The sequence below is a fragment of the Sorex araneus genome, chromosome 8, assembly GCF_027595985.1.
Source record: "Sorex araneus isolate mSorAra2 chromosome 8, mSorAra2.pri, whole genome shotgun sequence".
NCBI lineage: Eukaryota > Metazoa > Chordata > Mammalia > Eulipotyphla > Soricidae > Sorex > Sorex araneus.
Genome location: NC_073309.1, coordinates 61,443,035 through 61,515,123, shown reverse-complemented (window position 1 = coordinate 61,515,123; position 72,089 = coordinate 61,443,035).

Genomic DNA, 72,089 nt, shown 5'->3' with positions numbered 1-72,089 from the left:
GTCTGTCTCTTTCTTTCTGACTCATTTCACTCAGCATGATACTTTCCATGTTGATCCACTTATATGCAAATTTCATGACTTCATGTTTTCTGACAGCTACGTAGTATTCCATTGTGTAAATATACCAGAGTTTCTTTAGCAAATCATCTGTTTTCGGGCACTCTGTTTTTTTCCATATTGTGGCTATTGTAAACAGAGCTGCAATGAACATGGAAATGCAGATGTCATCTCTACTATACCTTTTTGCCTCTCCGGGATATATTCCCAGGAGTGGTATTGCTGGGTCAAATGGGAGCTCAATTTCTAACTTTTTGAGAATCGTCCACATTGTTTTCCAAAAGGGCTGAACCAGTAGGCATTCCCACCAGCAGTGAAGGAGAGTCCCTTTCTCCCCACATCCACGCCAACACTGGTTGCTTTTATTTTTTGGGATGTGGGCCAGTCTCTGTGGTGTGAGATGATATCTGATGGTTATTTTGATCTGCATCTCCCTGATAATTAGTGATGTTGAACATTTTCTCATGTGCCTCTCAGCCATTCGGATTTCTTCTTTGGAAAAGTTTCTGTTCATTTCATCACCCCATTTTTTGATTGGGTTGGCTGTTTTCTTCTTGTGGAGTTCAACCAGTGCATTGTATACCCTTGTTATCAACCCTTTATCGGATGGGTACTGCATAAATATCCTTTCCCATTCTGTAGATTGTCTTTGTATTTTGGTCACTGTTTCTTTTGAGTTGCAGAAGCTTCTTAGTTTGAGATAGTCCCATTTATTTATCTTTGTTTTCACTTGCTTGGCCAGTGGCGTGTCAGCTTTGAAGATACATTTGGCTTCAATGTCGTGGAGGGTTTTGCCGACTTTGTCTTCAATGTACCTTAGGGATTCTGGTCTGATGTTGAGGTCTTTAATCCATTTTGATCTGACTTTTGTACAGGGTGATAGGTGGAGGTCTAAGCCCATTTTTTTGCATGTAGCTGTCTAGTTTTGCCAGCACAATTTGTTAAACATGCTTTCCTTGCTCCACTTCACATTTCTTACTCCCTTATCAAAGATTAGATGATCATATATTTGGTTGTGTGTGTCAGAGTATTCAACCCTGTTCCATTGGTCTGCAGCTCTGCTTTTGTTCCAGTACCAAGCTGTTTTAATGACTACCGCTTTGTAGTAAAGTTGGAAGTTGGGGAGATTGATTCTTCCCATTTTCCCAAGAATTGCTTTAGCTATTCGTGGGGGCTTATTGTTCCATATAAATTTCAGGAGCGCTTGCTCCATTTCTTTGAAGAATGTCAATGGTAACCCTATTGGGATCGCATTGAATTTGTACAATGCTTTGGGGAGTATTGCCATTTTGACAATATTAATTCTTCCAATCCATGAGCAGGGGATGTCTTTCCATTTCCTCGTGTCCTCTTTTATTTCCTGAAGTAGCGCTTTGTAGTTTTCATTATACAAGTCCTTTACCTCCTTTGTTAAGCTGATTCTGAGGTATTTGATTTTTTGAGGCGCAATTGTGAACGGGACTGCTTTTATCATGTCACTTTCTTTTCTCTCATTATTTGCATATAGGAAAGCCATGGACTTTTGATTCTATAGCCTGCAACTTTACTATACGACTCTATTGTTTCTAGGAGTTTCTTGGTAGAGGTTTTAGGGTTCTCTAGGTATAGTATCATATCATCTGCGAATAGTGAGAGCTTGATTTCTTCCTTTCCTACCTGAATGCCCTTAATATCTTTTTCTTGCCTAATCGCTATTGCAAGTATTTCCAGTACTATATTGAACAGAAGTGGAGAGAGTGGGCATCCTTGTCTCATCCCTGTTCTCAGAGGGAAGGGTCTTAGTTTTTCCCCATTGAGGACAATGCTTGCCATAGGCTTGTGATAAATGGCTTTGACTATATTGAGGAAGGTCCCTTCTATACCCATTTTGGCGAGTGTTTTCATCATAAACGGATGCTGGATCTTGTCAAATGCTTTCTCTGCATCTATTGATATGATTATATGATTTTTATCTTTTCTTTTGTTGATATGATGAATTATGTTGATTGATTTCCGGATGTTAAACCATCCTTGCATCCCGGGATGATTCCCACTTGGTCGTGGTGTATGATCTTTTTGATGAGTTGTTGAATTCTATTTGCTAATATTTTGTTGAGGACCTTGCATCTGTGTTCATCAGGGATATTGGCCTGTAGTTTTCTTTTTTGTGTGTGGTGTCTTTGTTTGCTTTTGGTATTAGGGAGATATGAACCTCATAGAAACTGTTTGGGAGGGTTTCTGTTTCTTCAGTTTCCTGGAAAAGCTTGAGAAGGACTGGCAAAAGGTCCTCTTTAAATGTTTGGAAGAACTCGCTAGTGAATCCGTCTGGACCAGTGCTTTTGTTTTTGGGAAGACTTTTGATTACCATTTCAATTTCTAAAAGGCAATTTTTGATAACTTTCGTGTTTTTCACCATTAGTGAATAAAGTTCAAGAGTTCAAATAGCCAAATTAAGTCATTAACCAGATATGACATAGTGTTAGTTTTGAGAATTTATTGCTGTTTCAATTGAAAAGGGATTTTTAAATTAGTCGTCTGTGGTGAACTAAACCACAACTCTAAAATATGAATTATAGTAATGGTAAATGAAAACTCAGGTTACATTTAATGTAACACTATTATCCCATTTATCATATTTATTATGAATTATATATAATAGCTTAGATATATTATGTTTTTTGGTTTTTGGATCACATTCGATTGTGCTTACACATTTCTTTAATTTTTTTGCTTTTTGGGTCACACCCAGTGATGCTCAGGGGTTACTCCTGGCTCATGCCCTCAGGAATTACTCCTGGTGGTGCTTGGGGGACCATATGGGATGCCGGGGATCGAACCCGGATAGGCTGCATGCAAGGCAAACGCCCTACCCGCTGTGCTATCGCTCCGGCCCCAGGGCTTACACATTTCTTGTCTTGCCTGATTATGTCCATCTTTTCTGAGTTCATGGCTCAAATATTTGAATTCTTACTTTCTCAATTATTTCTGAAGTCACTTTTTTTTCTGAAAGTTCTATCATTTGTTTTCTGTCTTCTAATGCTTAAGAAAAAAAACTACCTGAACAAGAAAATAATTCTGTAAAGTAAAAAAGATTCTCACAATTGTTAGTTTTTAAAATATGTTATTAGAAATCTTATATAATTTATAATTGTCATTAGTCACTAAGATGAAAATTTTTGTCATACTCTGGACCACTTTCTCAACCCAGTTACTGTTTTACCCTGAAAGACAGTACTTTTTTGTACTACCTAGAGACTGACATTTCTATGCTCTTAATCTATATGTCCAAGGACATTTCAAAGGTTAAGTAAATTCTATTTCTAATACCATGATCACTAACTTGTAAATGCTAGTGGCTTTATTTTTGACAATGGTGGACCCTGAATTTTAAATATTCCTCCACTACTGTGAAATATCAGAGCTTATACTTTCACAGTGGACTATAAAACATATATGCATGAGGTTTTCTCAAAACTGGTTTTATCATGATTTGTATAACTGACATAAATATACTCTTTCTGTGAAAAATTACACATATATAATTTTGTTTTAAATTATACAATAAAATTTAATCCAATGTACATTTTTTCAATGAAAAATCTTGAGCAATATATTTGGAAAGGAAATTGTATAATATACCTAAAATTATCTAAGCATAACATTCAGCCCTTTTGGTCTTCAGGACCTCAAGGGATTTTTATCATTATTCCTTGTTTTGCTTAGATAACTTGCAGTTGCTTTATAGTTTCTCTTTTATTGACTGATTTGTAAATGACAAGACTAAACTAAAATCTTGAAAAGTACTCAAAGCACTTATTATAACTGAGCATCAGAGTCACAAGTCTGGAGGACAGCTGCATAACAGTGAATGTATTTTTGCAGTTAACACCTGAGTTTTTCTATTTATAGAATGATATCAAAAGTTTAAACACAGAGGAAATGGCTCACAGATCCAATAAAATTTGGAATGCACATCCCCTGGTAATATCAGGAGATTTTCACCCAATATATTTGCCAACAAATCAATAACATGGGTAAATCCTTCTGCATTGTTAGCAATCAAATGTTCACTAACAGGTACAACTGTCTAAATTAATATAATCCCAGAAGTGCTCTATTTGCATCAAAGCTACCCCCTTTGAGACCTTAAATGCACACATAAATAAGCTGGAGGAATTTCTTAGTAATGGTTTAAATAAAAGAAAGTTATGCGAAGATTCTGAATTAGTGTTCCTACAAAGAATAAGATTTTTTAATTACTTTGATTTGTAGATAACATGTTTTCTGTTGTCCAGATTTCTTTACATTTCACATACAAAGAAAATCAGAAGTATTGTTGCACTGAAACCTACAACTGAGTCTTAATTATATCTGTAAAGAATATTTTGGTTTTCATAGTCCATTAAGATGATTCTTATCACTCAATTTCTTTTTTTAATATTACTAAATTCATTTTTTATTTTATACTTAAATTATACAAGTCTTGTATATTAGATGTATATATTAAAATACATAGTTTTATCTTATTTCCCTAGGTGCCTAATAAGTAAGATGTTAGGTTTTGACTATATTTTAGCCATTTTTTGGTGTATGGTTATGTACCTATTCCTCTCACACATAATATAATTTAGGAGAAAATGTCGAACAACTATTAATAATAGGGGAAATCAAATTGTGATTTTATCATTTAAATACAAGTTTAAATGATATCATTTAAAAATAAGTTATTCCCTCCTTATGAATTTGGAATTTAAATCCTTCTCACTTGTTTTATGTTAATCTTTGATTTATTTTCTAGCATTTGTGAATCAATTTCGAAATCAAATAAAAAACCAGCACTCCTATGAAGCCTACACAAGGAAAATTAGCATTATTTTCTTTTTCCCCAATAATCTTATAGTATTTCCTATCATCATTTTACAATTACTTCTTCTGTTCTCTGAGTCTAGCATAAGGATCTGGCACATATTTACTAAGTAAACATAAAAGCTAATGAAGTAGACAATGGAACATATAAATAACATCTGATATTTAGTTAATAGTATTAATAGCAAGGCATTTTGAGAAATAGAATTTTATTTTGGTTTTATTTAGCTTAGCTGTTTTGGTTTTATTTTATTTTGGTTTTATTTAGTTTGGCTGTTTTGGGGCCACACCCAGCAGTGCTCAGGAATTACTCCTTGCTCTGTGCTCAGTAATCACTCCTTTTGATGCTCAGAAGAATATATCTGTTGCTGTAAATCAAATCCATGTTAGCCACATGCAAGGCAAGTGCCATAGATGTTGTATTATCTCTCCAACCCCTATGATTTCTTAGTAGTGGTTTAAATAAAATAAATCATGTGAAGATTTCCACAAAGAATAGGCTTTTTTAATTGCTTTCATTTCTAGACTACATGTTTCCTGTTGTCCATATTTCTTTATAAATGCACATACAAAAGATTAAACCTTGATATTAGAAGATCAAGGTTTGACATAGGTGATAACCAATGAAATTTAGCTACTAGGAAATATATTAGATACTAGAATCATAAATGAACAAGCAGAGTAATTGGGCTAAAGGAAAAATCAACTGAATAGAAGAGACCTTTGACTCAGAAAATTTTAAGCTTATTATAATTCTATTCAAGTTGCATCACTACTCACTATTTCTGTTGAATACATTTATGATAAACAAAAGCCAAACAAGGCTAATGCAACATTCAAAATAAAGCATTTCCTCCCTAGAAAGAGAGCTACAATTATCTGATTAACCTAATTCCTATATAAGAACAAAGAAAAAAACTCATTCAAAAGGTAGTTATGTGTAATATCATCATCATCATTATCATCCCGTTGATCATCAAATTTCTCAAGCAGTCTCAGTAACATCTCCATTCGTCCTAGCCCTGAGATTTTAGAAGCCTCTCTTTACTCGTCCTTCCCAACGATGCCGCATTGAAGGCTCTTTCATGGGGATGAGACCCAGCATTGTTACTGGTTTGGCATATGTCTACACTATGGGGAGTTTGCAAGGCTCTCCCATGTGGGTAGGAAACTCTCGGTAGCTTGCCAGGTTCTCCCAGAGGAAAAACTAGGCTATAAGATGTCACTCGGCCGCTTCACACAAAGTGCTTCCAGGAGCTCGGTTTTAAGTCTCTGGGTGTGGGTTGGTGGGATTACACGGCAGGAGGGCAGTCCCTGGGTGTGACCGCCTAGCTACTGGAAAATGGGAAATCTGGGTGGAAGAGGCCCAGTCCTGATCTGAGCAGGTTTGGAGGTCTCAGCCCCGGGTCCCATATGTGTAATATATCTAAATTAAACAAATTTAGATGATACATATGTACAGAACATAGCTGTAGGTAGAGCATTAAACTATGAGAAAGAGGAAAAGAGAAGAAGTAACGTGGTGGAAGATAAATAAGAGAAGAAAGAAAAACAAAAGAAAGTAAAGTAGAACTAAGAAAATGTAGACTTATTTGACAATGATTAAAGAAGATGGGAACTCAGACACAATAAAAGAGACAGGGAATATGGAATGACAACAAAGATAATATGATTTGAATGTAAATTTGAAGTAGAATAGGCAAAAGTAGATTAAAGACAAAGGTAAACCACAGAATAAATTAAAATAGCTGATTCTAGAAGTTTCTGAGGGTTGAGGAATAGGTGTAGCAAGGATACATGCCAGGGTAGCTTTTAGTGGAATTTATTTCTGGGGGCTGGAGCAATAGCACAGCTACAGTCTACTTGCCTTTCATGACGCTAACTCAGCTGGGGTCCCTTGCAGGACATACTTTCTTCCAGGCTAGATGCTGCCACTGAGCACAGAGCCAGGAGTAAGCCCCAAGTAACCAAGTAACGCTGGGTGTGGTTCCAAAACAAAACAATAAATTAAAAAGTTCAGAATTATTTTATGTGAATGAATAACTTGCATTAAGATAAAATTAAAATTCTCTATTTATTCCTTAATTCTCCAACAATTTCTGCTACTTCTCATGAAATATAACTTAAAGTAGTTTAAAATAAATGTTTTACACCTTTTTCCTCTCTCTTGAGTATTATTTAAACCAATTCTATACATATGTAACCAATATTCAGTCTATACTAAATTCTTTTGGCTCTTGCCAAAGTCAACTGTAGGGAACCATTTTACCTTACTGATCTTATCCTGTCACTATTTGTTTAATCACTAGCTAACCCCATGCCACACCTAGCAAAGGTTGCCACTCCTAATCTTACTGATTTTATCCTATCAGCATTTGTTTATTACTAGCTAAATCCCGTGCCACACCCTGCATTTCTATTGGGGGTCCCGGCACCACCTCCTCCCAGCAGGGAGGTACAAATACTGTAACTGCCATAGAATAAATGCCTTTTCTCCCTCCTCTGGGCTCTGCGTCTGTTCTTTCGGCTGCACCCTACGAAGGGTTCTCCCTGCTGAACAGAATGAGACCTCCACATCGACTTCTACACCTGGCGCCCAACGTGGCCGTCGAATTCACGGAAAAAGTGAGTATTTCTGAGGGTCGCCTTTCTCTTGGCACACACCGTGGTGCGGGAATGGCCTACTTACCCTCTGATTCCTCCATCTCTACCTACTCCTGGGAAATCCCAGTTATTTGCATCCTTTGTCTCGCTAATTTTGCTTTTTGTATTTGGATCTTAAATGAGATTCTTAAGGCGCGAAAAAGTCAGCACCGTGTTTCCGAACTTGAGATTTTTTTGAGGAAAAAGTGTAAGAGTTCCAAGGCTTCCTCAGTCTTTGGGGATGAGGCACCCCCCCCATGCAGGGGACTGACTCCTCAAATTCTACTACCATAGACTCTGACCATCCTGCTCCCTTATCTAAGCCCTCCCGCACAGAGGCACCTCCGAGACTTTATCCTGTGACTTCTGATATCCCCGATCCCTCTCCTCCGGAACCTAAATCCTTGTCCCTAGAGGACAAGGCTACCCAGGTAGATGAGGAGGAGAGGTGTCAGCTGTCAGCTCCACCACTCCATTATCTGTCCCATGACACTGCCTTTTTTAATCCCCCATACGCCAGTGAGGCAGCCCTCCAGCTTGCCCAGGACAACGCCGCCTTATGCGCAGTTCTCCAACAGAAACAGGAAAATGTCCAACTTTTGACTGAAATAAGGCAACTGGTTCAGGAACTAGTGAGTGCCCTGCAGCCTTCTACCCTCTCCCAAGAATCTAGTGCAAACTCAGTCTCTCCTCCACCCTGCCACACTCTAGCTTATATGCTCCCTCAGGGCGTGCAAGTACTCCCCGGGATTGTAGATGCTGATTTTCAAGGGCAGATTGGAGTAGTAGTTGAATCACTCTCCCCATTTTCAGTCTTGGACGCTGGCGCGCGCTAGCACAACTAATACTCATTCCTATAACAACAGTACAAAAACCACCCCCAATATCAGACACTTTTGCATTTTTTGCCCAACGCATTCTTAATCACAAGGGCCTGATGACTTTAGAGATCAACGGGAAGGAGTTTTTAGGTCTAATTGACACTGGTGCGGATGTAACAGTCATTGCTGAAAAAGACTGGCCAAAAAGGTGGCCCCTCACCCCCTCACTGACTCACCTTCAGGGTATAGGTCAATCCCAAAACCCTATGTTAAGCTCATTTACGCTTGATTGGCACACCAAGGAGGGAAGATCCGGGATGGTACGCCCCTATGTTCTACCCGGACTCCCACTCAATCTCTGGGGCAGGGATATTCTTTCACAAATGGACCTTATACTAATTGATGCCAAGGGCCTAGACATGCTCCTTGCAGCAGGTTATTCTCCCGGAAAGGTTCTAGGAAAATACCTCCAGGGTACGCCTGCGCCGCTAGCCCTCGACCCAGTGAAAAATGACCGCACAGGCTTAGGTTTATTTTCAGTAACTGCCACGGCTCCTCCTGCACCCCATACGGATAAGATCATTTGGAAGTCCAATGAGCCTGTATGGGTGGACCAGTGGCCGCTTCCCACTGAAAAATTACAGGCCGCCAGGTTGTTAGTGCAGGAACAACTCGGGGTGGGACACATAGAACCCACCTCCTCCCCCTGGAACACACCCATTTTTGTTATAAAAAAGAAAAACGGCAGTTGGCAACTGCTACAGGATCTACGAGCAGTAAATAAAACCATGGTCATTTTCGGGGCGCTTCAACCTGGACTGCCGTCCCCAGCAGCCATTCCTTCAGAAATGAATAAGATAGTACTCGATTTAAAAGACTGCTTCTTCTCAATTCCCTTGCATCCTGATGATCGCCCTCATTTTGCCTTTAGTTTGCCAGCTATTAATCATAAAGAGCCCATGCAACGTTTTCAATGGAAGGTTTTACCCCAGGGAATGGCAAATAGCCCCACACTGTGTCAAAAATTTGTGGCTCAAATTCTTGCTCCCATTAGGGCACAATGGCCTGACATCTATATGATCCATTATATGGATGATATACTGCTTGCTGGATCTGACCCACAGGCCACTATGCTCTGTTGCAATCAGGTGACCCATGCGTTTACTCAGTCTGGCTTTCAAATTGCCCCCGAAAAAATTCAGATCGCTGACCCTTATACCTTTCTTGGATTTCGTCTTCAGGGGTCCCGTGTACTTTTGCAAAAAACGCAGCTGAAGCTTACTTCATTAAAGACACTACATGATTTTCAACAACTGCTTGGGCATATTACATGGCTCAGTCCCTATCTGAAACTTACCAAAGGAGACCTTATGCCCCTGTATGACCTTTTGCGCGGTGATGCTGACCCTTCTTCCCCTCGGAGTCTGACACCAGCAGCCCAAGAATCCCTAGTTCTCATAGAAAAAGGGATTGAAGGTCACTTTGTTTGCTCTCTAGATTATCAGCGCCCTTTTCACCTCCTTATCTTCGATACTCCTCATTCCCCCACGGGCTTAATTTGGCAGGAAAACCCTGTTTCTTGGATTCACCTTCCTGCCAAACCAAAGAAAGTTCTTGTACCCTACTATCTCTTAGTGGCATCCTTAATTATTGAAGGAAGGAGTTTCTCTCGCAGACACTTTGGTCTTGAACCGGCTTCTGTTATTCAACCCTACAATAAGGAACAGATAGATTGGCTTCTTCAAAATACTGATGATTGGCCCATCGCCTGCGCTTCCTTTTCAGGAATTTTAGATAATCATTATCCCCCCAATAAGTTGATACAATTTATGGCTTTACATCAATGTTTTTTTCCCGTTGTCACTAATACCAGCCCTATCCCTGGGGCTAAAGTGATTTTCATTGATGGATCCTCTAATGGCCAGGCCGCCTATGCCTGTGAGGGTGAGACTGTTTCTTTTTCCACAAAGGAGTCCTCTGCTCAGCTGGTTGAACTCACAGCTGTTCTAATGGTTTTTAAAAATTTTTCCCTTCTTCCTTTCAATTTATACACGGATAGTGCCTATGTGGCCTTCTCTATACCATTACTGGAGACTATTAGTTACATTAAACCCTCCTCGCCCGAAACGTCATTGTTTTTGCAAATTCAACAGTATATTCGCTCCCGGCGAGCTCCATTTTTCATAGGTCATCTTCGTGCCCACACTAACCTCCCTGGGCCACTGGCGGCAGGTAATCACTTGGCAGATTTGGCCACCCGATCTTTCACAGAGCTAACTCTACAAGCAGATCCGCTGCAGGAGGCCACAACTGCACATGCCCTTCACCATCTGAATGCTCAAACTCTCCGCCTTATGTTTAAAATCACGCGTGAGCAGACACGGCAGATTGTGCGCCAGTGCCCTTCCTGTGTATTCCTTCTACCCGTGCCTCACTTAGGGGTCAATCCTCAAGGACTAGTCCCTAATGCCATCTGGCAAATGGATGTTACTCATATTCCTTCCTTTGGGCAGCTTAAATATGTGCATGTGACTATGGATACCTTTAGTGGGTTTATTTGCGCCTCAGCCCAGAATGGAGAGGCCTCAAAAAATGTCATTGCTCGTGTCTTGCACTGCCTTTCTGTACTGGGCAAACCGCAGCTAATAAAAACAGACAATGGTCCAGGATACACTGGAAAAAAGTTTGAGCATTTTTGTAAGAAGCTGCAGATTTCCCATCGTACAGGGATCCCCTATAACCCTCAAGGGCAGGGGATAGTGGAGCGAGCCCATCTCACATATATTCAAAAGCTTAAATCATATATTCAAAAGCTCCGGACAGAAAAGGAACTGTACCCAGCCTCGCTTTCCCCTAAGACGTTACTATCTCACGCTTTGTTTGTCATGAACTTTCTTATACTGGACAAAGAAGGCCGCAGCGCAGCGGACCATTTTTGGCATATTTCCACCAGCCACGCTTATGCAAAAGTAAGGAGGAAAGACCCTCTGAGTGTTCTATGGAAGGGCCCTGATCCAGTCCTTATATGGGGCCGAGGATAAACCTGCATATTTGATGCTGTTGATGGTGTAGCCCGCTGGCTCCCCGAACGACTGATAAGGCAGGTCGACACACCTGCTCTGGCTGAACCGACTTCCACTCAGAGAATAAATGAATCCTCTGAGGACAGTGTCCCCTCTGCCACTGCCCAGGAACTTGCTTCTGCTCAATCAGCCGAGTCGGGAGTGACCAACAGTGGTCTCGCTCACAGAACAGTTGTTCAGACTTGGCCTGGCGGGAGCAGGAACCGGCGTTACTTCAAGAACAAAGATAATGTGGATGCCCATAGGGCAGGATCGGGAGTCTCAGTGTGAATGTGGTGAGTGGGGTGCGCACCCGCGTGAAAGAAGGACTGGTCCGAGCGTGTGCAGGAGTAAGATTTGTGCGTGTGCCCCTAGTGTGTGTGTAATTGTCTCATTATCTTTCCTAGTTCTGCTTAGATTTCAACAACTTTGAGAAGGTTTTGCCAGCTTATATCAACAAAAGCGCTTTCTTGACCCGTTTTTTCAACAAGCAGGAAACTGACTGCTCAGGCAGAGAAACGGGGAGCAATGTTCCCAATCGGCCGACAGGGCTCACTTTGCCCTGGGGACTGCTCTTTCCTTTCTCAGTCTATTAGTTTTTTCCTGCCATTCTTGAAGGGTCAGATTGATCGATCAAGTATATATTTGTGCACATGTGTGATGTTTATTGTCTGACTGTCTGTCTCTCTGTCTGTGGAACACTCGAGTATTAGAGCTAGTTTAAAGTCAGTAATTCTTAGATCTGGGCAAACAAAATCAAGGGAGGTCAGAGTGATATGGAGCCCAGCAATTTAAGAGATCTAAGTATCTTTGAAGCTTGCTAGATCAGGTCTAAACAAAGATTTCTAATCAGAATGTGGCGCCTACAAAGAAATTGAAATTTTCAATCCAGATTTCATATTGGGAGAACATTAATAGTTATTAACAGTTGAAATCCTCTTGAATTCTAGTAAGCTAAACATATCTATTGGACTTACATTCCTCACCCCCCACTTTTACAGGTTGTAGATTGGACCATGCCAGGACCCAGTATCTGGGCTAACAATTCCTTTCTTTTACCCCCTCCATGGGATTCACAGATACCTCAGCTGCCGAATAAAGAAGAAACACCTTTTAATTTTTTCTCTAAGATACTCACTTGATCCTGTCTGCATTGGAGTGCCTCCCTGTCTCCCTCTTCACTTTCAGACTTGGATTCATACCAAGTCTCAAATTCATATTACCTCTGATCACTCACAAAAAGATTTTTCTTTTCTGGTGATTGTGCATTATTTACCTGTCTCAATTCTTCCCTCTCAATCCAAGATTCTCCCCACAGTATAATTTTATTAAGGGCCAGATCGCATATGGTTACCAGCGAACCTGACCAGAGAATGGCAACACTCCCCCGATAAAGGGCTCCTTACTGAAGACCTGACACAACTGCTCCGGCATTCCTGACAATTCCTTGGGCCCCTGATCGCAGCTATCCTGGACTCATTGCTGTAACCACCACTGATGCTGTTGCAGGAATAGTTCTTCAAGCCTCGGTCCAGACACACAACTTCGTCTAAACATGACAAAATGACTCTTACCACCTTTGGACAATGCAGGCTACTGTCAACCATGATGCTGAGCAACAATTGGACACTCTACAGCAAGTGCTACTTTGGGTCCAGGGCTGGGTTAATATCTTAGAGTAACAAATGAGATTGTTCGGGTGTTTAAGGACCATTGGCTTGATTTGTAGGACCTCTTCTTCCCCCAGTTCTTTACCTTGAGGATGTCGGGCTCTCAAGGATTTATTCTTGTGGATCAGGTTGCCAGGCAAAGCACTGCAAGGGAGGGCTGATACCCCGGCCCGGCTCCCTGCGAGGTATTCCGGTATAGCTTAGAGGTTACTCCAAAACCAAGAATTGATGGGGCCTATGAGGAGCCCCCTGCATAGACCCAATCATCCTTTCCTTCCTCTCCCTGCAAAAATGGAGTCTGTATGTCACAAGGGATACTGGACAATGTCTCCCCTGACCACATTTAATTTAAAACAAAACAGGGGGAGATGTAGGGAGCCATTTTACCTTACTGATCTTATCCTGTCACTATTTGTTTAATCACTAGCTAACCCCATGCCACACCTAGCAAAGGTTGCCACTCCTAATCTTACTGATTTTATCCTATCAGCATTTGTTTATTACTAGCTAAATCCCGTGCCACATCCTGCATTTCTATTGGGGGTCCCGGCACCACCTCCTCCCAGCAGGGAGGTACAAATACTGTAACTGCCATAGAATAAATGCCTTTTCTCCCTCCTCCGGGCTCTGAGTCTGTTCTTTCGGCTGCGCCCTACGAAGGGTTCTCCCTGCTGAACAGAACAAGACCTCCATATCGACTTCTACAGTCAATGTGTTTTGTTGTTGGTATTTTACTTAAGTTTTCATTGAACAAATCATTGGACATATTGACTTTTCTTTCATAAACTTTAAGTCTAGTGTTTTAATATTTGTTTTGGTTTGAGGGCCACACCAGAGGTACTCAGAGGTTATTCCTTGAACTTCTTTTAGGAATGATTCCTGGCAGTACTCTGAGGACCATATGGGATGCTGGGGATTGAACCTGATAGGGCCACCTGTAAAAAAAATAACCTACCTACTGTACTCTCTCTCCAACCTCTCGTGTCATATCATAACATTTGACCGCCTTTCTTTCTCTTTGCTACCTTGGTACAAACCCCTAGAGTCATAACGTTTGCCTTCTTTTTTTTTCTCTTTGCCTCTTGGTACTTCTTTGAATAATTTTTATCAATGTTTCCTCCTTTGGTACACCTGTAGGTGTGAAAGGGCCCACTTCTAGGTCACTGGTACCTGTATATACCCTTCATTTCTCCTATAAGGCAATGTCAGAAATATGTTGAGTACACTAAAGTTTTATTTCTAGATCAGACCTATGTGGTGTTACATGCTCCCATTTGCCACAATTTATTTGATTTTCTAATTTCTTCTCTCTAGTAGATAAGCAAATGTTGGCACAGTCAAAACAAAACTAATAATTCATCTTTCTTCAGTTAGCTTTGTTAAAATATTGCACGTTAATGTTTAAGTTTATACTATAAGTAAAACATTATAAAATATCCTTAGTTATAAAATATTATCTGGATAATAGAACATTCAGGACTTTGCTGTTGAGTATGGCATTCACTCATGGTGCTTAAGTTATCTCTCTAATAAGAATGATCACTTTATTCCTAGCTTGCAAAGCGTATTTATATTCATTTTCCATAATACTCTTACCTAAATTCTGAAATCTCCTCTTGACAAGAATCTCATATTTCATTTTTTTCATTAAATACAATCTATCCTTCGCATAGGAACCAGAAGTATCATTCTGTAGTGCAATCATGTCTTACATGTTTAGAGTCTCACAATAGATTTCTATAAAAATAAAAGCTACAACCATATTTACTTATCTTTTAATGTTTCTAAATAATGTAAAAACTATATAGAAATGTAATTGTCTATCCAAATTTATTCATTTCACAAACCATAGAGTCTGTTTCCATAACAATAGTTTGTTCTAGTTGTAATTACAGAAATCCATAGACTAGTTGTCTTTTAAACAAAAGGAAGTTAGTTTTCAGAATTCTAGAAACTTGTAAGTCCAAGAGCAAGGCAATGGCAAATTAAGTGTCTGATGAAAAAACTTAGACTTGTTCATAGATGTCAGACTTACTACTATGTTTTAATATGTCACAAGGTTTGAGAGATCTTTGCACCTTTCTTTCAGAGTAGATTAAAATGTTTCATTATATATTTAAAAGCATCAAATGAAGACATATGACTAAACAAACACACCATGATACGTTGAATTAATGTCAATTCAGATAACAGTTAAGATTTTGAATTGGTTGTTGATTACAAAATCTTGATTTATTTATCGTCTAGTTCAGTATAATATTTTCTGCTAAAAGATGCACTTATAGTCTTAGTGTTGTACTTTTCCTTTAGTTTTGAGTGAGACAATTAAATATAAAAATTTGACATTTATCAAAGTTAGTGTTTTCATTTTTAAATTCTTGACTATTCTTGAAGAATATAATTTTGAGAGATAATATTTTCAATAGGATATAGCAGAAATAATAAATCCTTATTAAAAATTAAAGTGGCCAACTAATAATTTTATAAATCATAGTTTCCTAGGATAAAACTTTATGTGAAAGCCCTGTTTCATCCTAATATCATCTCTGTATAGCCCTGCCCACAGTTTGGGGCTCGCCCTGATGCCCCCACCCCCGCCTGGCACCTTTCGGCCATGCACTGTCAGGTCCTGACCACTCGCCACTCTGCTGGTTAGGGGCGTGTCCTCACCGTAGGGGGCGTGGCCTCAAAAGTGGGCGTGGCCTCTTTCCGGAGTACTTGGCTGCAGTTGTTTCTTTTTTTACCATTCCATGCACTGTCCTTTGGCCACAATTGATAGAACCCACTCCTCTGAAGAATTCCCTGGTCATCTTAGTCACTATATATTAATAGTCAAGTAACCTAGCCTATCTTAATTTCATGAAAACTGTCAGTGAACACATCAAGTTGCACGTAAAAGTCCTTTGTAAAAAGAGCATAGCCCCACATCTTCAGTTGAGGCCCCTCCCAAGCTAAGGAGAGCACCGGTTAGTAAAGCCCATAACAACATGAAGAAACAGCGAAAATCTCCACCACCAGGAGAGATCCAAGAAAATATCTCACTAACCTCAGCAGCAACTTCCCAGAAATACAACCTCCTCTCGGATAAAGAATTCAGAGAGGAAATTGTGAGGATGTTTCACGAACTCAAAGCAACTATGGAACGAACTTCCAATAAATTAAGGGAGGATATGGATGCAGCATTGGAACGGTCCACCAAGATAATCCAAGGAAGAAATGAGAGCAGAAATTTCAAAGCTATGAACAGAAGTCACACAACTAAAAGAATCAGTAGATGAAATGAAAAACTCGGTAGGAGCCCTCAATATTAGAATGACTATAGCCGAAGACAGAATCAGTGAGCTTGAAGATGAGCTGCACAAAGCATATAGGGAACAACAAATAATGGAAAAAGACCTCAAAGTGGCTCTAGAGCAAATTAGAGTCCTAGGGGATGACCTCAGGAGAAACAACATAAGAATCATGGGAGTGCCAGAACCACAAGGAACCAATCCCAATGAAAAAAAACACCATTAAAGACATCATTGCTAAAAAATTCCCAGAGCTAGAGAATGCGGACGTCCAGATCCAAGGAATCTGAAGGGTGCCAGCTAAAAGGGACCCAAATAGAAAATCCCCAAGGCATATCATAGTCAGAATGATGGATGCCGTGGATAGAGACACAATACTGCAAGCAGCAAGATCAAAGAAGGAGATCATATACAAAGAAGCACCCCTTAGATTCACAGCAGACCTATCAGAAGAAACCCTCCAAGCCTGAAGACAATGGTGGGATATAGTGAAAAAACTTCATGAAATGAATGCCTCACCAAGAATACTCTACCCGGCTAAACTCTCAGTTAAACTTGAAGGAACCATACACTATTTCACGGACAAGCAACAGCTCAGGAACTTCATAGACTCAAGACCAAATTTAAAAGAAGGACTCAAAGGGGTATTATAAGACAAGGAAAAAACCTAAAAGAACAACAAACCCTAAGGAAAAATGACACAAAATCCCATGACAATAATTTATCTTAATGATAACAGTCTAAATGCACCAATCAAGAGGCACAGAGTGGCAAAATGGATTCGGAAACTAAACCCAACATTATGCTGCCTACAAGAAACACATCTGAATAGTCAGAACAAACACAGACTCAAAATCAAAGGATGGAAAACAATCCTGCAAGCAAACAGACCCCTCAAAAAAAAAAAGCGGGGATGGCCATACTAGTATCTGATAGCATAGATTTCAGGCTGAAAAAGATCAGAAGGGACAGCGAAAATCATTTTCTATTCATCAAGGAATATGTACAACAGCAAGAAATCACACTCTTAAAAGTATACGCACCTGATGAACGACCAGCTAAATACTTAAAAGAACTCCTAACAGAATTTAAGGAGGACATAAGTAGCACCACGATAGTAGTTGGAGACTTCAACACTGCCTTATCACCGCTGGATAGATCGACAAGAACAACACTCAGCAAGGAAACGATGGCCCTGAAGGAAGAAATGGAGGAGACAGGACTAATAGACCTATACAGGGCTATACACCCCAAAAAGAAAGAATACACATTCTTTTCCAGCGCACATGGAACGTTTTCCAAAATAGACCACACTCTGGGCCACAAATTATACCTTAATAGAACTGGGAAGATAGAAATTGTATCAACTATCTTTTCGAACCATGATGCACTGAAGATGGAAGTTAATCACGCACAGACGCGGAGAACCAAATCAAACACATGGAAATTAAACAACTCACTATTGAACAGTGAGTGGGTCACGAAGGATATCAAGGAAGAAATCAAGAGATATCTTGAAACACATGAGAATAAAGACACAAGCTACCAGAACCTATGGGACGCAGCTAAAGCTGTGTTAAGGGGAAAATTTATAGCTCTGCAAGCCTTCCTCAAAAAGGAAGAAAGGGCCTACATTGATAGCTTGACTTCACAGCTCAAGATCTTAGAAGAGGACCAGCAAAAGGAACCCAAACCAGATCAAAGGAAAGAAATAACAAAACTTAGAGCAGAAATTAACGATATGGAAACCCGAAAAACAATCCGTAAGATCAATGAATCAAAAAGCTGGTTCTTCGAGAAAATAAATAAGATTGATAAACCGCTAGCAAGAGTCACAAAGAAAGAGAGAAAACCCTAATAAACCGAATCAGAAATGAAAAGGGGGACATCACAACAGAAACCAAGCAGATTCAAAAGATCATCAGAGACTACTTTGAAAGTCTGTATGCCACGAAACAAGAGAACCTAAAAGAAATGGACGAATTCCTTGATTCCTACAATCTCCCAAAACTGAACCAAGAAGACGTGAAATACCTGAATAGGCCCATAAATATTAAGGAAATCGAAACTGTAATCAAAAGTCTCCCCAAAAACAAAAGCCCAGGTCCAGTCGGATTCACTGGCGAATTCTTCCAAACATTTAAAGAAACCTTGTTGCCAGTTCTCCTCAAGCTTTTCCAGGAAATTGAAAAGACAGGAACCCTTCCACACAGTTTCTACGAGGCACATATCTCCCTAATACCAAAAGCAAACAAATACACCACTAACAAAGAAAACTATAGACCAATATCCTTGATGAACACAAATGCGAAGATCCTCAACAAAATACTAGCAAATAGAATCTAACAACTCATCAAAAAGATCATACAACATGACCAAGTGGGATTCATCCCGGGGATGCAAGGATGGTTTAACATTTGGAAATCAATCAACATAATCCATCATATCAACAAAAGTAAAATTAAAAACCATATGATCATATCAATAGATGCAGAGAAAGCATTTGACAAGATCCAACACCCATTCATGATAAAAACTCTCACCAAAATGGGTTTTGGAGGAACTTTTCTCAAGATAGTCAAAGCCATCTACCACGAATTTATGGCAAGCATTATCATCAATGGAGGAGAAAAACTAAGGACCTTTCCTCTAAGATCGGGGACAAGACAAGGATGCCCACTCTCACCACTTCTCTTTAATATAGTACTGGAAGAATTAGCAATAGCTATCAGGCAAGAAAAAGATATTAAGGGGATTCAGATCGAAAAGGAAGAAATCAAGCTCTCACTATTCGCAGACGATATGATACTATACCTGGAGAAGCCTAAAAGCTCTAGTAATAAACTCTTAGAAACAATTAACCTGTACAGTAAAGTCGCAGGCTATAAAATCAATATCCAAAAATCCATGGCCTTCCTATATGCAAACAATGAGACAGAGGAAAGGGACATGAAAAAAGCAATCCCGTTCACAATCCTGCCCCAGAAAATCAAATAACTTGGAATCAGCTTAACTAAAGAAGTAAAGGACCTCTACAAAGAAAACTATAAAACGCTACTCCATGAAATAAAAGAGGACATGAGGAAATGGAAACATCCCCTGCTCATGGATAGGGAGAATAAACATTGTCAAAATGGCAATACTCCCCAAAGCATTATACAGATTTAACGCAATCCCTATAAGGATACCCATGTCATTCTTCAAAGAAACGGATCAAGCAATCCTGAAATTTATATGGAACAATAAACGCCCATGGATAGCTAAAACAATTCTTGGGAAAAAGACGATGGGAGGCATCACCCTCCCCAAGCTTAAACTCTACTACAAAGCGGTAACAATTAAAACAGCATGGTACTGGAACAAAGGCATAGCTGAAGACCAATGGAACAGGGTCGAATATCCCTACACACAACCTCAAATGTATGATCATCTAATCTTTGATAAGGGAGCAAGAGATGTAAAGTGGAGCAAGGAAAGCCTCTTTAACAAATGGTACTGGCACAACTGGACAACCACATGCAAAAGAATGGGCTTAGACCTCGACCTGACACCATGCACAAAAGTCAGATCAAAATGGATTTAAGACCTCAACATCAGACCATAAACCATAAGGTACATTGAAGACAAGGTGGGCAAAACCCTCCACGATATTGAAGATAAAGGTATCTTCAAAGATGACACGGAACTAAGCAATCTACTAGAAACAGAGATCAACAAATGGGACTACATTAAACTAAAAAGCTTCTGCACCGCAAAAGATACAGTGACCAAAATGCAAAGACTATCCACAGAATGGGAAAGGATATTTACACAATACCCATCAGATAAGGGGTTGATATCAATGGTTTATAAAGCACTGGTTGAACTCTGCAAGAAGAAAACATCCAACCTCATCAAAAAATGGGGCGAAGAAATGAACAGAAACTTTACCAAGGAAGAGATACGAATGGCCAAAAGGCACAGGAAAAAGTGCTCTACATCACTAATCATCAGAGAGATGCAGATCAAAACAAACATGAGATACCACCTCACACCACAGAGACTAGCACACATCCAAAAGAACAAAAGCAACCACTGTTGGAGAGGATGTGGGGAGAAAGGGATCCTTCTACACTGCTGGTGGGAATGCCGGCTAGTTCAGCCCTTTTGGAAAACAATATGGACGATGCTCAAAAAACTAGAAGTTGAGCTCCCATTTGACCCAGCAATACCACTGCTGGGAATATATCCCAGAGTAGCAAAAAATTATAGTCGAAATGATATCTGCACTTATATGTTCATCGCAGCACTATTTACAATAGCCAGAATCTGGAAAAAATCCAAGTGCCCTTGAACAGATGACTGGTTGAAGAAACTTTGGTACATCTATACAATGGAATACTATGCAGCTGTTAGAAAAAATGAGGTCATGACGTTTGCATATAAGTGGATCACCATGGAAAGTATCATGCTAAGTGAAATGAGTCAGAAAGAGAGAGACAGACATAGAAAGATTGCACTCATGTGTGGAATATAGAATAATAGACTAGGAGTCTAATTTCCCAAGAATAGTAGAAATAAGTACTAGGAGGTTGACTCCATGGCTTGGAGGCTGGTCTCTCATTCTGGGCAACTCAGAGAAGGGAACACCAAGTAAAATGTGGTCGGAGGTCATGCGGGGGAAGGGTGACGCATGCTGAATGTAGACTAGAGACTAAACACAATGGTCGCTCAACACCTTTATTGCAAACCGCAACACCTAATCAGAGAGAGAGAGAACGAAAGGGAATACCCTGCCATAGTGGCAGTTTGGGGTGGGGAGAGATGGGACTGGGGAGGGTGGGAGGGACGCTGGGTTCACTGGTGGTGGAGAATGGGCACTGGTGAAGGGATGGGTTCTCGAACTTCGTATGGGGAAAACATGAGCACAAAAAAGTATCCATCTGTAACTGTACCCTCACGGTGATTCACTAATTAAAAATAAAAAAAATAAATTAAAAAATATATCATCTCTGTATAAAACCAGAATTCTTCTTCATTAAAAACTCAGCTCTTTATAGTACTAAATGTAAAGGAAAAGGAAGTTTGAAACAAACTTTAAAGTTTGATACTGAATTTTTCAAACTGAATAATTGAGCAAATTAGAAAACCAAGAAATAGGTATAGGTGTGAAGGGGCTTATATTGCATATGGTGGACCCCATATCTGTTTCTGGTACTGATTGGTTTGGAAGTGAACCCCCAAGCATAGAATCAAGATTAAGCCCTGTGCAGCAGAGAGGTGTGGTCACTAATCAAACAATATATGATATATGATATATATACATATATGTGATATATATGTATATTTAGGGGACCAGATACATAGTGCAGGGGTTAAGGTGCTTGCCTGGCATATAGCTGATCCAGGTTTTACCCCTGGCGCTGCAAATGGTCCTCAAAGAATTGCCAGAAATGATCACTCTCTTGAGTGCAGAGACCATTATAACCCTGAGAATGTATAGATGAGGTGCAAAAACCAAAACCAGAACCAAAAACAAAACACATTTAAAAAGACTTTTATAAAATATTGAAAGTTGAAATAGGTTAGCTGACAGGAACATTACTATACATTCTTTGTTTTGAAATGTTGCTGAGAAAGTTTTCCAAAAATGTATGAAACTATTTATTTGTTTTGATTAACTGGTAAATGAATAAACAATGCAATGAATGAACAGTAATGAACTAAAAAGCTCAGGGAAGTGTATTCAGTGATTTTAGCAATCCATTTGACTTTCTTTAAGAACTTTATGGTAAAAATGGCAAAATCTGAGTCAAATACCAACATGGTCATATATATATATATATATATATAAAATCATAATGCAGGGCAGTTATTTCTAATGATTACTAAATAGGATCAATGAAAATTTTAATTATGTAAACACACTTTGGATTTTACTGTATTAACTAATATAACTTCTAATATGTGTTTATTGTATAGAATTTTACACTTTTTCCAAGAGCTTATAGGTAAAATCTTTCATCCGATTCTATAACAACCTTTAGTGAAATCAGGAGCAATGTGATTATCTTTACTTAACCTGACATAGTTTCTATGTACATAAATTATGTACATGATTGCCCAAGAACATTTGGGAATGTTAAAATCATAATACTTAAAATAACAATTATTTCAGAAGGAAAACTAACATGTTGAATGGAAGAATATAGTTTCTAAACATTCCCCAAATTGAAAACATAAGATAAATCTAAGCAAGACAAGATCAATGTAATCACTGTCTGTCTGTCATCCCGTTACTCATCAATTTGTTGGAGCGGGAACCAGTAATGTCTCTCATTATGAGACTTACTGTTACTGTGTTTGGCATATCCAAAACGCCACAGGTACCTTTCTAGGTTCTGCCGTGCGGGCGCAGTACTCTCAGAAGCTTGCCGGGCTCTCCAAGAGGGGTGGAGGAATTGAACATGGGTCGGCTGCGTGAAAAGTGAATGCCCTACCGCTGTGCTTTTTATTTTCTTGAGAATTTATCATAGTTTTTCATTAAGAGTTTATTCCTGTGACTATTTGATTAATACCTGATCCTTTCTAGAGAGTATTTGGTCATTGTGATCAGAGTATCAATGTTCAGGATAAATTTCCAGTATTAGGAGTAATGCTTGACACTAGTAGTTAGATACTGAATAATTAAATTTGAAATGGTAATTGAATTTAGCACAAATAGTACACAATTTTTCAGTAAAACTTTTAAATTAAAAAAGATTTTCTTTCCCCTGCTGCATGAGCATGATCCCAGAGGCCAGCTAAACTACGTTGGGCACCAGCAGCTTGCAGAAATGTCTCTAGACTATGAACTAAGCCACTGCTCCATACTGCACAAGGAGGGAAGGGTTTTCCTCTCTCGACTCTTTCTTTCCGGGCACAGCATGGTGACCACCATTTTATGAGCACAAAAAGTAGGTACGAACCTGCAGTAACGGGACGCTTGGGAGATCCCAGGATGGGGGTGCTACCGGCCCCGCCCTCCGCCGAGATTTAAGCTCAACGTCCACATGTGTGCGGCCTCTCCACTGCTGCACGAGCTTGATCCCAGAGGCCAACTAAAGTACTTTGGGCACCAGCAGCTTACAGAAATGTCTCTAGACTGTGAACTGAGCCACTGCCCCATAATGCACCAGGAGGGGAAGGGTTTTTCTCTCTCGGCTTTTCCATTTTATGAGCACCACAAAAGGGAAGTAAAAGTTTTCAGTGATGCAATTTCTGGCAGAAATTTCCCTGGATTTAGTTACTAAAATACAGAAATCCAAAACCTTGCGGCCACTGTTGCAGCTTCGTGACCTCATATCTCTTAATTGTCAGCAATTGAAAACATTATCAAATGGTTCCTTTTCAAAAGGTCTGACTTGGGGGGCGGGACTTCAAACAATAATAGTGAGTTTTTTGTTAAAATATTGAAGGTAATCAAAGTAAAGTGAAATCTATCAGCTACACAGGTGAGGGTGGGGTGGGGGTTGGGGGGAGGTATATTGGGGCTCCTGGTGGAGGAATATGTGCACTAGTGATGGGATGGGTGTTGAGCATTGTATAACTGAGACTTAAGACTGAAAGCTCTGTAACTTTCCACATGGTGATTCAATAAAAAAATAACATAAAATAAAAAAGTTTTTATTAGAAGTCTTGAAAAACATATTTTGGGAGTTTTATACTTAAAAATAAATAGTTTGCTAGTTGAACAAACAAAAGTAATATTTAAAATGTTATAATCTGTAACTCTTGAGCATCTCTGGGTGTGACCCAAAAAGCAAAATAGAAGTTACAATCTATTTATGATATTGTACATTATTTTAAGCTTTATGCATAGGATCATGACAATAACAAGCCAAATTTTATATGCAACATATTGGAAATTACTGAAAAAAATTCTAGATGTTCATCTTCAGCATGTCTTTTGTTGAAATAATTTATTTTCAGGAAAATATGTAAGAAATATTTACGGGGGCTGGAGTGATAGCACAGCGGGTAGGGCGTTTGCCTTGCACGCAGCCAACCCGGGTTCAAATCCCAGCATCCCATATGGTCCCCTGAGCACCGCCAGGGGTGATTCCGGAGTGCATGAGCCAGGAGTGACCCCTGTGCATTGCTGTGTGTGACCCAAAAAGAAAAAAAAAAGAAATATTTACAGTGGATAGTTTCAAGGTAAAAGACATTAGGTTTATTCTTATAAGATAAAAAAATTGTAACTATAAATAGAATAGCAATATAGTAGGAAACATATTTCTCAGTTCTGTGAAATAATGGGAGTCTGAGTCACAGGAAGCATTTCAGTGGTATTGATAAACTTCCCAACGCCATGTGAGAGATCTTTCCTTTCTAGAACATATATTAGATTATATTTTTTTGGAAAATGTCCCTATTTCAATATATTATAATATTCTTGACTGTAAAATTCTATAATCACTAGACAACATGCAAATACTATATGCATATACATGCATATGTATACATATACGTATATTAACACTTTGGCCTCATCACCTGATTTCTGACGCCAGGAATTTCATAAAAAACCTTATTTTTATTCAAAAACATGCAGTTTGGTTTTATTTTTATTTATTTAAAATTATTTAAACATTCAGGTTTAAATAAAATATAAATCAGTTGGATATTGACTACATTCACTGTATCACTGTCATCCGGTTGTTCATTGGTTTACTGGAGCAGGCACTAGTAATGCCTCTATTCCTCCCAGCCCTGAGATTTTAGCAGCCTTTCCCGGAAAGAACTTCTAATCATTGGGAAAGACGAGTAAGGAGAAGCTGCTAAAATTATTAAATTATTTTAAAAAATGTTCACTGGGCTCGAGCATTAGTATGGCACGAAGGGTACTTGCCTTGCACATAGCTAACCTGGGTTTGATCCAAGCATCCCATATGGTCCCCTGAGCACTGCTAGGAGTGATTCCTTAATGCAGAGCCAGGAGTAACCCCTGAGCACCGGCACCTTTGGCCCCCAAACAAAAGATAATAAATTTAAAAGATTTTTGTTTAAAGACGCTTTTTGAGATTAACAGTGGCTACAATAAGTTTTAGGTGACAAAAAGTTGTTATCCATCTAAAATATTCTTTGTTTAGATATTCATAAAAGAAATTATGTGGGTTTTAGAGTTGGAGTTATGTAGGACACTGATTCCATACTAGCAATGCTAGTTTTTGCACTGCTCTTCAGAATCACTTTGCAAGCCTCCATTGAAAGATTTCTCCTAAAGGATATATGAAAGGCTTAATGTTTCCTGTTGCGCGGAGTGCTCTAATTTTTATTACTTTCTAGTGCCTTCCTGTTGATAATCACCTGCAGACAACCACCTGTAGAAGAGCAGCATTGTATTTATGTATAAATAAAATGAGCTATATATGTACTTTTCCATTTTTTCTCTGCAAAAAAGTACTTTACACCTGCTGTTCAATGGATTTTGAACATGTGCTATTCTTTAAATTTAAAGCGAGGTTAAAAAGAAAATTAAACAAGATTCATCTGGCAGTTTGGCAAGTTAGTATTATACACCTGGCATGTAGTTTCTCAAGCAAAGTGATTCTATGGCAAAGAGCCCCTTGATATGCAACAGAACTAAAAAAAGATGAACAGATGATAGTGCATAGAAAATTAGATAAAAGCACTCAATATTGAATAGCAGAGGAAAAAAAGCAGTAATGAGACATATCAAGGGAAAATCAGACAGAATAAGAAGCAAAAAAGTTCTTAAGTGTAAGGTCTGTTAGAGTCAAATGGCTTTCCAATTATATTTAAGAGCTGGGGGTGTATCTCATGGATAGGGCACATATTTTGCATGTTTAGGCCTTGGGTTCAGTTCTCAGCACCATGTGGCTTTAAGCATCACCAGGTAGCAATAGATCTGTTTGCCACCTGGAATGACACTGGACAGAACTTTCAGAAATCTCCATCATTTAAAAAAGCAAAGCAAAGAAAGTGTATTTGACTATTTTATCTACTTAGTACACAAATGAGATGCTATATTAGAAGATGATAATAAAAGATCTATTAATAGATGGCACTCAAAATCTATATGAACTATTTTTATTTTTTGAATACTAATGCTGATACCAAATGTTTGTCTAATCCACAAGACAATTTATCACAGTGCAAGGTCAAAAAATTTCCAGAAAGACAAAGAGAGAGTACAGCAGGTTAAGTCCTTCCTTTGCATTTCCTGCCATGTGTGACCCCAAACAAACAAAATTTATGCTTGTTAGTCATAAAAATTCTCGAGAGCCTCAAATACTTACTCAAAAACTATTATTTTCTTCTAGTGGGTATGTTGAATATTTAGGATTATAAAGTATCATAAATAGTATATTTTAGTATAACATACTAAAACATCACATTTTAGTATAATACAACAGGAGAGCCTCTTGCTCAAATGTCATCGACTATTTGAGCAAGCTATCTTGAGAGCCTCTTTTTACAGTATTAACTTTAAAGAATTGGGAAATATTGGCTTCAGAGGAAGTACATTGTATGTTGCATCTTTTTTTTAATGTAGAAGTACTGCTATTTATTCAGCCATTGATTAAGCTGATTAAACTGGGCATGAACTCCACATTAATTTTTTATTAGTATTCAGAATGTTAATTTTTTATTTATTAATTTATCAAATTACCATGAGATACACTCACAAAGCTTTCCTGTTTGAGTTTCAGTCATGTAATGATCGAAGACCCAACCCTCCACTAGTGCACATCTTCCACCACCAATGTTCCCAGTATCCACTTGCATTCCTCCCCTCCCCCTGCCTCTATGGCAGATAATCTCCCCCGTACTCTCTTTCGTATTGCTTGTTATAAATAGCATTAGATGTCATGCAGCCTCGAGAATGGCTACATGCTCCTGGAATTCTAAAATTTTAGATAATTTAGGGTCTGGAGAAATCTCTTTGACAAGCTGCTCAGTTGGGAGATTCTTTTGTATGTCTCAGGATCATGGCTGTTAAGGAGCTTAAGTAGCAGCACGAGGTATTTTTGGGGCATGACTTTCAGGGTCCCAATGGGGATGGGGAATGAGAGGGACATGCTCGTCCCCTACCCCTTGAGGCCTGGAGTTTGTAGTCACTGAACCCACCTACCTGCACTTCTCACTGGGTTCTGGAAGTTGGCGGTCACCAGGGATTTTAGGGTGCAGGTGGAGAGACTATACCTGCCCCCATCTGGGACACCCAGGTGATGTTGACCTGCCCTCAAGTCCAGAGGCATCTCTGCAGAGAGCCGCTCAGTTTAGAGATTCTGTTGTGTGTCTCTGGATCATGGCCCTTGTTTCCATCTTTTCCAGAGAAACAAACTATTGGCATGTGCCCTGCAGCATGCCCGTTTACCTGTGGCCTCCTAACTGTGGCTCTTGATCTCTTTCAAGATTTATGGGTCTTGGAAATAAGGGCAATAAATGAGCTTGTGTAGCTGAGCTGGAGGGGGGTTGGGGATGCGGTTCCCACATACCTAAATTTTGGCTTTTTGATTTCTTGGTAAACTTGGCTCCAAGTTGTTGGGATCTGGCCAAAGGCACAGCGGCAATTTTGGGTATCAGGAAGCCTGAAGATATCATCAGGCCACTGATGCACTTGCCCTACTGGTACAGGTTGATCTGCTGGTGGCACCATACCCCAATGCATGTTGTATCTAACAGAAGACCAAGAAATATCCTAAATTCAATCTATTATCACTTTAATATCCAGAGAGTTGCACAGATTTATGAAGTATGCAAAATAATTCAATTTCCATTTGAATGGGAACATCATTTTGTTTAGGCAGAAAAGATGTTGACTTTATCTCCATAGGTAAAGTTCTTGCTTTTGTTTGTATTTTTCACAAGGTAGGAATAGGAAGTAGTTTTCAGAGTCAGAGTAGAAGGCTTTGAGCTGGTCTCTCCAGTGGGGGCTAGACTCTGGATCTCTTTGCTGGCAACCATTGCCGGGCTTTTAAGTTAGTGTGGGGGGGAGTGAGCAACAGGACTAGAGCCACCCAGTTGCATTTTCTTAGCAACATGCGACACCAGTAAACAAGTTTAACATGTTAATCCTTTGTGATTAGACAAATAAGATGCAAAATTCAATAAAGAGGTCAATCTGGGTGAAAGTTGTAAACCTGTATGAATATAGGTAGATGAGGCCAAGTGCCTGGATAAAGCATAATAGTCCCATGTTACCACCATCAAAATGCCTCAAATCCACTACCAATGTTTCTGTGAAACCTCTAGTTTACTCAATCTTGCCCCCAATCTGATATTCTCAGTTTATACTTCAGTACTCAGAGTTTCTATCAATGATGTTATACACCCCCTTATTTTATTATCTATGATACACAGATAAGTGAGATCATCTGCTACTTGTTCTTCTCTCTCTGGCTTATTTTGTCCATCATGATACCCTTCAGTTTCATCCAAGTTAAAGCTAGTTGCTAGATTTCTTTACTTACTGCTGCATAGTTTTCCACTGCATATATCCAGAAATTTTTTATATTTTTTTATCATTTGTCCATCACTACACACACACATATACATATTTTAATATCACAGCTATTGTTTTAAGAACTGCAATGATTATACATCTGTATATATCTTTTGGTTAATTTTTTGTTTGTCGTCGGGTGCCAAGTAGTGGATGCTAAAATGTTTCAGGCATCCATCCAGGTAGTACTTGGTGGATCATATGTTATCAAACCTAGGTTGGCTGCATGCAAGGCAAGAGCCTTACTCACTTCACTGGATATTTAGCCAATAATATGACTAATTTTAGAACAATTTTAAGACAAATGCAATTTAAATTTAAATTTAATTTGTTAAATTTCTAGAAAGTATTTAATGTTGGAAAATTTTAGAAAGAAAAAAATCTCTAGACCAGTTTATAAAATTCAATTGTGCCTAAAATGTTTATATACCTATAAGCTTATAATTGAGTCTAGAAATTATTTAGAGGCCTTTAAAATAATTTGATAATTATAGACCAATGAACAGAATAAAACACATTTAGCTTAAGTGCTTAGGTGCATACTAAACCTTTATACTTATGAACCTTGTTGAATATTTTTGCAGACCAAAATAAAGCTCTGAAAATCAATATCTATAAATCCAAACCAGTATACATGACATAACCAAGAAATTAATAGAAGCGATTGCTTCTTTTGCTCCTAATATGTAATAACAAAGCGAAAACATTGCGAATATCCCACAGCTCAGGGTAAAACTGAAACACTCTTGGCTCATAAGAAACCAACTCAGACTGTAGAGGAGTTGATATGGAAAAGACGCCTGCATCATTGGACAAGGAGTAGGTAGGGAGAATTTTTCAACATACGGTCTAGGGCAGAGAACAATAGCAGGGTTTCCGTCCTAGCTAATGAACCCAGGGGAGAGTAGAACCAGGAGCAATATAAACTTTATCAAAATGAGGCACCTATGAAGGATATGGGTTTCTTTATATGGTTTCTTTATATGGACTTCACTCCCAGTAAGGAAGGCAACGTAAAAGCGCAACACCATGAAAGTGCTTTTACACTTGCAGACTAGCAATGTTTCAGGAACTAGTTCAAAGGCTTGTGGGTAAAAACTCTGGCAGGCCTAGATTCTATGGCTTTAGGGAGTCACAATGCTCCTTAGAACCTATGCTGACTTGTGGAGCTCACTGACAGTAGATAAACTGCTGAGTTTTATATCTTGGAATCCAAAGAGAAAGGTATCTGTGGAGCATAAATGCAAAGCAGCTTTTCACAAACCGAATGTTTTTGACAATGGTTGGACCCTCTCCTTGAATATGCAATCATACTTAAGTGCCTACAAGAGCCAGCAGGAATCAAAAATTAAATTAAATTAAATTAAATTAAATTGTTAAATAAAGCCACAATGCCACTTGCTTGGGAAGAAAAGATAGTTCAACTCCCGAAGTTTCCAACTCACAATGCTTTTTAAAAGGAAAAGCAAAAGTACCAAATGGTGACAAAAATATGAAAAGCTAAAACTTCAAAAGAATGCATTTTACATAGAAGAAACAACATGGAAAATTACATATTCCTATTGGATTGATGGCTCAAAATTTATATATAAGAGAAACTGAGAGGCAGAAGGAAATTCAGCCCAAGCAAAGTGGTACAAGAGAAATTCAGAAAACATTAATGAGTTTAGAAATTAAATTAATATTTAGATGGTAAAATTGAAGCTACATCTACAATATAATAGATAGTCATAATGTGAAATAAGATCAAAAGATCAATAGGAAGCTATGGAAAAAGAATAGTCCAAAAGAAGACAATCATTGAGCTTGAAGTTAGTAAAATACAGATTATTCTTATGGAAGAGATAAGTAAGGAGTAAAATAAATATAAAGAAACACGGTAAGAACTATTTGCATTACTTTTCTTGATGAAGCTATCACAACACCCTCCAAATGTGCTCTGCCTTGGTCAGGATTTTGTGCCTCCATGTTCTACCCTCTCCAAGGTTGTTAGCTAGGATGGGGGCCCTGCCAGGTACTCCCTGCCCCAGACCATAGTCCTTAAATGTTAGCCACAGTGACAGACCTGCTTTGAACCACTTAGGAAACACAACACCAGTATAATAGCTAACCAATTTTGAAAAGATTGATAAAGTAAGCCAAAAAAGGACTTATTTCCCCATTGAGAATACTTCTTGCTATGGGCTTGTGGTAGGTGCCTTTGACTAAACTGAGGAAAACTCTTTCAATTCCTATTTTTTTTTCTTTTTGGATCACACCTGGCGATGCACAGGGGTTACTCCTGGCTCTGCACTCAGGAATTACCCCTGGCGGTGCTCAGGGGACCATATGGGATGCTGGGAATCAAACCCTGGTCGGCCATGTGCAAGGCAAATGCCCTACCCGCTATGCTATTGCTCCAGCCCCTCAATTCCTATTTTGTTAAGAGTTTTTTTTTTTTTATCATGAACAGGTACTGGATGTTGTCAAATGCTTTTTCTGCAGCTATTGATATCATTATATGGTTATTATCATTTCTTTTATTGATACGTTGTATTATGCTGATTGACTTGCAAGTGTTAAACCATCCTTGCATCCTCGGGATGAATCCTGCTTGGTCGTGGTATATGATTTTTTTATGAGTCGTTGGATTCTGTTTGCTAAGATTTTGCTGAGGATCTTTGCATCTGTGTTCAGCAGGAATATCGGCCTGTGCAAATCAAACCAACAGTAAGATATAATCTTACACCACAGAGACTGGTACACATCAAAAAGTACAAGAACAATCTGTGCTGGCGCAGATTTGAGGAGAAAGGGACTCATTTTCGTTGTTGGTGGAAATGCTGTCTGGGTTTGCAGTCTTTCTGGAAACCAATATGAACATTCCTCAAAAAACTAGAAATTGAGCTTTCATATGATCCAACAATACCACTACTGGGAATATATCCTGGGGTGCCAAAAAGCACAGTAGAAGTGACATCTGCACCTGTATGTTCATTGCAGCACTGTTCACAAAAACCAGAGTCTATAAAAAACCTGAGTGCCCGAGAATGGTTGAAGAAACTTTGGTACATCTACACACTAGAATACAACGCAGCTGTTAGGAAAGATGAAGTCATGAAATTTGTCTATAAGTGGATGGACATGGAGAGTATCATGCTAAGTGCAATGAGTTGGGAAAGAGAGGGACAGACATAGAAGGACTGCACTCATTTGTGGAATATAAAAGAACATACCATGAGACTAGTACCCCAGGACAATAGAGACAAGGGCCAGGAAGATTGTACATAATTGGAAGCTTGCCTCATGAGTTGGGGAAGAAGGCATCTGGGATAGAGAAGGGATCTCTAAGTCAGTGATGGTTGGACAGATTGCTTGGGATGGGAGATGTGTGCTGAAAGTAAATAAAGGACTAAACATGATGATATCTTAGTATCTGTACTGTAAACCATAATGCCCAAACGTAGAGAAGAATAAGAAGAAAATTGTCTGTTATAGAGGCAGGAGGAGGGTGGGCTGGGGGTGCTGGGAACAACGGTGGTAGAAAATGTACACTGGTAAAGAGATGGGTGTTCAATCATTGTATGACTGAAACTCAAACATGAAATCTTTGTAACTGTAGCTCATAGTGATTCAATTAAAAATTAAAAAATAAATTAATTAAAAATATTTTTAAAATTAGGGGTATTTCAAGAAAAATATTGAAACATGTTCAACTGGTGAAAAAACTGGAATATAAAGTGCATAAAGCTAACAGAAAGAGAAGTATCTAAATACAAAGAGACCGATAAGAATTTAAATGAAGAGAAATAGCTGAAAGTTGCTAGGTGAAAAAAACCCAGAAGGCTTTAAAGGTACGGTCTCAGCCCAAACCTGCACATGTCAGAGCAAAATGGAATGCCATACTTAAATTACTCAAAGATACAACCCATGAAGAATGTTTCTTTCCAATTTTTTTTCAGATATGAAGCAGAAATAAAGATTTTCCCAAAAAATTCTTGAAGAAATTTGCATACAATGCAATTCCTTTAAAGTAAATATTGAAACCAGTTCTATGAAACATTTTAAAGGTTCACAAAGTATTGAAAATGGAGATAGAAAGACAAAAATCAGAAAACTAAAGATAACTTACAAATAATACTAAGCCCTAACATATCAAAAATTATACCAAATGTAAATAAAATACACATGCCAGTCAAAAGCAGGTGGCATGTGGCCAGGTGGATTTAAAAACAAACCCTTCTTTATTTTATGTACAAGAGAATAGCATGTGATAAAAATAAGCACAGGTAAAGACAGACATAGCGAATAGAAGAAGACTGAGCTGGTTAGTACAGAGGGGTTTCCCTTGCATGTGGACAACCTGATTTTAATCTCAGGCCCCTTTGGGGTCCTCAGAACCCGGCGGGAGAGAGCTTTGAGTGCATAGCCAAGAGTAAGGCCTGAGCACTGCAAGCTGTGGTCCAAAACATAAAAGTAAGAATAAAAAGTAAAAAGAAAACTTGTGCTACTATTAATGAAAAATTTAAAAAGCCAAGAACTAACTACTATGTTCAGATATAACACAAATCAGCCAAAAGTAGCTCTTGCTACTTCTTGACACAAAGGTGTCAAAATACAATGATATTATCTAATGGAAAATATTATAGAAATACAATACGATTTTAATCACTGTCTGTCACTGTCATCCCATTGCTCATCGATTTGTTCGAGCAGGTACCAGTAATGTCTCTCATTGAAAGACTTATTGTTACTGTTTTTGGCATATCCAATACACATGGGTAGCTTGTCAGACTCCATACACTCGGTAGCTTCCCGGGGAGGAGGAATCCAACACGGGTCGGCTGCATGAAAGGCGAATGCCCAACCCTATGCTATCGCTCCAGCCCATGATTTTAATATTTGTACTAAACATAATATTACCCAATTATTACAAAAATAAAGATAAACAAATCTAAAGGAGGCCATTGACCACAACAAAATAATAGTAGATGACTTTAACATCACAGTTAAAGCAATGAACAGATACCATGAACAAATAATTTCCAAGCAAACAATAGTGTTCAAGACATTATGTGAGATCATTTTAATAGATATTTACAGAGCGCTCAATTCCCAAACAGCAAAATTCATTCATTATATCTGAGTCTTCATGGAACATTCTCAAAAATAGACTAATATTGAAACACAAGTAAGTATCAATATATTATGAAGGTTTAATTATATCAAGCACTTTTCTAGAACACAGTAATATGAAATGAAAAGTCAAATCAAAGAAAAAGAAAGAAAAAATGTAATCTGGTGGAGAACCTGGATAAAGTATATTTATACACCATTGATGGAGGGTACTGGGTACTTTTTTGGTGATGGGGCACAGTAACTTTTTGCATTAATACTGTTAAGGCTAATGCTATTATAACCAGGTTACCCAAACTAAACCAAGTTAATTTTATTTATTTATTTTTAATAAAATAAAAGAAATGGAGCTATAGTCCTCCCAGACAGCTGCTCCCCCCAGACGGGAGTACAAAATGAGGCCCCCATAGCCATGCCACCGGACTCTGCACCAGCCTGTTTTCACATGGGGCACCCCAGAGGTGGGTGGGTAAGAACCCTCCCTGCCCCCTGGCAGGTGACCTCCACTACCCAGGTGACTACACCCTACCCGCTGTGCTATCGCTCCAGCCCACCGCCATGCTCCAGGCCGCTTTCTGGACACATTATAAGACACTTTCTACTCATTTTCCATAACTACCACACCATATTTGATGGAGTTCAGACAGTAGGCAACAAATCATACAGAGTAATATATATATATATACATATATATATATATATTCATACACTCTTGGAGAGCCGGACAAGCTATAGAGAGTATCCCGCCTGCACAGGCAGAGCCTGGCAAGCTACCTGTGGCATATTCGATATGCCAAAAACAGTGAGGATAGGTCTCATTCCCCTGACCCTGAAAGAGCCTGCAATCGTTGGGAAAAACGAATAAGGAGAGGCTGCAAAAATCTCAGTGCTGGGAGGAATAGAGACATTACTGGTGCCTGCCCAAGTAAAGCGATGAACAATTGGATGACAGTGATACAGTGATACAGTGATACCTAAACTAAAGTAAATTTATTTTATTTTTTTTTTAAATAAAATAAATGGACTGGAGCGATAGCACAGTGGGTAGGGTGTTTGCCTTGCATGCGGCCAACCTGGGTTCGATTCCTCCATCCTCCAAGCTACCGAGAGTATCCCGCCCTCATGGAAGAGCCTGGCAAGCTCCTCGTGGTGTATTCGATATGTCAAAAACAGTAACAACTTATATGCAAACGTCATGACCTCATTCTTTATAACAGCTGCATAGTATTCCATTGTACCAGAGCTTCTTCAACCAGTCATCTGTTCTAGGGCACTCGGGTTTTTTCCAGATTCTGGCTATTGTAAACAGTGCTGCGATGAACATATAAGTGCAGATGTCATTTCGACTATACTTTTTGGCTTTTCTGGGATATATTCCCAGCAGTGGTATTGCTGGGTCAAATGGGAGCTCAACCTCTAGTTTTTTGAGAATCGTCCATATTGTTTTCCAAAAGGGCTGAACTAGCCGACATTCCCACCAGCAGTGTAGAAGGGTCCCTTTCTCCCCACATCCTCTCCAACAGCGGTTGCTTTTGTTCTTTTGGATGTGTGCTAGTCTCTGTGGTGTGAGGTGGTATCTCATGGTTGTTTTGATCTGCATCTCTCTGATGATTAGTGATGTAGAGCACTTTTTCCTGTGCCTTTTGGCCATTCGTATCTCTTCCTTGGTAAAGTTTCTGTTCATTTCTTTGCCCCATTTTTTGATGGGGTTGGATGTTTTCTTCTTGCATATAAGTGGATCAGCATGGAAAGTATTATGCTAAGTGAAATGAGTCAGAAAGAGAGAGACAGACATAGGAAGATTGCACTCATCTGTGGACTATAGAATAACAGACTATAAGACTAACACCCAAGAATAGTAGAAATAAGTACCAGGAGGTTGTCTCCATGGCTTGGAGGCTGGTCTCTCACTCTGGGCAACTCAGAGAAGGGAACAGCAAGTAAAATGTGATTGGAGGTCATGTGGGGGAAAGATGATGCGGGCCCAATATAGTCTAGAGACTGAACACAATGGCCACTCAACACCTTTATTGCAAACCACAAAACCTAATCAGAAAGAGAGAACAAAAGGTAATACCCTGCCATAGTGGCAGTGTGGGGTGGGGGGAGACAGCACTGGGGAGGGGGGGAGGGATGTTGGGTTTACTGGTGGTGGAGAATGGGCACTGGTGAAGGGATGGGTTATCAAACTTTGTAAGGGAGAAACATGAGCACAAAAATGTATAAATCTGTAACTGTACCCTCACGTTGACTCACTAATTAAAAATAAACTATTAAATTTAGAAAAAAAACAGTAACAAGTCTCACAATGGAGACGTTACTGGTGTCCGCTCAAAGAAATCAATGAACAACGGGACAACAGTGCTATAGTGCTACATTTATTTTTAACATAGGGGTCACTGTCACTGTCATCACGTTGCTCATCGATTTGTTCGAGCAGGCACCAGTAACATCTCTCACGGAGAGACTTATTGTTACTGTTTTTGGCATATCCAATACGCACAGGTAGCTTGCCAGGCTCTGCTGCTCAGGTGGGATACTAACATTGAGATGCACCCTACCCGCTGTGCTATCGCTCCAGCCCACAGATATAGAATATAGATATATAAAGAGACAGATATAAAAAATCTCCAAATTAGAACGAAAAAAATAGCTCAGGCTATTTAAATATAACATGACAATATGCAGAGAAAATCCTGGGCACCAATAAAAAGTTTTAGAAATAATAACATTTAGTAAAGTGAAAGTTACAAAATTAAAATGTAAAATTCTACTGTATCTCTAGACACCTATAGAAAGATAGCAGGAAGCAAAAACAGAAAACAGTTCCATTTGTAATCAGATAAAAAATAATTAGAATAAATTTAACTTATGAAATAAATGGAAAATTATAAAACACTGCATATATGATACTCATAAATAGGTTATCAGTTTTCATGTATTGGGAGACCCAATTTTTTTAAATGACTACATTATTAAGCAATATGCATTAATACAAACCCTATCATATATCAGTGATATTGTTCCTAGAAAAAAATAAGATGTGTTAACTTGATTTGAAATAAGATAAAGGAGAGTAAGAACACATTGAGAAAGAAAGAAAAGATGTAGATATTATGCTTTTGGACTTCAAAGTGTGTTACAAAAAATAATAATTAAAACCATCATGTATTAGAATAAAAAAGAGTAGAAATCTTGATGTAACATAATTGAGAGCTTACAAGCAAAACCACACTAGGTTTATATGTACAGTTAATTTATTATAAAGGAGACACTAATGTTTCTCCAATAAATAGTACTCAGAAAAATGGGCAATCAAGTGCAAAATAAATGGAATTGGATCACTAGTTAAAAAGATTCACAAAAGTGAATTCAAGATAGGTTAACAACTTGGATATAAGACCTGAAATCACAACTAGCACTGTATAGCACTGTTGTGCTGTCGCTCCAGTCCGAAACTACACAGAGGAAATCAAGGGCTATGCATTTCTTGAAATTTTCCTTAAAAATAAGTTTGAGAACTGAACTTTTACAGCAAGGAACACACACATACATAGACACACAAAACATAGGGCTATATTAGAAAACAAAAACAATGATACAGCAACATAAAACAACTATAGAGCAAAATAAACTTTCATCAAAACAGAAAGATACATTACTAATGGGAGAAAATAATGCATATTATTATTTTCTGAAAGGAATAACTATTTTAAAACTTAGAAAAAACTTATAAAATTCAGCAATAAAAGAATAAATAACCTGATTTTTTTAAATGGGGAAACATGAATAGACACTTTTTGAAAAAAGTCACAGTAAGTAAATGAAAATATTTATATCATGTCTTACAGTTTGATTGATGTAAATAAAGACAGTAAGAAAAAAGGCTATTATTCAAAAAACAAAGACAAGCAAAAAATGTCAGAGGGAACGTGGAGAAAATAGAAGTCTATAGCCCTGTATGCTTTTGGAGGAATATAAATTGGAAAAGTTATTTTGGAAAGAATTAGGAAATCCCCTTTTATTAAAATAGAAATTCCACATAATCCAACTATCTCACTTTTAGATATTCACCAAAGTATGTAAATATACTAATTCAAAAAAATCCATGCTCCATCTGTTTATCACTTGGTTATTTATGGCCACTTTGGGCTGAAAACACGCTAAGGGCCTAAGGTGATCAAATGTACAAATAAGATATGGCGTTTGCCTTGCACGAGGCCAACTTGGGTTTGATTCCTTCATCCTTCTTGGAGAGCCTGGCAAGTTACTGAGAGTATCCCGCCCGCACGGCAGAGCCTGGCAACCTACCCAAAGCATATTTGATATGCCTAAAACAGTGACAACAAGCCTCACAATGGAGACATTACTGTTGCCCGCTCGAACAAATCGATGACCAATAGGATGACCGTGATACAGTGATTTATGTATTATATATGTATCTGTGGCAATTTTTTTCAATAAATGAGCTTAGGTACTATGCTTAGTAAAATAAGTCAGATGGAGAAAGACAAACACATTATGAGAATGTTTATAGGTGTATGTACAGACATACATACATCTATATATTTATAAGAACTAAAAGTTCAATTACATCAATGCTTCATGATATAAATGTTTTTCTTAACACAATTTATCCATTTTTAAGGGAAAAGTAATGTAGTACAATCAATATGTTGATTTACATTGATGCATTTCTAAAACCTATATATTGCTAGAGTACAACCTTATTTCAATTAAAAAAAATAAAAATATCTAAGGGTTCAACGAGCTGACATTTAATTAAAATTTTCATCCTTAAAATTTCAAAGCATTAATTCCTGAGCATTAAAAGCAAAATAAAAACTTCCACCTTCTCACCCAAATTCTCATTCAACATCCAGAATAAACTCCTACTTATGTGAGATGCAGAGAGAGAGTGGGTTTGGATATGTCATTTTAAGTTTCAAGGACTTTGGGCATGTGCTCAGAGATTTTATATTTTCCCTTGTCCAGTTTAATATTAGAAATCAAAATTTGGCGGTAAACATTATTGGCAAGAACTATTAAAGATGTTCCCTGGAGATCTTAGCAAATATCTAATGTGAATAAAATTTTAATAGAGTAATTTTGTTTTTGACTGCTTATACCAAGCCCCTTAGAATCATTTATGTTTCCTGGTTATGACTGGCTTTTGAATTTGTTCAAATCAAATCTTTAAAGCAATTATCTTCGCTTACATTGGCTTGCTGCATACTGAACAAAAATAACCTAAGATGACTGAACATAATTGGTTAATTTACTTGAGAAATTAGTCAACTTAATATTGTGCTAGTTTTAAATAATTCATTTTAAAATATTTTTGTCTATTGTTTGATTTATACATTCTCAGAGTCTAATATTGTATCTGCACAGGCTGGATAGTGCTCTTATATTTAACGGAGTTGTAATCTAATTTTTAATTCCTTCTTTACATTTGCAATGGGCTGGAGCGATAGCATAGCAGTAGGGCTTTCGACTTGCACGTAGCCAACCTGTGATCGATTCCTCCACCCCTCTCGGAGAGCCCGGCAAGCTACCGAGAGTATCGGTACCCACTGGGCAGAGCCTGGCAATCTACGCGTGATGTATTCAATATGCCAAAAACAGTAACAATAAGTTTCACAATGAGAGACATTACTGGTGCCTGCTTGACCAAATCAATGAGCAACGGGATGACAGTGACAGTGACAGTGACATTTGCAATAGAGTTCTATGTTTTCTTTTTCTTTTTTTTTTAATTTATTTATTTTTAATTAGAGAATCACCGTGAGGGTACAGTTACAGATTTATACACTTTTGTGCTTATACTTCCCTCATACAAAGTTTGGGAACCCATCCCTTCACCAGTGCCCATTCTCCACCACCCGTAAACCCAGTGTCCCTCCCACCCTCCCCAATCCCATCTCCCCCCCACCCCACCCTGCCACTGTGGCAAGGCATTCCCTTCTGTTTTCTCTCTCTAATTAGCTGTTGTGCTTTGCAATAAAGGTGTTGAGTGGCCGCTGTGCTCAGTCTCTAGCCCTCATTCAGCCCGCAACTCCCTTCCCCCACATGGCCTTCGACTACAATGTAGTTGGTGATAGCTTCTCTGAGTTGACCTTTCCCCGTATGTTTTCTTATAATCAGCATAAGATTAAAAAAGGGCTTACAACATTTAGCATGAATTTTAAAAACTACTTTTATTCTACAAGAATCTTCTTAACTATATCAATTGGACCATAGATTGTGTGACATAACATTTTTAGGCCTTTAATATTTTAATGATTGAAAAATACATGTTAAGGAAAGGAAGGAGTTTTTCTCTAAGCACGGTCTTTCTTGTGATGTCTCAACTTAGAAGCTTATGGACTAATTAGACACATAGAATATGCCTCCCTACGGTTTCACTTACTTTTTATTGGTTTCCATTCTTTAGTTAGAACTTGGTAGATGTGTTTTTTGCTGTTAAACTTTTTCTTTTGAAGAACTTGCTTTTAATTACAAAAATTTTGAAGTAAGACCATAAAAATGTCCTTACCTAGCATTGAATAAAAAAAAAAAACCCTTCAGTAGGTGGTCCGAGCCACATGACAGTCAACCCCATGCAACGTGACTTTTGCCAAGGACTCTGATTGCAATCCTGCCAGACCCAAGTGCAATTCTTGTGTCAGCTCTGTCCTGTAGTGCACATCAATCATCAGGTACCCTTTGAGCTCTTGTGGACATTTAAGATTCCAAAGCTTGAGTCCCACAGACATTTATAGAAGAAGCAGGGAGAGCAGCCACTCACTGGTTCTGTACTCAAGCCCAGCATGCTATGCAATAATGACCTGTCAGGAAAGAAGACTGTGTATCTTCACACTGTGAAATGTCCTGAGGGACTTTCTTTATGAATTTGAAAAAAGATTCAGCAGGGCTCTAGGCAAGAACTCATGCACACAATTTCAAAAGTGCATCACAATCCTTTAAAAATTTTTTTCAGTGGGTATCATTACCTTGGTGTGTTTTCATGTGTCTTTTAAAAAAAATTATAAAAATGAAAAGGATGGCCTGCCTGAAACAGTCTCCTGGCCACAAAGAACAGGCATATGGTTTTTCAAGGTTTATCATTTATCATTTTACCTTAGCGGGGTGCTTTAACTTTTCAAACACTTACTGATTTACTTTCATTTTTGCCCATTCATAATGTGACAGACACTGAATCGTTGATATGTGTATTAGTTATTGTGCAGAATTTTATTAGAATTAATTCAAAGGATGAAACTTGTCACATTTTGTCTTCTCCAGGTAATAAGAGAGTTTTCAACACATTGAAATAATGGCACCTACTTAAATAAAAAATAAATTTCAGCTAGAGGAATGCTTTGCCAGAAACATTCACATATACTGTCATTTTTACATGAACATATAGATTCATAGATTCCTGAAAACCATGCTATGGTTTTGATTGCAATGGGCAAGTTGATTCTAAGATGGTGTTGTGTGAAGATTATCTGTAGGGAAGCAACACCAGTGGAAAAGAATGTGAGGGTGAAAGAATGAAGAGGGAGAAACTTAGCTTTGATGTAGAACCAACAAAACCACATCCATTACAATAATATGAAAGCAACAAAACTTAGGAGACAGAATGACGCTTTGGAAATGATAGCAGTTGGGCCCTTCTGTATTGATTAGTTATTATATGTGAACTGCCCACAGAGTAGAGGATGTGGACACAACACAACTAAAGAAATCTATGGAAGGCACTGGTGACACCCAGCACATTTTATTACAAATTTGATCTAACAACAGATCAGTTTCCGTTGCATTCAAATGCTATAAACCTAGGTCTTGAATGGTATTGAGCACTGTCCCTTCAATTTTAGCTAATGTCCCTTCAATTTTAGCTAATGAAATAATTTTTATAAATATTTATAAATATTTAAGCTAGTAACTTCTCTGATGTGTCTAACTCAAAGCTCAATAAAAACAATTTGACAAATAGAGATTATATGAACTGTAATATATATTCTACAATTATATAGTATAGCATATATGTGAATAAAATATAAAATTCTCTTAACAAATATTTATGAAATATATATTAAAATATTAAAGGTCACATATTTATATATTGTTGAATATATACTGCTATAATACACTTAATATAGTCTTAGTATATACAAGCAGACACATATGTATTTAAGGATTACATAAGTATGTAATAAATTACAGTTATGACATGCATTTATATTATATTAGTTCTATTACAACATATTTATGTATTTACACATTTAAGTATGATGTACTGATTATTTTACTTAATTTATAATTTTAAATTGCTTTGAAATTTATTTAAAATAATTTTGTTTTAGCAAGTATATTTTTATCTTGTGAATGGTTTTACCCAGATCTTAAATGACAATAAAGTTGTTAGAACTTAACAGGAGTTCGTTTTGCAATAAACTTGGTCAATCAAAAAGATAATCTCTTGTTTCCTAGTTCTTTTATTGCAGCCAAATGACTGACAGGCATAGAGCAAACACAGCAATGAATGGAATAAAATCAGCAATAAAACTGATATCAGCAATAAAACTGATATCTTTATTGTCTGCCTCATTATAAGGAAATTAAATGTAATGAAAGCAAGAAGATGGCCAATTGTAACATATTTTCACTAAAATAATGGAATTGAGTTAATGAGAGTTATCTATTCCTTATTAAGGGAATTTTACCTTTGATCAGCTTAGGTTGTCACTGAAATGTTTGTACATCTAACTATAATTATGCAAAGGGAGAATACTATTTTCTATATGCCATATTTAATTCTCTAAAATTCTTTGTTCGGTAAGACCCTGAAGGGATGAATGATAGCCTGGCAGATTTTTAATAAATAATAGCAATTTATCAGTAAAGAGGCTTATTGTCAAAAGATGAATAGCTAGATACAACTACAACATTAATTTGAAAATCCCCAAGACAAAATCACATTGACAGAAATCATGAAATTTGGAAGACTGTTTTGGGTGGCGCCAGAGGATATGGCAGCAAAGCAAAGTTATATTTTATTTTAGACAAGCTGTTTTTGAAGTTGTATAGAACAACCAGGGAATAGTGTATTAAACAGGTAGATGCAGTTCTGACTCTCAAGGAGAAGATTAGTGTCATTCACTCAGAGAAGTCTGGTTCTCATGGCTGGGCTTTCCCGGCTTAGAATTTGGTGTGTCTGCCATATTTTAGATAAAGTGGGTAGATTCTAGAGCAGAGTGGTTAGGATGCCAATGGGTTAGGTGTGACCAACTTGTATCACAACACTGGAGACTCCAGCACCGCCCGTATAGCTTGGTCATCCCCGGTACTGCTGGCCCCAGGCAAAAATCACACTCTTTGATATCTCCCACAGAATCCACACCTCCTGGTTGAGAATTATGTTGGGGCCTTGGGGTTTCCAAGCATCACTTTGAAGGCACTTTTCAAAAAAGAAGGAGACGGTGATAAAAGAAACTGAGTTCACACTTCAGTAAGTAGAAAGTGTGGTCGACTGGGAGAAAACCAAAAACAGTTACACTTCTGTGTTCCTTTGGTTTTCAATAAACCTCTCTGAACCTCAAATTATTGTTATTAAAAATGGAATGTCTACAATGTTCTATGTTCTCTTAAAGGCCCACTTGTATTAAGTATGATAGTAAATGCAAAAGTATTTCACACATTTAAAAATAATATGCACAAATGTGCACTATACAATTATAATAGAGTATATATGGGTTGTTTAAAATAGTTAATCTTGAAAGCAAAGAAAAGGACTCACTCAAACAATAAATACACAGCGAAGAAAGCCCTAAATTAGGTTCGGAAGAGAGAAAGATATGCAAAATGTGGTGTCCTCTCTCTTGTTGGTCATAAGTTCTATACAACAAAAATATAGTCTAGCAGGTGCCAAGTACAATCAGAGAGAAGAGTAATCAAAAATGCTATGAATTAATAATCAAATAAATGGTGTACAATGAAGAATCATCTAATTCAAACTCAAAACAACACGAAATGAAAGAATTTCTTATGTTTACAACACAGAAAATAGTTTACATAAAAGAAAATGTCCATTACCACTGATTATCATAAAATTGTACAGCAAAACATTGATGAGGCTTCACCTCACACCAGTGATAACGGCCTGTGCCAAAAAGGCAGAAAAAAGAAAACGGTATTATCAAAGATACAGAAAAAGGACCCCTTATTCACTGTTGATGGATTATAAACTAGCTCCACTTGTGTAAGATAGTATGGAGACTTATCAAAAAACTGAAAATAGAGGTACTGTATGATTCAGGATTCCTCTCTTTATATGTTTTAAGAAAACACAAATTAGGGGCTGGAGTGATAGTACAGTGGGTAGGGCATTTGCCTTGCACACGGCAGACCCGGGTTTGATTGCTGACATCCCATATAGTCCCTGTAGAACCGCCAGGAGTAATTCTTGAGTGCATGAGCCAGGAGTAACCCCTGAACATCACTGGGTGTGACCCAAAAAGCAAAAAAAAATAATTAATTAATTTTTAAAAAGAAATCACAAATTAAATCAAAAGATAAAAACATACTTATGTTTATTGTCTGCTACTTACAGAAGATTTGGATGTAACCCAAATTTCCAACAAGAAGTGATGAAAAAAGAAATTGTGGCATATAACACATCGGGATCCTACTCAGCTGTAAGAAATAAAGATCTTCCATTTTGCTACACTATGGAAAAAACTAGAGGATGACAAGTCTAGTGAAATACAAAGGGGGAAATATTGGATTATTTTCCTAATCTGTAGTATATGAAGAACCCAAGCTAGAAAATAGACAATGTTAAATAAAATCAAACTCTTAGACTCTGCCAACAGAACAAAGGTTATCAAGAAGTGAGGGGGGAGTGAAATGGGGACTGAGAGGTAGTGGTGAAGGGACATTGGCGCTGTGGTGGTACAGCATGGAGGAGAAACATTTTATGCTTAAATCACAAGTCAACACTATTATAAATCACAGTACTCAAGGATAAAAGTGTTTAAAAAATGAGGTTGATCTGAATAAAAGAAAACTGGAATCAGGGAGGCTGTCTGGAAATAATGGTAATGAACAAAGAAGGCTTTAATAAAGTCCAAACTAAGTTTGAATCGAAAATACTGGAGATGAAAGGATAGGACATAAAAAGAAGCAAAGAGAGAAAGAAAAGTGTCTCTTTGCTATCTGTGTGCATTTTTCTACCAATTTCTGATATAGAAAATAATGAGAAAAAGAGAATTAAAGGAAAATTTTTTTTAAAGGATATTTTGAATTAAGCAGTGTTTAGGTGGTATTTAGACAGACACTGTCATAAACAGCTGCATACAAATCTACAGTCCAGTGGACAGAGGCATTTTAGGGATGAGTTTTTGCTTAGAGATCCACATTTGAGTGGCATCAATGCATTAAAAATTAAAATAGAGATTGGGTACATACATTAGACAATAGATGTTAGAAAGAAAAATAGATAAAGTTATTGGTAGATTTCTCTCTTTTTTTCATTCTTTAAATTTTGCTTCTTTTTGGGTCACACCCGGCGATGCACAGGGATTACTCCTGGCTCTGCACTCAGGAATTAACCCCTGGTGGTGTTCAGGGAACCATATGGGATGCTGGGAATTGAACCCGGGTCGGTCGTGAACCCGGGTCGGTCATGTGCAAGGCAAACGCCCTACCCGCTATGCTATTGCTCCAGCCTCCTAACGTTTTTTCACATGTATCACTTGTCATCCTGTTGTTCATTGATTTGCTCAAGCAGGCGCCAGTAACGTTTCCATTTGTCCCTGCCACGTGCTAGTGTAGCCCAACGGTGTCTGCCCGCTCCAGAAGCATGAAGAAGGTTTCTTAATATGAGAAATTTTAAATTGTGAAAACAGATATGCATACTCAGAAAGGTATAAAGGTTGAACATGACATAATGAATTGAGATAAAAGAATATCAATAAGGAAAAACTGTCTCAGATGATAAATAATAAGAATATATAAAATCATTTCTAGAATTGAATAAATCACTACTGTCATATTATTTTTCATTATAAAGCATTATTGCAAAAATTTCTTCTAAATAACTAAATACATTTTTTAATATTTTTAAATTACCACATAAAATTAGAGAAACAAAGGGATGGAATTATGTGATCTTCTGGAGATGAGGAAAGAAGGATGATGGAAAGGAGACAGAGACATAGAAGGAGAGACATCTGGGGTCAGTGGGTAGGGCATTTGCCTTGCATGGATCCAATCCAGATTCCATACCCATCACCCCATATAGTCCTCTTCTCCCCTCACCAGCCATAAGTGATTCTTGAGCCCAGAGTTAAGAATAAATCCTGAGTGCTTCTGAGTGTGGCCCCAAAAGAAAGAAAAAAGGGAGAGACAAAGAGATAGAGCGAGACAGAAACAGAGACACAAAGACATAGATACACACATAGACACACACACAGAGAGAGGGAGAGAGAGAGAGAGAGAGAGAGAGAGAGAGAGAGAGAGAGAGAGAGAGAGAGAGAGAGAGATCCTAGTTTGGTGTCTAGTTGGAAGTGGTTTGTTTTGGTTTAAAATATTGATAGTAAATATTCAGAAAATTTCATCATCACTGTCATCCCATTGTTCATCGATTTGCTCGAGCAGGCGCCAGTAACGCAAGCTACCTGTGATGTACTCAATATGCCTAAAACAGTAAAATGACGGTCCTCATTCCCCTGACCCTAAAAGAGCCCCCAATACTCTATCAGGCTACACTAGCATGTGACAGGGATGAATGGAGACGTTACTGGCAGAAAATTTACAGTTGGTTATGAAAACCAAAGCAGCCATTGTTAAAACTGAAAGTGTAGAGCTGGGGACTTAAGGGATAGGGGACTTGTGTCCTACAAGACTCTACCACAGGTACTGGATGATCTCCTGATGACAGGTGCAAAGCTGGCATCCCCTGGGCACAGTCAGCTGTGGTCTCTGTCTCCTCAGGCCCTACAACTGAAATGCAGCTGGGTTGGCTGATTGTTGCAGGGAGTGATCTGCAGCCCCCCATTACCACTTGGGTTATAACAGACCCACCGCAACAGCAATAGAAAAAAAAAAGGAAAAATTTCACAATAAAGTCAAATGAATAAAAAACTTAAATATAGTCAACATATTCCCAAGGTTCACACTTTCGAATAATTTCATTGTATTTTACTATGATGCCTAGTTTAGAAATCACCTATTGTAGCTTCTCTCTCCTTGGTGACATACTACAGTTCACAAATATGCTGCTGATTGCTTTTTGTCCATGTTCTTTCTTTATACACCCTGTTGCTGGATTTTGGGAGAGCTATTTATGTTATATAATCTCCACAGAATTATTATATCCAGAAGGAAAAGACCATATGTCTGTATTACTTTTTCATAATCTGGGCCCAGGTCAATACATATAGAAGAAATAGATAATAATGCTTGCATAACGAGATGTATATGTAGTTCATTTATTTCTATAGACAGAGCCTGAAAAGTATACAGAAAATACTTTAAAAATATTAATTTCAAAATTATGCCATATATCCATTTAATAAACTGCACCACTATTTTATTTTGGACATTTGAAAACTCTGCCTGTGGAAATTAACAAATAGTTGATTTGAAAGCAGCATTGACTCTAGCAGAATTTGAAATGCAAAACAAAACTAAAATGTAAAAGCAAAGCAAACACAAAGCTTTTATTTTCCACAATGCATAAAATTGTGTGCCTGAAAGTCAATATAAATTTCAAATTTATCTATGTCTCTTGGAAAAATTCTAGTCAACTAATCTTGTAATAGCTTATACTATTATACGTAGCAAAGGTGTAAACTCCTTAAAATACAGATCTCTATGAGATCACTTAGCCTCGTTTATTTAACAGATCTTTGTTCATTTTAGTTTGACTCTTCCTTCTCACCAAAGCCATCTCCTTCCTCTGCTGTTCATCCCATTAATTCCAATCCAGAATATCTTTCACGGGAATCTATTTGAGTTGAGAATATCAAAATGTTGAGAACAGACTACACATTACAAGCCATATTTCTGCTTGAGGTTTTTATCTATTTCAAGGAGATTACAAGACAAAGGCAATCATTTTAGTGCTAGCTTCTGTGATATACATAAACGAAGAGCCTGTGTGGTGTAGATTGACTGAATAAATGTGGTTTGCAACAGCCAAGTAGCCTGCATCTTCAAAAACATGGCTAGGATTGAATATAGCAGAACATGGGGAATTAATGACATTCTTTGAGGAAGGCATATTTAGAAGACTCCCAGAAGTGATTGCTTCCGGAACCCACAAGCAAAGAGAAGCTGCTGACCATAACGAGACAGAGGTGTGCCTACTAGATCTAAAGGAAAATTCAAGTAGTGTCCTTGTCTAGGGTCAGGAAATAATACTCTTGTGAATGAATAAGCAAGAGTAGTCATAGATTTTCTGTTTGAGTAAATGATGGGTGCATTACTCAGTAAGCAGCCTTTCTATAGCAAAAGACTGGTTTCTTATCACAAATTCTCCATATAGAAATACAAGCATTTGCATAGAAATGAACTGATTTGAGAAATCACAGAAAAAGAGAAGCAGGTGAGACAGATGCGAGAGCTAGCAAGAAGGCAGAGAAAAATATTCTTAGGATTTGTTTAATAAAAGTCTGTTGCACTTATGGTATGTAGTACCTATGGTCATTTAACTCACCTGGCCACGTGACATCCATGTCATTTTAGATTAAAAAGAGAAAATAAATTTTTAAAGGAGAGGAATGATCACTTTTTAAAAAATTCTATGAATGATTCATCACATGGAAACAATAGAAAAGTTTTGTACCTTGTTATTTGAGAATAAGTAGCACTGTAGCACTGTTGTCCCATTGTTCATTGATTTGCTTGAGCAAATTTGCTTGAGACGTAGCAGTAGGGTCTCTGTTGTGAGAATTGTTGTTACTGTTTTTGGCATATCGAATATGCCACTCGTAGCTTGCCAGGCTCTGCCATTCGGGCAGGATACTCTCGGTAGCTTGCCAGGCTCTCTGAGAGGGATGGAGGAATCGAACCCGGGTCAGCCGCGTGAATGGCAAACGTCCTACCCACTGTGCTAGAAACTTAAAGAAGATTCTGTAGAATCAAGTGAATTTTAGTAATTTTTATTTTCTATTATTTTCAATTTTTTAACTGCAATAAAAATTAAATGAAACCCATTTTTGTTTTCTATACAGAGTAGTTAATTGGAAGTAAACTCATGTGACCTTAAAGTTTTACATTTTGTGTGGGAAGATGCTCTGGGCCATTTTTGTCCCTTCCTTTAATCCTTAAATAAATATGCACTTTTATTGTAGATTTAGTAAAGTTTTCCCTATAAATTTTAAATCATTTAAATCAATCATAAAATTGAAAGAACTAGCAGAAGCAGTACTTACTATTTTCTTATTGTAGATTCCTCTGACTTAAAAAAAAAGTATGTAGTTGTATTTTGTGAATCATTAGGAAGAACTATGTTATTGAAATATTTTCAAGTATCTATATTTCTGTGTGTGCATGTGTTTGTGTGTGCGTATGTGTGTGTGTATGTGTGGGTGCATGTAGGAAGGTGTCGGGTCACACCTGGCAGTGTTCTTACTCTTGACTTTGTGCTCAACCATCACTTTGGCAATTCTTGGGTGACCACCTGTGGAGCCAGAAACTAACCCTGGGTCTAGCCATGTGCAAGGACAATGCTTTAGCCTCTGCATTATCTTTCTGGATCTCAGACTTCTGGATTTAAGAAGTTTTCTTGATAAACCTACTAAAGAAAGGACTAGTACTCTGCAGAATATGAAACTATATTAAATTAAGAAAGAGCTAGTTAGAAGCTATATCAAAATAGCTTTAATTATGCAAGCAATAACTGTTTTAAGAATCCTCAACATATAAAACCCCAACTGGTAATACTTATAAGATAAATTAAATACCAATCTCTTATGCTTCTTAGTCCTTAAGGATTTCATAAAGCTTTAAGGTTGGTAATATATAACAATGCTTAGGAACAAAGATTTGTAATCAAATATAGCTTAATTCCAAGTTTGTCCTATACTAAAGGTATGCATTTCTACTCTAAAAACATATTATCATGCCTATAAATTAAAATGAATTATAACTCTCAGGACATGTGAGTATAAAATGGGCTAAGCAGTACATGTACTAGCAAAAATATAGAGTAACTAGGAAAGCCTATATTTGATATTCTTATATTGAAAAAATCTAAGAAAATATGATTTGGTATACATAAATAACTTTCAATGTTAGCCACTTCTACTTAAATGTCTATCTTAAAGACTTACCTATGAATCATTCATTCCCTGGATCCTTAATAGAAAAGATACTTACCTTGTCATTTGAAAATAAGTAGACAATTTATTTTAGAAACTTAAGGCAGATTTGAAATTATTTAAATTGAACTTACTTAAATATCATCTCAATTTTATTGTTTTGTTTACTATATTATAAAATTTAGAAGGCATCTGCCCCAAGGGTAAGCCTAATAAATTACTGGAGTATCACAAATACCTTGCAATTAAAAATGGTTCATCATTAAGCAATCATAAAACATAGACTTTACTTTCATGTATTCATTATAATCTATTTTAGCATGTAATTTCAGTAATAGAAACCTATCATGTTATTTATATAACTGTATTGGGGGCCACTGGAGATATTTGGGTCTTACTCCTGGCTCTGTGCTCACTGCTGGTGGAGCTAAAGGGGTCATATGTGGTGCTGGAATTGACCCTAGGTCAATTGTATGCCTTGTATGCCTTGATTGCATACAAGGCAAGCACTCATCTGCTACACTGCCTCTCCAGCCCCATATGAACATATTTTTTAACTTCTTACTATGCCCAATTGGAACATTCTTGTAAATTTAGTTTCACACGAATTGTAAAATTTTACAAGAATTGTAAAATTAGTTTTACAGTCTCACAAACTTTGCTCTCCAGCAAGAGTAGAACTAATTTTTTACAGTGCAAATTAATAACATAGCAAATATTATATATTTTGGCCTATATCTGGCAGTGCTCAGGGCTTCCTTCCAGTTCTGGGCTGAGGGGCTACTTGTGACAGAGTTTGCAAAACCATTGCATGGTCCCAGGACTGTGCCCTGGTCCACTTCATGCAAAGCAAGTACTATACCTGCCATGCTATCTCTCTGTCTTTAAATGGTAACACTTTTAATAGCACAAGTAATAAATTTTCATCCCAGGAGCTGCACAGTGAAAATAGTTGAATTTTACTGATACATTTGTCCTTCTAATTAACTAACAGCTACTCAAGTTTTTAATCTATCTTTAGGGAAAATAACATATGCATCTAAGTTTTATATTCTAACATTCATTGTATGCTTTGAATGACATGATTGGCAATTTGTGATTCACAAATGTTACAAGGTGAAGATGTGGTTTGATTGGTCACTCACTAACTTAGTGCAGCAGGTATATAAGCAGAACTTTAAAATAATAAATTTTCTGAGTGTTTAGCCATTAAATATCTGATAAATGCTAGTCACTTTTCCTGGGACAGAGTACTTCGTGGAGAACAAAATCAACATGAGTACTATCTCATGGAATGGTGGTGTAGGTCAGTCAAGTAGTAGAGCAGTGTTAGAGAACTAAGTGATACTATGTCTAGTGCAAAGTGATTTTCAGATAAAATCTGAAATTTGCTAGGCACTAACTAAATCCGCAAATTACCTATATATAGCATGTTTTGATTAGAAACACAAAGCAGATATATTTGCTTATCTAGATAATAACATAATATAGCAACATGTGTTTATAACATCTAAATTATAATTATTTATGTAAGAATGAGTGAAGGATTGTGGACAGCTTGAATTGATTGGGTTACTTTGTTGAATTCAACCAAACCATTTCAATGACATTTTCTACTACTTTAATATCAGATGTTATATATAGCACAATAATAGTTATATGTAGAGCATATCCTTTTTCTATTTGTATTAGAAAAGTTAAATATTCAAAAAAATTTCATCAAGATGTAAATTAGGAACTAAATCAAGTCACAAGAACATTCTTAGATTGAAAATTGCCATAAAAATCAGATTTATTCCTCACCTCCCAATCATCAATTTTTATAAGAATTCCCTCTCTCATTATTTGATGTTTCCAAATTTTTCTCCATTCCTCATCGCTTTTATTATTTGTCCTTTGTTTTCTTCCTCACATTCCTTCTTTCATTATTGACATATACCAAATATCCTATGCAATTATTTCCAATGTCCTAATAATTTCCTTAAGGAAATTATTAACACCTAAAAGGAGATTATTAACACCTAAAAGGAGAGAGAACAAAAGGGAATGCCCTGCCACAGAGGTAGGCTGAAGTGGTGGGGGATGGGGTGGGGGTGGTGGGAGGGATACTGGGAACATTGGTGGAAGAGAATAGGAACTGTTGGAAGGATGGGTAAATAATCACTGTATGACTGATATACAAACACGAAAGTGCATAAGTTTGTAACTGTACCCCATGGTGATTCACTAATAAAATTTTTTTTAAAAAAAAGAAAGAAAGAAATACAACAATACACACACTTTCTCTAGGGAAACTTTATTGGACCATTTTTAGCAGATTATTCATAACAAGCAATACAAAATTTTTAAAAAAGAATGATGTTTAATAATATGATAAGGTCTTATTACTGACAGCAGTTATGCATGAAGCAAATAAATATTCCATCTGAATAATATTCACTAAGCACTTTAAATGTGTAAGATGCTAATTTACATGTTGTAGGTACAGCAATAAAACAAATAAAAACAAATAGTTCTATTCTCTTGGCAAAGGTAATAATCCTGTGGGTAAAATTAAGCCTAAATGCAACTTGTAAGTCTACACAACTTCTGCAATCAAGATAATCTTGCAATAATAATATTATGTGAGTCTGCTGATTGAGGCAAATCAACATAATTTAGTTGTAATTTACTAGGAAGCTATATACAAAATTTGTTTCATTGCAACTAATCATAATATGCAATATCACTCTTATAGATGGGAATGTAGCTATTTGTACTTCTTTCTTTTTAAAAGCACTTTTTAATTATCACTCATTACGATAAAAGTATGAATAAAAATATATACCAATTAATGAATTGATATAATAATAAAAGTAACTCAGCCACACTGTCCTCTTTCATTATCAACAAAAAGATATTTAGCTTATCTTTACTGCTTTAATACATTTCAACTTCTTTCAATTGTTTTCATATGTGTTGTCACTAGATTCTACTTTAGACTGTTTACATTGCTAATTCCTGCTTGTGAAACATCTCAGTTTTGGCATGGGTCCCACACCAAAACTGAGTCTACACGACTTCTGAGATCAAGATAATATTGCAATTATAATACTTGTGAGTTTTGGGGTAGATTCCGCACCAATAGTGCTCAGGTCTTTCTCCTAGCTCTGCACCCAATGATCACTTCTTGTGGGCCCGCAGGGGTGCCTAGGGTTGAACCTAGGTTGACCACATGCAAGGCAAGTGCCCTATACACTGTACTATCTATTCATTCAAATTTTATTTTTCTAATTTCGTCTTTTAGCTTTAATTAGAAATGGCAACCATATTTCATTAGTCATCAAGACAGAAGTGATAAAATATATTTTGTATTTAAAGGCTTCCAGAGGTGCATTTAAATTTAAAGTAGTGATGATCTGACTTTTTTACTTCCAAAAGTAAAGACAGCTTTTAAACTTTCAGTTTATTATTAATTGACGTTTGTCACATACTGAATTAGGTACCTCTCATTCATAGGTTGAAGCCACAATGCCCAATATAAATATTGTCAATAATAGGCCCTTTAAAGATATAAAGCTAAGACAAGACAGAATGTTGTGTTCCTAATCCAAAAGGATGGCGTCTATAAGTGGAGCAACACCATGAAACCATGTACACAGAGGAAAGTCATGTGAGGGGACAGTAAGACAGCAGCCTTCCAGAAGCCGAGAAGGATGCACCAAATTCCAACCAGTCTTCTCCTTAATGTCTTATGTTCAGCATTCAGAACTGTGAAAACGTGTCTCTGTTGTTTAATCCAGTCCTTATGGAATAGTCTGTTTGGTAGACTGAACAAACTAATAAAAACCTCTTTTCAAAATTTTCTTGTAGCCTCTGCTCCTAAAGACTATGATCCCAGAGGTCTTCTGGCCCATTTTGGCACTCAGAGTGGTTTCTTACAGAAATGCATCTAGACTGTGAGCTGTGCTACAACTCTGTGCCGCCCACGGATGGATTTTTCCTCCCCACCCTGTTTTTCTGTATGGAAAATGGCGGCGGAAGCAACACCCACGTGGCAAGAGCCACCCTCTAAGACTCCCAACCCAGAGGTATGAACTTTGCAGTTTTGTGGCTTATAGGCGATCATGGGAAGTGGGCGTTACCGGCACGCCCTGGGCCCAGATAAGATCCGGAGCTTATCTGAGCTAAAATATCAGAAATCCAAAAATGAAGAGCTCATAGAGTCTTCATTCTCAGCAATGAAAATAAATTTTTTTTATAATTTATTTATTTTTAATTAGAGAATCACCGTGAGGGTACAGTTACAGATTTATACACTTTTGTGCTTATACTTCCCTCATACAAAGTTCGGGAACCCATCCCTTCACCAGTGCCCATTCTCCACCACCGGTAAACCCAGCGTCCCTCCCACCCTCCCCAATCCCATCTCCCCCCCACCCCACCCTGCCACTGTGGCAGGGCATTCCCTTCTGTTCTCTCTCTCTAATTAGCTGTTGTGGTTTGCAATAAAGGTGTTCAGTGGCCGCTGTGCTCAGTCTCTAGCCCTCATTCAGCCCGCAACTCCCTTCCCCCACATGGCCTTCAACTACAATGTAGTTGGTGATCGCTTCTCTGAGTTGCCCTTTCCCCGGAACGTGAGGCCAGCCGCGAAGCCATGGGGTCAACCTCCTGGTACTTATTTCTACAGTTCTTGGGTATTAGTCTCCCACTCTGATATTCTATATACCATAGATGAGTGCAGTCTTTCTATGTCTGTCTCTCTCTTTCTGACTCATTTCACTCAGCATGAAACTTTTCATGCCCATCCACTTAACTACAAAATTCTTGACTTCCTTTTTTCTAACAGCTGCATAGTATTCCATTGTATAGATGTACCAAAGTTTCCTCAACCAGTCATCCGTTCTGGGGCATTCGGGTTTTTTCCAGATTCTGGCTATTGTAAATAGTGCTGCGATGAACATACATGTGCAGATGTTGTTTCGATTGTACTTTTTTGCCTCTCTGGGATATATTCCCAGCAGTGGTATTGCTGGGTCAAATGGGAGCTCAACCTCTAGTTTTCTGAGAATCGTCCATACTGTTTTCCAAAAGGGCTGAACTAGCCGGCATTCCCACCAGCAGTGTAGAAGGGTCCCTTTCTCCCCACATCCTCTCCAACAGCGGTTGCTTTTGTTCTTTTGGATGTGTGCCAGTCTCTGTGGTGTGAGGTGGTATCTCATGGTTGTTTTGATCTGCATCTCTCTGATGATTAGTGATGCAGAGCACTTTTTCATGTGCCTTTTGGCCATTCGTATTTCTTCCTTGGTAAAGTTTCTGTTCATTTCTTCGCCCCATTTTTTGATGGGGTTGGATGTTTTCTTTTTGTAGAGTTCAACCAGTGCTTTATATACCATTGATATCAACCCCTTATCTGATGGGTATTGTGTAAATATCCTTTCCCATTCTGTGGATAGTCTTTGTATTCTGGTCACTGTATATCTTGCGGTGCAGAAGCTTTTTAGTTTAATGTAGTCCCATTTGTTGATCTCTGTTTTTACTAGATTGCTTAGTTCAGTGTCACGTTTGAAGATACCTTTATCTTCAATATCGTGGAGGGTTTTGCCGACCTTGTCTTCAATGTACCTTATGGTTTGTGGTCTAATGTTGAGGTCTTTAATCCATTTTGATCTGACTTTTGTGCATGGTGTCAGGTCAAGGTCTAAACCCATTTTTTTGCATGTGGTTGTCCAGTTGTGCCAGCACCATTTGTTAAAGAGGCTTTCCTTGCTCCACTTCACATCTCTTGCTCCCTTATCAAAGATTAGATGATCATACATTTGGGGTTGTGTGTAGGGATATTCCACCCTGTTCCATTGGTCTACGGCTCTGCCTTTGTTCCAGTACCATGCTGTTTTAATTGTTACTGCTTTGTAGTAAAGATTGAGGCTGGGGAGGGTGATGCCTCCCATCATCTTTTTCCCAAGAATTGTTTTAGCTATCTTTGGACGTTTGTTATTCCATATGAATTTTAGGATTGCTTGATCCATTTCTTTGAAGAGTGTCATGGGTATATTTATAGGGATCGCATTGAATCTGTATAATGCTTTAGGGAGTATTGCCATTTTGACAACATTGATTCTCCCTATCCACGAGCAGGGTATATGTTTCCATTTCCGCATGTCCTCTTTGATTTCATGGAGTAGCGTTATGTAGTTTTCTTTGTAAAGGTCTTTTACTTCCTTGGTTAAGCTGATTCCGAGGTACTTGATTTTCTGGGGCACGATTGTGAATGGGATTGCTATTTTCATGTCCCTTTCCTCTGCCTCATTGTTTGCATATATGAAGGCCATGGATTTTTGGGTATTGATTTTGTAGCCTGCAACTTTACTGTATAAGTCTATTGTTTCTAAGAGTTTCTTACTAGAGGTTTTAGGCTTCTCTAGATATAGTATCATGTCGTCTGCAAATAGTGAGAGTTTGATTTCTTCCCTTCCTATCTGGATGCCCTTAATCTCTTTTTCTTGTCTAATAGCTATCGCAAGTACTTCCAGTACTATATTGAAGAGGAGTGGTGAGAGTGGGCATCCTTGTCTTGTGCCCGATCTCAGAGGAAAGGCCCTTAGTTTTTCCCCGTTGAGGATAATGCTTGCCTTAGGCTTGTGATAGATGGCTTCGACTATCTTGAGGAAAGTTCCTCCAAACCCCATTTTGGCGAGGGTTTTCATCATGAAAGGATGTTGGATCTTGTCAAATGCTTTCTCTGCATCTATTGATATGATCATATGGTTTTTGTCTTTACTTTTGTTGATATGCTGGATTATGTTGATTGATTTCCGAATGTTAAACCATCCTTGCATCCCTGGGATGAATCCCACTTGGTCGTGATGTATGATCTTTTTGATGAGTTGTTGGATCCTATTTGCTAGTATTTTGTTGAGGATCTTCGCATCGGTGTTCATCAGGGAAATTGGTCTGTAATTTTCTTTCTTAGTGGTGTCTTTGTTTGCTTTTGGTATTAGGGAGATATGTGCTTCATAGAAACTGTTTGGGAGAGTTCCTGTTTTTTCAATGTCCTGGAAAAGTTTGAGGAAAACAGGCAATAGGTCTTCTTTAAATGTTTGGAAGAATTCGCCAGTGAAACCATCTGGGCCTGGGCTTTTGTTTTTGGGGAGGTTTTTGATTACAGTTTCAATTTCCTTAACATTGATGGGTCTATTCAGGTATTCCAGGTCTTCTTTCTTCAGTGTTGGGAGATTGTAGGAATCAAGGAATCCATCCATTTCTTTTAGGTTCTCCTTCTTTGTGGCGTAAAGACCTTCAAAGTAGTCTCTAATGATCTTTTGAATCTCACTGGTTTCTGTTATGATTTCCCCCTTTTCATTTCTGATTCGATTTATTAGAGTTTTCTCTCTTTCTTTCTTTGTGAGTCTTGCTAGCGGTTTATCAATCTTATTTATTTTCTCAAAGAACCAACTCTTTGTTTCATTGATCTTTCGGATTTTTTTTTGGTTTCGATGTCATTAATTTCTGCTCTAATTTTTATTATTTCTTTCCTTCGGTCTGGTTTGGAGTCCTTTTTCTGGTCCTTTTCTAGGGTCTTGAGTCGTGAAGTCAAGCTATGTATGTGGGTCCTTTCTTCCTTCCTGAGGAATGCTTGGAGAGCTATAAATTTTCCCCTTAACACGGCTTTAGCTGCGTCCCATAGGTTTTGGTAGCTCGTGTCTTCATTCTCATTAGTTTCTAAGTATCTTTTGATTTCTTCCTTGATTTCCTTCCTGACCCACTCATTGTTCAACATTGAATTGTTTAGTTTCCAGGTGTTTGATTTGATTTTCCGTGTTTGTGAGTGGTTAGCTTCTATCTTCAGCGCATCGTGGTCTGAAAAAATGGTTGATACAATTTCTATTTTTCCGATTCTATTGAGGTATGTTCTGGGGCCCAGTACATGGTCTATTTTAGAAAATGTTCCGTGTGCACTGGAAAAGAATGTGTATTCTTTCTTTTTGGGGTGTAAGGCCCTGTATAGGTCTATTAGGCCTCTCTCTTCTATTTCTTCTTTCAGAGTCAGTGTTTCCTTGTTGAGTTTTGTTCTTGTGGATCTATCTAGAGGAGATAAGGCCGTATTGAAGTCTCCGACTACAATTGTGCTGTTAGTGATGTCCTCTTTGAAGTCTGTTAGGAGTTGTTTTAAATATTTAGCCGGTCGTTCGTTAGGAGCATATACGTTTAAGAGTGTGATTTCTTCCTGTTGTACATATCCCTTGATAAACAGAAAATGACCTTTGCTGTCCCTTTTGATCTTTTTCATCCTGAAATCTATGTTGTCGCATACCAGGATGGCCACTCCAGCTTTTTTAAGGGGGTTGTTTGCTTGGAGGATTGTTTTCCATCCTTTGACTTTGAGTCTATGTTTACTCTGTTTGTTCAGGTGTGTTTCTTGCAGGCAACAGAATGTTGGGTTTAATTTCCGGATCCATTTAGCCACTCTGTGTCTCTTGATAGGTGCATTTAGGCCATTGACATTGAGAGAGATTATTGTGATGTGGTTTTGTGTCATCTTTCTGTGGGATTTGTTGTTCTTATGGGGCTCCTCCTTGTCTTACAGTAGCCCCTTTAGACCTTCTTTCAAGATTGGTTTTGAGTCTATGAAGGACCTGAGCTGTTGTTTATCCGAGAAGTAGTGTATAGTTCCTTCGAGTTTGAGTGAGAGTTTAGCCGGATAAAGTATTCTTGGTGAGGCATTCATTTCGTTGAGTTTTTTCACTATGTCCCACCATTGTCTTCGGGCTCGGAGGGTTTCTTCTGACAGATCGGCCGTAAATCTGAGGGGTGCTCCTTTGTATGTGATTTCCTTCCTTGACCTTGCTGCTTGCAGAATTGCGTCTCTATCCATGGTATCCGTCATTCTGACTATGATATGCCTTGGGGTCTTTTTATTTGGGTCTCTTTTTGCCGGTACTCTTCGGACTCCTTGTATCTGGATGCCTGCCTTCTCCAGCTCTGGGAATTTCTTAGCAATGATATCTTTGACTGTGTTTTTTTCATTGGGGTTGCTTCCCTGCGGTTCTGGTACTCCAATGATTCTTATGTTGTTCCTCTTGAAGTCATCCCCCAGGGCTCTGATTCGCTCTATAGCCATTTTGAGGTCTTTGGCCATGATTTGTTGTTGTCTATAAGCTTTCTGCAGCTCATCTTCCAGATCACTGATTCTGTCTTCGGCTGTAGTCATTCTACTGTTGAGGGCATCTAGTGAGATTTTTATTTCATCTACCGATTCCTTTATTTGTGAGACTTCCGTTCGAAGGTTTGAAATTTCTGCTCTCATTTCTGCTCTCATTTCTTCCTGTATTTTCTTGGTAGACCGTTCCAGCGCTTGATTCATCTCCTCCCTTAATTTATTGGATGTCTGTTCCATATTTGCTTGGAGTAGGTCGACTCTCCTCCATATTTCCTCTCTGAATTGTTTATCTGAGAGGTCGTAGATGTTGGGAGCCTCTTTTGAGGTTTCTAGTATCTTTTCTTCTCCCTCTCTTCCTGGAGGGGATTTTCGCTGCTTCTTCATATTGTTATGGAAGTATAGGATTGGAACTTTGTAGGTGTTTATTCCTCCTACCTCTTGCTGAGAGAAGGAGGGGCTCTGTTTGTGCTATTTCTGATGGCAGCTTTATTCCTATTCTAGAAGTCTTCCTTACACTCAGCCTTTTCTTTCTGATTGATGTTGGGGCTTTAATGAAGACTTAAGGCTAAGTTGTCTTTACAAAAGCTTTGCTAAGCTTCTCTTATTCACTGATAATTTTTCTAAACTTAGAGCTAATAGGCTAGTTCGCATAAGTGTATGAGATGTGTTAAACCGATTTTCAAAGCAAGAAGACCATACCTAATGTGCTAAGGTAGGAAATAATATCTGCGGCCGCGTTAGCGGCGGCCGCTCTGGCAAGAGGCCACGCCCCTTTTTAGACCACGCCCCTTTCAGGCCACGCCCCCGTTTCTTCCTAGCAGGGGCTCCTGGGACAATGGTCCCAGGAAAGCCGGGGCGGTGGGACGTGGGAAGTGGCGGCGGCAAGGGTCCCAAGTCCCGGCGGCCGCGTGGGAACCAGGGGCGCACTCGGGAGGCGTGGCTGGGAGTCTCCTGATTACCTGGGAAAAGGCCGGGTTGGAGGGAGCCGGGCGGACGGGAAAGCCGGGGCGGTGGGGCGCGGGAAGTGGCGGCGGCAAGGGTCCCAAGTCCCGGCGGCCGCGTGGGAACCAGGGGCGCACTCGGGAGGCATGGCTGGGAGTCTCCTGATTACCTGGGAAAAGGCCGGGTTGGAGGGAGCCGGGCGGACGGGAAAGCCGGGGCGGTGGGACTCGGGAAGTGGCGGCGGCAAGGGTCCCAAGCGAAAATAAATTATTAAATGATGCCTTTTCAGCAGGTCTGATTGTTGGGGGAAAATTTCAAACAATAATAGTGAGTTTTCTATTGAAATAATGAATGTATTAAAAGCATAGAGAGAATAAAGTGAAGATCATTAGCTACTTAGGTGGGGCTGGGTGGAAGGGGGGATTTTGGGGTTCTTGGTGGTGGAACATGTGCACTGGTGAAGGGATGGGGGTTCAATCATTATATGATTGAGACTTAAAAAATAAATAAGATTTTATACAAAATTTTTTTTCTTGTAAACAATTGGACATTGTTATTGGAGTGTAGAGCCCTCTCTTCCAGCCAAATATAGCTGTGCAGCTGATGACATAGAAACACTCATGATATCTTCCTCTAGACTTGGGGACATTGGGAAACTGAGGCTCACGGACATTACAGGAACCCAAATCTTCTTAAGCTATGTGGAGAGTTTTATTTCTGTAGACATACTATCTTCCTTGGCTTTTCTGTTTCTGGGTCACACCTGGCTTATTCTTAGGGATTACTCCTGGCTTGGTGCTCAGGGAGTACTCCTAGATGCATTCAGATACCACAAATGGTGCCGGGAATTATACCCAGCACAGCTGTGTGAAATGGAAGTGCTTTACTCACTGTCTAGAATATTACATAAAAATGTTTTGTGAATGGATCTGGAGTAACAGTACAGAGATTAGAGCATTTGCTTTGCACACAGGGAGCCGGGGTTCAATCCGGCTTGTATGGTTCCCCAAGCACCATCAGGAGTGGCTCCTGAGCCCAGAGCCAGCAGTAATCCATGAGCATCCTCAGATGTGGCCTCCAAACAAACAAACAGAAAAAAGTTTGGTTCAGTATCCAGTGAGATAGTACAGAGGGTAAGGTACATGCCTCTCACCAACCCCAGTCAAACCCCTGTCCCACAGGGAGTCTGAGCATCACAGTTGCGGTTATGGAGAATCCTGAGCCTCCCGGAGTCACCAGATGATCCCCACATTGAAGGCCCCAGAGGCACTACTGGACAGGTTCTCCTCAACAAAACAGCAAAAATTAAGGTAGAAGTTTCATCACAGTGATGTGGTAGAATGACTTGGTCTAGTCAATGTTGACTATTGCTGCATATCATCAGATATAATGAGGAAATAGTATTATCTTAGACCAGAAGGAATTGTGCACCTGCTTCACAAGTGTATGGCCATGAGTTCAAATTCCCAGTGTGTCATATGTGCTAGTGGGATCTGGAAATTCTTGTGTCTGTGGTGTCACAAATACATAACACACTGCGTTTCTGTAAGCTTGTGTGTGTGTGTACGTGTGCAAGTTCAACAAAAAAGATGATGGTTCAGCGAAACTGCAGCTAAATAGAGAAATGATCAGGCTGATCCAGCTTGGGCATGTGCGTGAGCCCAAGTAATGTAAAAAAAAGATTTAAAAAATGGAAATAAGGTTGGAGGAGGAAGTTAAAAAATATAAATAGGGATTAGCTTGAAAGAAAGATGTTAGGAAAAAATTTTAAAAATATTCCTACTTCAGGGGCTGGAGATACATACTACAGGTAGGATGCTTGCCTTGAACGTGGCCACCCAGGGTTAACTTCAGCATCTCACAAGGTTCCTGAGCTTCCTCTGGAGTGCTTCCCAAGAACAGAGCCAGCAGTGAGCCCTGAACACCACTGGCTATGGCCCCAAATGGAACAGACACAAAATTGCCAGATTTTTACCTTCCAAAATTGAGTTAGCATTAGCTTCTCTATTATTATATTAATGAACAATGCATTTTATATATATTCATAAACACACATCAATATATACATATATTTGGTTTGGGGGCCAAAACCAACAGTGCTGAGGGTTTATTCCTAGCACTGGGACCAGGGATCACTGCTGGCAGATTTGGAGACCATATGGGTTAGATTCCTCCGTCCCTCTCAGAAAGCCCGGCAAGCTACTGAAAGTACCTTTCCCGAACGGCAGAGCCTGGCAAGCTACCTGTGGCATATTCGATATGCCAAAAACACTAACAAATCTCACAATGGAGACATTACTGGTGCCCGCTCGAGCAAATTGATGAGCAATGGGGTGACAGTGTTACAGTGATGGAGTGCCTGGGATTGAACCCTCGTGGTGTATGCAATTGTACTATGCTCACTGTACTATTGTTCTGAACCCACAAAATTTCTATATTTTAGCTCTAACAAAATAGACTCATGAACGAATATGTTGACAAACTGACTCCCACATATACTACACGTATGGTACAATTGAGATAAAAATAGACAGGTAATATGAAAAGTAAATATCCATTATTGGTAGGAAGACATATCTTGTTCAAAGACTAACACATCCTTTGTCAAAAATCAGTTCTATATAGAATTTGACAACTATTACATTTTAAAACAAAGTAGAAAATGTAAGTACTTGTACTCTAAGAAAATCAGTGTGTCTATATTTATGATAAACCTCTCTGCTCTTTTGATTCCATGTTTCTTTAAACGCTTCATGACAAGTAACTTTAAATAAGGCATATAATTAGAGTTGCACTGCTAACCAAGTTGAAATGCTGAAAGCCCTCTGTGTTTAGTAGTGTGTGTTGGGGGGGGGCGGTAAGGAATCTTTCTAGAGGAGCTGTGTCCTTAAAAGAGAGATCACAAAGCAAGTGAGACATAGGATAGCCATTAGAGAGAAGGATGAATGCCAGTTTGTGAAGTGCTGCTCAGCTGTCTCTGGAGAGTAGCTGCCAAGCACACTCAGGAAGGAAATCCGAAATCAGACATCAGTATGTGAGCGGCATCCACCATGTTTGCTCTGAGGAAAGAGAGCCGTATGAAGCAAGACAGCAAAGGTGAAATCCACCAAGATAGCCTACTTTATTGCCATGGCAACGAGCCTTGATGAAAAGCAGAAAAAAACAATAAAATTTCTCTGGGAAAAAAAAAAGATCTGTGCAATGAATATCTACTGCACCAGGGGAAAAAATATGCAGTCATGGGAAGAGCCTCACATTTTTTACCGTGTGGTGATTCCTTGTAACAAAGCTCTAGTAGTTTAGAGAAATGCTGATTGACAAAGCATTGCATTTGTTAAATTATTTACTTTGTTCTGCTTCAAAATTCAGACCTATATGAGAAAGCTGTAGTTTCAGATTAGAATCTTTAGTTCATTGCCAAGTAACAAAAATATTAACATTTTTGTTACTCTCCTTCATGTCTTTTGATGGTGTTTTATATTATATTTTATATAACTTGTATATCCAATAAGAAAGTGAAGTTATAGGACAATGCTTTTTGATTGCTATTAAGGCTATATGTTATTAAACTAGATGTTTTTTTTTCAAAATTTATCCTATTTTTTTTTAATAATGCTCTTACTTTAACTTTCTGGGTTTTAGCATGTGGTTCAGTTGGAAAAATACTTTTCTTTACTCTGAATTTACATAAGTATTATTGCTTTCTAATTTTTTTCAGATCTTAGGAAATTTTTAAGCTGTTTATATGATTGATTTTATTTAAACAAGATTTTTTCAGATATATAGCAAATGTTTAGAAAAGTTTATCTTGTAAAAGTCAGTTTCACTGAGATAATTTAAATATAATAAAATCTACCTTTTCAATGTATACATGTCCGATTGTGTTGTCAAAATAACACATTCATATAGCTGTCACTAAAATCAACATCTCTACAATTTTAGTGTTTTTCTTTTTTTCTTTTTGTGCTTTTCAATATAACTTCAAAAACAAGTATGGACTTGCTTCTTGTAAAATATAGAAAGCTTTCATCTTATCCCACTTCCTGGGTTTATTTTTTGCAATATTCATCATAATTATAAGTTGGACACTCAGCAACATAGTTTGAAATTTTTCATTTAAGTAAAAAGAAATTAAAATTAAGTGAAAGTAAACCCATACATACTATCTTTTATTTGTTTATAGCATATTATTTCTTCATTTCTCCCTGTGGATTTATATTAGAAATTTGACAGTGTTTCCTTCTACTTGATGGTTATTACTATTTCATGGCATGAACTTTGTTTACATTGGATTATCTTCATTTTATGCCCATTGGGAATATCTTCATTTCACAATGGTTTATAATAGATAATTTTGCCATATAGAGATATTAATTAATGAGGTGTTTTTTACTTAGCACTTAACTATATTATTTCAGCATCTTTTTAATTTGATTATTTCAGATGGGAAGCCATTCATTAATTTTAACATTGCGATTTATGTGATGCAATTATTCAAAGACATTTTTCTATGTTCGACATTGAACTGATATATCTAGCAGTGGTGATCTTGTATCTATACTAACTGAGGCTTCATTGATGTCGTTGACTGTATAAAATAATGTTTCTTCCCAGGGACTGGGAGATTGCTCAAAGGACTGTGTGACACACTCTGCATTTGGGATTTTAGTCCTTGGCACTGCATGGTCCCCTGAGCACTGCCAGGGGTGATACTTGAACAAGGAGTAGTTAGCCCTTGAAAACTGCAGGAGTCACCTACTTCTCTTCCCCCATCCCACTGTAGCACTGTCGTCCAGTTGTTCATTGACTTGCTCGAGCGGGCACCAGTAACATCTCCGTTGTGAGACTTATTGCTACGGTTGTTGGCATATCGAATATGCCACAGGGAGCTTGCCAGGCTCTGCCGTGTGGGTGGGATACTCTTGGTAGCTTGCCGGGCTCTCCGAGAGGGATGGAGGAATCAAACCCAGGTTGGCCACGCGCAAGGCAAATGCCCTACCCTATGTGCTTTTGCTCCAGTCCCTGTTAAATAAAAAATAATTTAAAGACTTGAGTGATGGCTCAGAGTGGGGGAACATATGTTTGCATATAGGAGACCCTGGCTTTCTAACCCCAACACCATAAGGACCCCAGAGCATCCAAACAGTGATGCCTAAGAACCAATTCAGGAATGACCCCTGAACACCATTGATTGTGGCCTCCCTGGAAAAGAAATTATAAATATAGTTACTACACATTTAATCCTGGAATCTCCATCATTTTTTCTTATAGTATGATTTATCCAAATTGGTTTATTATTCCCAGCACGCTTTGTTTTTGTTATAATTAAATAATTATTTTATTTAATGAAAATTTTGAGTTTTTAAATATGCAGTTTACTTATTTGTAAAATTATGTAATATAATATGTGTCTGTGACATTTGCATTAATGGCTCTAAATCTGAACTGTGAACGCACTTGAAATTATTTTTTGTTATTTTGTTTGTTTGTTAGAGTGTTTTTGTTTGCTTTGGACCACACCTGGAGGTATAGAAGGCTTGTCCTGACTCTGTGCTCAGGGATCACTGAGCAGGGGGTTGGGCCCCATTTGGGGTATTTGGAGTACTCGGGATCTAACACAAGAACACAAGTTGTCGCCTCGGAAGGCAGACACATTATGAGCTGAACTATCGCTCTGACATTTATTGGTTGTTTGCTTTTTTAACCGTGATTAATGCAAAGGGTTCCCTAATTTGCATGCGCAGGCGCACGCCTGTGTGTGTGTGTGTGTGTGTGTGTGTGTGTGCGCGCGCGCGCGCGCATGCACAACAAGGCGTGTGCGTCTTGTTCACAAGGAGCAATTGGGCTGATAATTAGTCATAGCCAATAATATATTGTAGCCATTCTAGATTGTCTTTTGTCCTCCTGAACCCTGTTTTTGCTAGTTTACTTTGTAGTCAATTATATCTCCTGAACTAACATTGAAATATGTCTTTCCTATAGTAGACAGTCACTGACACTTGTTCAATTCTTTAGGCTTGAGCCCCTTGTGCGCCTACCTGTGTCTGCAAAATTTAGAGCCTAGTCAATGCTTCCAAGCGGGGTTTTCCTCAAACACTTTTTATTTATTTATTTATTTATCTATCTATTTATTTATTTATTTATTTGCTTTTGGGTCACACCCAGCAGTGCAGAGGGGTTACTCCTGGCTTTGTGCTCAGAAATCACTCCTGTCAGTGTTCTGGGGACCATATGGGATGCACGGAATCGAACCCGGGTCAGCTGAGTGCAAGGCAAACGCCCTACCAGCTGTGCTATCCACTCCAGCCCCTCCTCAAACACTTCAAGCCAACGTATTTTCATCTCTACTTTCCCATTATGTGTGAATTAAGAACTGTATATAATGATGCAACAAGTTCATATTCTCTCCAAGATTTTAACTTTTCAGTTACTGTGGTGTCCTTAAACTCTTAAGGTCTCTTAATTATGTAAGATGTCTGCGGAGGTTAAATCTTAATTTTTTAAATGAACCAAAATAGCTTTTACTGAAAGAAATTTACTTAGAAATTTATGTTGAAGAGAACTCTCGATGCTTTCTTGCTTGCTTTCAAATCTTCCCATTGGTATAACTGTTGCTTTTGCTGAAACCCTGATATGACTCCAGCATCTTTATATAAAAAAATGGTGAGGTTTTACGAGCCAAACTTAAAGTGGGGTAACCTCCAGACAACGACGCTAAGAAAATAATTTTTACTTTTGCTTTTGTTTTTATGTCAGATGCAATGTGCTTACACCTGGCTCTTTGTCCAGGGGTCACTCCTGGAGGGGCTCAGAGGACATGTGGAAGCAGGGGATTGAACCCCAGTTGCACCCTGTGAGGGTGTCTACCCAGTGGACAACCTCTCTGCTTTTAATAATTTGCCAGAATCTTTAAATTACTTTTCACCAGTTTTACACAATTTTTTTTTGTTTATTTAAGGGACTTGTTTAACCTCCTCTAAAGACTATTTCCAGAAAAGAAGCCACTGTTCCTTAAGTCACAAGAAAAAAAAATCTGAAATAGTAAAATCAGAAAACAAAGGTTTATGGTATAGCTTCCATGAACAAATTAATTTATTTCCCTTATTAATATAGATGGACTGGAGTGATAGCACATTGGGTAGAGCATTTGCCTTGCACATGGTTGATCCGGGTTTGATTCTTTCATTCCTCTCGGAGAGCCCAACAAGCTACCGAGAGTATCCTGCCCCCACGGCAGAGTCTGGCAAGCTACCCGTGGCATATTCGATATGCCAAAAACAGTAACGACGTCTCACAATGGAGGCGTTACTGGTGCCCACTCTAGCAAATCGATGAACGATGGTCCGACAGTGCTACAGTGCTAAAGTGCTATGAATATCAATAAAGATCATTATAATAGTGAACCTTTTAAAAGAAGACTCTCATCTATAATGAAAAATGAAATCATATTATTTCAGCACATGGATGTCCTAGAAAATATTGTGCCAAGCAAAGTAAGACCAAAGAAGAAAGTTTTACATCACTCATTTGTGATAGAAACAAAACTAAAATTAATGAACTTAATAACACAGAAAATAACTTTTAGACAAATTTAAGGCTAAATTCGTGTTTACTATCAGTAAAGGAGGAAATAAAGTTGACACAATATTAAAAAAAAGACCTCAAGAATTGCAGAGATTAGTACAATATCCAAGATACAGAAGCAACACAAAAACCCAAATTTGCATGAATAGATCAAGAAACTGTGATGTATATACACAATGGAATACTATGAACTTATAAGAAAATATGTATAAATGTAACTCACTGATGCATGTATTGAACTAGAGGGTATCACGCTTAGTAAATCAGTCAGAAGAAAAGGGGCAGTCATGGAATAATCTCTTTCAGATGTGGAATATAAAAAAACACAATAGGGAGCAACAAATGGCCAAAGTAAAAAAAAAGCTACAGTGTTGGTCGATAGAACTGAGTTTAGGCAGGGTAGTGGGTGTGGAAGTGGGCATTCTGGTGCAGTATCAGATGATGTTGAAGTGATGCATTCATAAAGATAAGAGTAACAGTATTGTAAATCATAAACATAAAGAATAAATAATAATCAAATGAATATATGGAGAAAACCATTATGAAATGAACTAGAATATGTTCTCCAAAATAATAAATAAATACTCTAATATCCAAGACTTTCATGACATTGAGCAATATTACAAAATATACACATTCTGCAGCACTTTCAACACTCTATAGTATAAAGCATGCTGATGACAATACAACCGTTACACTCTATAGTACAAAGCATACTGATGACAATACAACCGTTACACTCTATAGTACAAAGCATACTGATGACAATACAACCATTACACTCTATAGTAGAAAGCTGATGACAATACAACTGTTACACTCTATAGTATAAAGCACACTGATGACAATACAACCGTTACACTTTGAACACGATTGCCAAGAGATGGAGGCATATAGGTAGTTCTTTGTGCCAACGAGGAAACTAATACAATATTCACTTCCAAAGTAAACCACTTTTTAGATACAGAGTCATTAATTTTTTTCTCGTATCAATGAAACATGACAATGAACAAAGCAATTGTCATTTAAATTTTTTAAAAATTTTTATTTCGAAACCATGATTTACAAAGTTATTGACAAAAGAGTTGCAGGTGTTGTTTGCAATCTAGCCCACCACCAGAGACAGCATCCTTCCAGCAGTGACCCAAGGTTCCTTCCCATCTCTCAATCTATCTCCTCGAGACACATTTTTAAGTTTAATTAGTATAATTTGGGTCTCATGCTCACGGTAGTGTTGTTTTAAATGGCATATATATACATATGCATATATATACTACTATATATGTATATATGTGTGTATAATATATATGCATGTTATATATGTATATATTATACATATACAATATGTATTATACATATACATTATACATATACAATATTTATTATAAAATATGTATAATATATACATATATAATATACACGTATATATTATACATGTATTATATATAATAATAGGGCAAGGGTGTGGGGAAATGATTCAATCTCAGCAGTATTACTTTGCCAAGTAACGCAGGTGGTTGAGTGCTAGTACCACAGAATGTAGAGCTTCTCCAGCACTGCAAGGCTGGGGAAACTAGGGCCACCCCACCGCTGATCAAGGATATTTAAGGATATTATAGGGGTAGAGAAGCACGTGGTGCTAAAGTTCCAACTCAGTTGCATTTTCTCTCCAGCCCTCGAAACTTACTTTCCGAATTATCCATTGAAAAGCCAGAGAAATAGTAGTACAGAGGCAAAGCTTTTCTTGTCTTGCGTGCAGCAGTCTCTTGGTATACCCTAACCACTGCTTATGGGCCCCAGAAAAACTCCAGGAGAAATCACTGAGCACAGAGCCACAAGGGAGAGTTGAGTACTCCAGGGTGTGGTCCATAAACCAAAGGAAATGAAAGTATAGTAAAATAATACTTTGTTATTGAACTATACACTTCAGTTCTGCATCCTAAGAAATACACAGATGTACCTACTACATTCATTTCAAAATTAAAAGTTCAATTTACTGTATAATCAATCCTTTTTTTCCATCGCATTTCACTCTCACTTCTTCTCCTTTTTAGCAACCATTAGCTGAGCTTTGAAGTCTAAAACAGTATTTGTTTCATTGCTTTATTTATTTAATTAATTTATTTTGGTTTGTGGGCAAGACCTGGCAGTGCTGAGGGCTTACTCATTTATCCTCACTCTGGTTTCACTTCTGGTGGGCTCAGGGGACCAACATGTGGTGTTGGGGACTGAAGCAAAGTGGGTTTCATGCAAGGAAGCACCCTACTTGCTGTAATATAGCTCTACCCCCTGTTTGCTGCTTTATTTAAATTGTTTAATTTCTTTATCTATTACATATTGAGTGGAATTATAGTAATACTTTTGACTTTTTTTCCCAGTGGCATATTCTCTAGATCTATATATGTGGTAAATAGCAGAACTGCAGCCTTTCTCTAAGTAGCTGAGTATTAAAATGCCTTGCCCGCTGTGCTATTGCTTCAGTTCAGAAAGTAGTATATAAAATTTTCTCAAATACCAAGCACCAAAGGGCTGGAGTGATAGCACAGCGGTTGGGCGTTCGCCTTTCACCTGGACGACCGGAGTTTGATTCCTCCGCCCCTCTGGGAGAGCCCGGCAAGCTACCGAGAGTATCAAGCCCATGCAGCAGAGCTCGACAAGCTACCCATGCATATTGGATATGCCAAAAACAGTTACAATAAGTCTCCCAATGAGAGACGCTACTGGTGCCCACTCGAACAAATCGATGAGCAACAGGATGACAGTGACAGTGACAGCTGAGTATTACGCTATTGCATTTATATAAAATATAGGAAAATGCACATATCCCATATCTTCTTTATTTACTCATTTGTTCATGGCCACTTAGGTTGTTTTATGGCTGCAACTATTCTAAATGGGCATTAAATATTTCTTCCACATAGAATCTGTTTTTCTTCCACGGGTATATACCCTTCAGTGCAATAACTATATATTATAGATTTTTTTTCTTTGGTAGCACTGTAGCATTGTCGTCCCTTGCTCATCGATTTGCTTGAGCGGGCATCAGTAACGTCTCCATTGTGAGACTTGTTCTTACGTTTTTGGCATATCGAATACAACACGGGTAACTTGCCAGGCTCTGGCGTGCAAGTGGGATACTTTCAGTAGCTTGCCGGACTCTCTGAGAGGGGCAGAGGAATCGAACCATGGTCAGCTACATGCAAGGTAAACACCCTACCCACAGTGCTATTCAGAGACAACCACTGGACTAGAGCTGCTATCGACTGGATTCCATGGGACATCAAAAGACTTCATGGCCGCCCACCTACAAGATGGTCAGTGGTCAGACTTCTTCGTCAAAACTCTGAATGCACAATTTGAGGCTCTTAGCCTGTTCCTGGAGTCAGTGTTTGAGGCTCTTCCTGTTCCTGGAAAGAGCAGATACCATTGAGCTACACTAGCATGCAACAGGGACGAATGGAGACGTTACTGGCAAATGGAAGATCAACGGGATGACAAGTGATACAAGTGATACTACTCATTCGAAATCTTCAATACTTAGAAGACAAAATTCAGAACCCTTATAACATAATCAATCATTTCTTGAGGATTGGTTCGAATAATGATGTAGGCTTTGGCAGGAGAATGCAGCTAAAATATCTTATTTAAAAAAAATACAGGGCTGGAGCTATAGCACAGTGGGTAGGGCGTTTGTCTTGCACGCGGCCAACCCGGGTTCGAATCCCAGCATCCCATATGGTCCCCTGAGCACTGCCAGGAGTAATTCCTGAGTGTAGAACCAGGAGTAACCCCTGTGCATCTCCGGGTGTGACCCAAAAAGCAAAAAAACCCCCCAAAAAACAAAAAAAATACATAGGAATAACTATCTAATCTAAGTTTCATAATAATAAGTGTTACAATAGACAACTGCAGAAATTACTAATGTTTGCATTTTGTCTCCTGACTTCTTGTTTAATTCATTATATAATAAATTAATGAGAAACTTCTTTTATTTTCCTTAGATTTTGATTTATAGACTTGAATTGGGGTCTCAGATCAGCATTTTATAAATATGCTCCTCTGCTGGAGAGATAGTATAATGAGTAATTCATTTGCCTGGCACCATCCTACCCTGG